The sequence below is a fragment of a genome, unplaced genomic scaffold (assembly GCF_019419815.1).
Source record: "Pyrus x bretschneideri cultivar Hongxiangsu unplaced genomic scaffold, Pyrus_bretschneideri_v1 Contig26, whole genome shotgun sequence".
Classification (NCBI taxonomy): Eukaryota; Viridiplantae; Streptophyta; class Magnoliopsida; order Rosales; family Rosaceae; genus Pyrus; species Pyrus x bretschneideri.
Window position 1 is genome coordinate 2,357,539 of NW_025999568.1, and position 72,089 is coordinate 2,429,627.

Here is a 72,089-nt window from a genome sequence, read left to right on the forward strand (position 1 = left end):
GGCATGAGATTCTTGAGAAAGTTCTTCATTGGAGCTCTCTTCGCCTCTTTTCGCAGAAGTTTTTTGACCCCGAATGAACCTCAGCATAGTTGATGATCCTTGGAAAACATGCTCCATATTTTTATAAGAAAGTTTGAATGCTAGGGATGAAGGTTTGTCTTCACCAAATAATTCTACCTTTTCTGCCTTGTTCATAAGACTTCAATAAACATGCACTTTATATGTTATAAACATTTTCCATTTCATTCAAGTCATTTATCCTGTTTGAATAAAATGTTGGAAAGTTTTTTTTGTCCCTTGATCCAGATCATGTAAAAACTTGGTAATTCAACAAATGTCTTCAAACTAATCCAACTTCAAAATAGTAAGTAATTGAATAGAACTCGAGCAAGCTTGTGGGCCCGAGATAGAGCTCAATATCCCTAAGCTAACATTGATTCGGAAAAACATAATCTCCTAAACTTGGCATTAATAAGGATTCCCACTGCGACTATCGAAGTACCATCTTACTCTGACACCTAGTCTAATGCCTATGAAAAATCCTTTACTTTATACTTATAATATATTTACTTGGAATAACCCCCAGAGTTCAACTTTGAATAAGCGGTCATTCTTTGATATGTCGTTCTTGTTCGTTCACCTTGCCCCATTCTGGGTCAGAGGATTTTAGATATTGCAATGTGTGTAACTGGATAGGGCTGCCTTCCTAGTCCAGATTGTTGATCTATCCCTAGTGAATCTTAAACTAAAGTTCATTACGGACTTGGTTGCCTGCATGTGGGTCAAAAATGCTTTTTGGATCTTTGAATGTTATATAACCCACAACCTACAGGTTGCATAAACTTTCCAGAACTTGGATAGTGCACTGGACTTCTGAGTTAGGATGCCATGTCCCCGCGTAGCCCGCAAATTGTTATCGTGCTTATTACAGTTCGAGTCTCCTAAGCTACTAACTGAACACTACGGAGTGGGCTAAAGGAAACTTTTCGACACTATCACTTTGAGTTATTTGACTTACAATGCAAAGTTTCAAAGTTTTGTGTGATTTGGGCTTTTAGGGTATTCTCATTACTGAAAAAAAAAAACAAACAAACAAGTACATAGAATAACTCTAAGAATTCTTTTATTGAAAAGATTTATGTTCCATAGGCAATGACGGTGACTTGAACATGAATGACCACTTTTGTTTCATATGACATGGAGACCCAGTCGTCTTTCGAGTAGTGGTCTGATATACCCACAAAACTCTAGGTAATTCTCCTGGCCATTCTCTTCTTTTCTAATTATTTCTTCAAGCACTGAGAATGGTTTGGTTTAAAGCTTTTACTTGTCCATTACCTTACGGGCATATGAGAGACTTTTCCATTTACCATTCATATTTCACTTGGTGCTACAACATAAGAAGAGGGGTAATGAACTACTCATGGTGCAATACACAAAGTGTATTTTTAATGATGGAAAAAAGCTTCAGGTTTCAGTTTTTAGAAAAAGTTTTTTTTTTTGAGAGTTCCACCATGATATATATAGTTTATGACTCTGCCATAGGCAAAAAAGTGGGTTGAATGAGATCATGTATTCGAATGTTAGGAAGGTCTGTTAGGGTCTTTGTACCTACTATGAATAGAGAAAACTTTCCCTATTGCACTCACTACGTGAAGTGGAGGTGACATAGCGGATGCCTCGCTGTTTGTACTAGTCTGTAACTTCAGAGCTAGTGAATAGCAATCCATTGTTTATGAGCATGGTATAAGGGATGCCAAATTGACATATGATGTTCTTCCATATGAAGGATTTTACCGCTGCCTAGTGATTTTGGATAAAGGCTTTGCTTTGATCCACTTGAAGAAGTAGTATGTGGCCATTATCAAGTGTTCTTTGTTGCCTTATGCCTTCTTTAGTGGTCCGACAAGGTCAATGCCCCATTGCATAAAATGCCATGATCCTGTTAAAGTGTAAAGTTCTTCAGTATGTTGATGGTTCATTGGGGCGTTACCTTTGACATTTGTTGCAAGTCTAGCCATAGTCTACTACATCATGTTGCATGGTGGGCCAATATTTCTTGTTATCGGCGCTTTTTACGTGAGGGATCTTCTTCCTACGTGGTTCCCACATACACTAGAATGGTTGTCGTTTAAGATCTACATACCCATTTTTGAGGTGACATATACTATGTAGGGTCTAGAGTAGGAGCGGTGATATATTTTATGTGTATAACCGTGTGTCTTGAAGCCTTTGAGACCAGTTTATTGGCTAATTGAAGGTCTTTTGGTAGCTTCTTATCTTGCATATAGTCGGTTATCTCGTCTATCTAATTTTTTCTAGTGTTTGTAGCGGCTATTAACTCCATCTCAAACTAGTGGATTCTCAAAACCATGAGATACTTGAATGAGATTGTTCACCAGAGTGCGTAGTCAACGGTTGACGCGATGTTTGCTAGGGCATCAGCGTGTCCATTCTTATTTCTGAGGATCTACTTAATTAGGTACTTGTTGAACCCTTCAAGTAGTGCTTTGACTTTAGTGAGGTAAAGCCCCAATCGTTAGATGATGAGCGGCGTAATCACCTTTGACTTGATTCACTATTAGCACGGATTTGCAATATACTGATAGTTCATGTAGTTCTGTTGTGATCCTCAGCCCAACGAGCAGTGTCTCGTACTTCACCTATTGTTGTTAGCCTTAAATCCCATCTTCATAACCTACTCTAGTATGGATTCATCTGGTTTCATCAAGACCATGCATGCTTTTGCTTCGCTTATGTTCAAAGATTTGTCCATTTAAAGCTTCCATATTTTGAGACTTTCGTGTGTGTCTCGCAAATTCGTGAAAGAATGAATATCTTGATTCAGCATTGTGAATTTTGCCATGAAGTCTACGGGTACTTGGGCTTTGATGGAGGTCTTAAGACAATTGACGATTTCATGTTGCCCCAATTTGATGACCTACTGTTTGATCTTAGAAGATGCGTCTGGACTATCCAAGATGGATCGTAGGGGTATTTCATCAAGTTGACTACCCTGAATGATTGAAAGTACGGCTGAATCTTCTGGCCACGGTAACTAGTGCTAGGATGAGTTTTCCATATTAGGATATCATGTTTCTGGTTTGAGAAGAGCTTTAGAAATATAATACACCAACTTTTGTTCCCCTGAGTCTTCTTAAATCAGGGTCGCACTGTTATGCTTCGATCTCAAGATACGCTCGGAGTTGACAGGTGACAGGTAGTATAGTAGCGGTACAATGTATAATTCATACACATTGAGACTCATACATACCATAAACATCAAAGCTCAACGGAAATAACTTACTACAAAGGGTGGCAATCTTTACTCTTGAGTGCACTGCCTATAATAGTTGCACCACTCAAAATTATCTTCTTTAACTATTACCCGTTACTCTGCAAAATAGCCATGCGTCGTGGGAATGGTGCTCCAGGCAAAGCAAAACCCGGATAAGCTATGAAATTCGTGTGAGTGACAATAATACAACGTATATGAATATAAGTAAAATCAAATGATTAAATGTAAAAGTAGTGACCACGTCCACACATGACTTTCCTCTAAATACTGGATCAATCGGTCAATCTGATCACTGTCATTATTCCATCATTCTCTTCTCGGATTGTGACTCACCACTTGTCTTTCATCATTTTTGAATTATCACAAAGATCCAATTGCCACATATTTCATAATTTAACCATCATATGCCTCATTAAAATGTATATACATAGTTCTCAATTCTAAATTTCACCACTGTCTTTCGAGATAAAATTCAGTCATCACACAATCCAAAGTTGTGCAGGAATGACACACCATCAATAATACAATCACACATAGGAATGAGAATATTATCTTTTTCATCATTGCATCTTTATTTTCTATCAAGTAGGAATGAGTCACATCCAATGTTCACTTTATATGCACTATCAAGTAAACCATTTGATTTACTCATCTATTTCTAGATTAAGCCACACATGCCTTCAATCTCTTCTTTCGTATGTGCAAGAAACACTAGGGCTATAGAGAGGCAGGCATAGTTCAACCAAAGCCTACAATAGGTAACCGAATAGGATGTGGTCCCCTATTGAGGTTTAACTAAGTAGAACCACTCTTGAGAACAAAGCCATGTAGGTAGTGTATGGTTGCCCAATGCGAATTAACCAGGCGTAACATGTAAATAGTATGGTCCCCAAATGTGGAATAGCTAGGCGAGACCATGTACCACTGCTACATGGTGCAGATTCTGATTCGATGCCACATCACCCCATGTATTGGGTTAGCAATCCTATATTAGCCATCACATATCATAATCATTTCAAACATAGCATAGATATATTTTCGATAACACAATTTGGTAAACAAATCATAGTAGCACATATTTCTATAAAATCATTTGTAAATCTATGTTGTATCCACAATCTATAGTAAGGAAGTTTCATGGGTAATAACCATATCACATAATATTAAAGTCACTGACCTGGGTCATTCTCATTTCTAAATTCACCACACTGCTCCAAGAAACCTAATATCAATACATGAAACCCCATTTAGGAAAGTGAGTAAGATCGACATGCAAAATGAGGCACACTGCCACTTGCATCAAATCGAGACGCGCGTTAACCGGGAACGAAACGTCATTGTGATGAACCAACTAAGTTTCATTAAGCCTCATCAACATTCTATAAATAAACGACACACTAGAATAATTCAGGGCATGTTGACTAAAAGTCAACCGTCAGTCAAAGTAGGCCTTACTAAGGTCAACAATCCAAGATTACCCAATCTGAAAGATCCACATATCGAATTTTTGATTCTTAAATTTCTCAGGGCTTTAATATACTTCCACAACAACATTGTACAAACTGACAACGATTCAATAGTTGGATCTTCGCCAATCATATAAATGAGCGGTGGGCGATCCAATATGATCACCACACCAAACAATTTAATCTCAGAAATCGAGCTAGACACAGGTTCATAAGTTCACTAGAAGGACTCTAGTACTTAAGGAAGCTCGTGATTGGGTTGTACGCATCGCCACGCGTAGTGGCAACCGTGGAAGATTTGGAACCCGAATTTTCACCCTTAACAAAATAAGTTCAATATAAACCTCGATGAATGGAACAACTTTCCTAACTAGCTTGACGACAAATTCTAGCCAGAAACTGGCCAAACCTATCGGGGAAAGCCAGATTTCTAAGGTTCTAAATACCTGACTCCAAACCAACTACCAATGCATAAACCAAACATATCAACTTGAAGATCATGAAGAGTAGATGAATATTTATACCTCACACGACCATTTGGTTGCTGGAATAATCGAAAAAAGAGAAAAATCACCGAAAAATACTCGGGGCTTTGCAGCTTTGACCTGGAAAACAGGAGTGAAATTTGGAAATCTAATACCAGGAAGACTTTTGGCTCGTTAGAACTTTCCATAGACACCAAAATCACGCAAAATAGAGGTCAGATAGAAGAGAAACGACGGGATCAACCAATTGTGTCGGCTACCTTAGTCGCCCCCAAAATAGGTCTGCAGTCAGCCTTCCATTTTTGGAAGCTTCTAGAACTTTTTGAAACTGTCCGTCTATTTATAACACTCTAGCAAGACGCTTCTAACTTCTTCATTCTAACTCGAAACTAGGATCTATTTGTGCCTACGAACTCCTGGGATCGAGATTTACTACATAAACTAAAGATTTGACCAAAAAAGATGACTAAATTTTTAAATGCTCAAAATACCCCTAACTTCACTTTCTTCAAAATCGGAGAATTATCTCCAAACTTCAATTAGATCTCTGAAATGCTTCTAAAAATGAAACAAAATACTAAAATTTAGGATGAGATATCACACGTACATACCAAGAAGTTTGATATTGCTAGGTACAAATAAAAATCTTCCCCGTCCACCAGTTTGCCCATTAGTGGAGGGTCAGATAAGTATTCATTTAGCTTTATGAAAGCTTCTTCACATTCATCCATTTAGAGTAAGCCTTTGCTTTTCTTTATAGCAATGAAAAAAGGTTTGCATTTGTTGGTAGACCGCAAGAGGAAGCAACTAAGTGCTGCTGCTTTTTTGGTTAGACTCTATATTTCCTTTATTGTTCTTGGGGACTTCATATCCATGGCCGCCTTGATCTTATTAGGATTGGTCTCTATTATGCGTTTAGTCACTAGGTAATCCAAGAACTTTCCAAATGCCACTTTGAACGTGCACTTTTCTAGATTAAGCTTCATGTTGTACCTCTGAAGTAAGTCGAAAGATTCCTGAAGGTGATTAAGATCTTTCTTCTTATTCTTTTGACGACCATATCGTCTACATAAACTTTCATTGTTTATCCAATCTACTCCTTAATCCAGTTGACCAACTTTGATATGTTGCTCCTACATTTTTTAGACCAAAAGGCATAACTTTGTAATACTGCATACTCGGTCTATGATGAAGGAAGTTGTTTCCATGTCTGGCTTATGTATCTTTATCTAGTTGTAACTGTAATATGCATCCATGAAGCTTAGTAACTTGTGCCTCATTGTGGAGTATACTAGCAAGTTAATCCGAGGAAGAGGGTATGGACCCTTGGAGCATTCGGCATGGTGGACTTCGATGATGAAGTTGGCGTCTCTAAGTTTTTCGATATCTGATTTAATGATATTGCTCGGCTTTGTGCCATAATTCTGCTTCTGCTAGATAACCAACTTGTCAATTGGGTCTAAGTGGAGTTGATGGCAAATGGTGAAGGTGTCGATTCTAGGCATATCTTTCACAAACAATGCGAATACATCCTTGTTGGCCCGTAAGAAAGATGTGAAAAATTCTTTCTCATGGTCAAACAACTTGGACCCTATCTTGGCCCTGCGCCTCGATTTATCGAGGTCAAGACTGATGTAGACAACATCCTTGTCAGCCTTGGACTCTTGATTGTTGTTATCTTGGGGGTCAAGGTTTAAATCGAATTCTTTGTAATTTAGTTGTTGACCGTCCGGTTGTGAGTGTTATACTATCTCATCCATGGTAGATTTGGGAGACCGTTCTCCTTTCCAGATATCATTTATACTTTCTACCATGCATCAACGTGCTACTGCCTGATCTCTCATAATTTCTTTGACTTCGCCGGGCGCTAGGTAATAAAATAGTTGATGGAAATATGAAGGGCTTGCTTTCATCTTATGGAGCCAATTGCTTCCTAGTATGGCATTGTGCGAAGTTGAGGCAATCCATGATATGGAAAAACACCGAGTAGTTGTAAGGTACACATGAACTGCAAGCTTCACCATTTTAAACGACTGGACGAGAGTTTCGATGAAGGTGTGGAACGTAGTCTTGCTTTTGTTAATGATATCCAAAATCCTCATCCTTTCAATTGCATCCTTGAAAAAGATGCTCATCCTAGCCCCAATATCCACCAGAACGCGGCTGACCATATTGTTAGAAATTTGGACCTTAATGACAAAAGCATCATCGTCGGGTGAATGAATATCCTCCAAATCCTGATCAGAGAACATTAAGATATTAAATTTGATTGAGAGTGGTTTGTTAATACTCGCCACCATTCAGGGCTTCTTGCATGCTGCATTTCTTCTTTGTAGGTCTTCCCATGTACTTTTTCTCCCCATAAATGCAAATGACCTTGAGTGTGAGACATTCGGTTAGGTCTTAGCTTTTCGAGGATTGTTGAGTTATTTGGGGCTTCTTTCGTGAAGCCTTAGAAGCACGGCGTTGGTGCTTTGCTCACTGAGTTTTGGCAAGCGGTTCTTGTTGGAGTCTGAATGGGCGTTGCCTTTGTCTCGAGTTCTGTAAAACTAAAGACGACTTCCTCTAGGGCAGTCACACATCTTTCGAGGTTAGCGAATCTTGCGTGCTTTCTATTTCACGAGTCCTTTCGAAGCTTGTCAATGATTACATAAATATGTAGCAAACTCTCCCAGATCCTATTTATGGGTGAAGTATCCTCGTTGGTGCAATTACACCGTGGGGACGATGCTGTAGTCATATTATTAATAAAGTGATGTGGTCAAAAGGTTCTTGAGTTCAACTCTCAATGAAAGCACTAATAGTTAGAACCAAATCCGCACATTGCCATGAGTGGTGGATATGCTCGAATTCGTTTACCTGTAAAAGTACACACAATCGTGAGTAAGCTTAAGACCCGGGGGGTATGTCAGTCAAAGGCTTTTCGATGATCAAGTTAGTACGCAATATTAAGACTCAAGCAGTAAGCAAAATGTGCAGAGATTGTGCTACCGGAGATGAACCCTAGAAGGACGTATTTAAACTAGTCAAAGATATGACCTTTTAGGATAGTAGAATCCATATTAAACCGGAAGAATCCATGAGGATATCTAGGAAGTAGATATTGTATCCTCTTAAGAGTGATATTACTTGCGGCGCACGCCAATCCTTAAATTATAAGGACTTCAAGATTATAGAAAACTTGTTGATTCCTTGCTCAATTAGGTTCAGAAATCTTACGGAACAAGAATGGTCTATCTCAACAAAGTCGACAAACTTCACTCACAACTTCTGAAACAGGATAATGGTCGCATCTCTGATTCATTTAGTCAGCTCCGTTTTAGACACTATTGCGTCCATGACTGGACTTTTGAGGTTGGTATACTTAGATTTGTGTTACTCCAGCCTTGGAAAATTATGGTCCTACATAACATTTGTGCCTTGTGAATGACTTTTTGTGTATATTGAACCACATTTGTGCTTGTAGTTGCTGAAAAAAGAATTGTGAAACAACATAATAACTTACATAATCAAATTATTACTTTTCAAATAACCTAAATTTTAACATGACTTAACAATAAAATTTTATTACCTCATTGGCTAGATTATCGCCACTTTAATAAATTTCTTCCTCTTTATGTAGATGTTTGTACTTGCTCAACATAGATTGCTCAGTCCATGATGTGCTTTGAATCTGCTCAACATATTGTGCATGAATCTTCTTCTACATGTGTTGCATTCTCATCTTTTTCCCATGACTAGGTCATGAGTAATAAGCACCCAAGCCTTAAGCAAAGCAATGTTTTCCCCAATTGACCAATTTGCCTTCTCACTCATTTTTTGTGTGCTAACAAAAGGATTTGGAAAGTAGATAACAAATATAGGAGATTGTAGTAAAAATATATATTGAGCTATGATGTGGGGAATGAAGAAGATTGTTGGGTATTTATAGAATAAAATTGGGTATTTTTGTTTATATTTTTTGGGTAATTTTTGGTTTTTTTTTTTTTAAGATTGGATAAATTATGGCTATTGATTTTCAAAATCTTTTGAAATCCCATGCGCCAAATTTTGCCACATGACACAGTAGAAGAATTTTCAATTTTGTTTACTGTTGAAAATCCAATGGTCCAAATCAACGAAATGTTGGGGCACACCTTTTGCTTGCATGATGTTATCGTCGATGGTAACCATTGCGAGCATACTAAGGTCTGGTTTGGTATTGAGGTGATTTTGAAAAAAATTGGTATAAAAAAAAGCTGGGAGCTATTTTTGTGTTTGGGAAACATTTAGCTTCAGTTTTTTTTCACAATTTTGGGTGAAAAAAAGCCAAAAACAAGAAGCTGCAAAACCCAGCTTTGAAAAACCGGCTTTTTTTCACATCTGTTTTACATAAAAGTTTACCAAACACTATAATACTGCTTTTTTTTTCTTTTCAAAAGCACTTTTACAAAAAAGTTTACCCAACACTATACTGCTTATTTTCACAGCACAATAGAAACAACTTTTTTTCAAAACACAGCAATACCAAACAAGCCCTAAAGGCACGCCACTTTTTGTCCAGATAGTTCAACGGGCTATACTGCCAGCAACCCAGCTGCCTCATTCTTTTTGGAGCGGCGGTGCTCATTTTGTTTGGTTGGGTGCAATTTAACCCAATTGCGTGGACATTTGGAGCTCCGTTGGACTGCTCGTATAGCGATGCCAAAACCGTTACTTAGGGACAGGTGTCATCAATCCAATCAAGGGACAGTTAAGCGACAGATATAATGGGAACACAGGATCCAAGCTCGGTTAACTCCCGCTCAAGTTGCCTCCTCCGTCTCGCAGACCCCGCGAGAACGACTCAGACGGTCTCGCCTCCGTCGTCTCACTCCTCCTTTCTCTATCTCTCTGGAATCGATCGACCTATTCCAAGAGGATCGACAGATCTGAAATGGTGTTTAGGTAGGTAGCTTCTGGGCACTTTTTTTTTCTTTCTATATTTTTCTAAATTTCTTTCCCGTTTCTGAAATCAATTCTTGCTATTTCTTCTCGGTGTTTGCTGAAATTTGTGTTCAATTAGTATTAGAAGTGAAATAAATTGTTAATTTTGACCGCATTGACAAGGGTTTAGGGCTTCCGAGAGCTAGGGTTTAAGGATTCTGTAATTGTTAATTAAGAATTCTGTATCATTTAGCTGCTTCGATTATTTGTAGTTAATTTTGTGGCAGAGTGTTATCATCTGTTTCGATTATTGCCGGTGCAACAACATGCTTCTTAATTAATTAAATTACACAAAACAAACCCTAGACCCTGTATTTCTCTACTAGGGATTTCCCTCCTGAAAATTGAAATGTGAGGGAGAAAAAAAAATGAACGAAGCTCGGAGCTCTGATCCATTGGATCCGCTGCAGGGTTTCACAGGCCTCTCCCTCTTCCACCAGAGCAAAGGCCATCCCAGACAGTTCAATTTCCATTCCCTTCGATTTTGACCTCAACCTTCAAGCCATCCGTTTCCAATTCAACTCCACGGTACTTGGTCACACTACTCTACTCCCCAAAATTTATATTTGAGATCAATATTTAGTTTGGGTGAAAAGTTTTCAGTTTAATCATATTTCTGCTTACTGTGAGTTTGTTTCGGGGAAATATTGTTTTTTCTTTCATTTTTCGAAATTTTTGTTTTGATATTTTTTTTAGTTTATGACCTAGAAATTATCGGATTAATAATTTCATTTTTGTTTGGAATCTTGTAATTTTGCTTTTATTGTCTAGTTGATTGAGCTCAGTGTGACAATTTTGATGTGGGTGCTTATGTGAAGCCTATATTTTCTGTTGGTTGCTGAGAAAACGAATGGAAATGGTATAAATATGAACTTTTGGCACTTTGTAAAAATTTTGAAACTTGGAATTGGGAAAACTATAAATTTTACCAGAGTTTGATTTTCCTTTTCAGAATTTTGGGGATATTAACTTTGGAAAGCTCATCATACTATTTATTTTATTTTATGCTTACATTTGTTAAAATGCAACAAGACTGAGAACCAATTAATTACTGACTTTATATTTTAGTATAAGGCAATACCGATTCTATGGGTGGGTTCAGGTTTCGTCTCAAATAAAGTCATTCTGTATCTGATCTCTTGTGCAGTGGAATTTTATCAGTGGGTGGAATGCTTTCATAGTTAATTTTTTTCTAGTGTTTTTTCAGGCCTCACAAGTTAAACTTATAGATCAGGTGAAAAACAGTTTAAGTGATACTTCGAAATTCTGAAGTCTGGTATTCCACAAGCTAAACAGAATAGTGAAGTTGTTCCTGAAAAGGCTGAGTATAATCACCTAAAAAAGAATACCAGCCTCCGGTCGTGAACTTGCTCGTTTTTCTGTGAAGCCTAATTCCAGGTAAAGTGTATGGTTGGTGCTTTTGATTTTCTCAAGAGTCACTTTTACAGCAATAGGTTGATATTTGGTTGTATTCATTTTGCAGTCAACCTAATATGTGTTCACTACCACCTTTTGACATCAGTCGGCATGAGAGTAAGTTGCTCTCCCTCTGTGTTCCTGAATTTATGCTACAAACCCTTGTGCAACTGTAAATTTTGATGCTTTCTGATCGGTGCACAGATGCTAGAAAAGGAAAAGAGAATTTGAGGGGTGGTGCTGCGTTGGATGCTGATCAGCAAGCCATCCATATCCGACTCAATTCCATGGTACTTACACAATCTCCATCTCATTTTGTCCCACTAACTTATTTTACTATATCAAATAAAAGTTTAAGTTTACTTTTATTTCTTCTGAGTCTCAGTTTATCTTGGGTAAATATTGTTTTTCTTAACATGCTACCTTTTCCAGTGTATTTATTCCTTAATATTATGACCTAGAAATTTTATGAGGGGATCAAATGTCTAGTTGATTGAGCTCAGTGTAGTTATTTTGATCTGGGTGCTTGAGTGAAAACTGTAATGCAGATTGGTTGCTGGGAGAATGAATGACAAGTAGATAAAAGCATTTTAATATGAGCTTTTTGACACTTTGTTTGAATCTTGGAATTTGGGTAGTCTGAAAATTGGAGCGTGATGAATTTTTTCCTTTCAAAGTTTTGGCAATTTTAATCTCGAGAAAGCCCAGAATGCTATTTATTTATGATTAGGTTTGCTATATTAAAGAAAAGCAGACGGAGGACCAATTGATTTTTCATTACGGAATTTATATCTTATCATCTCCCATACAGTGGGGAACTAACTCTGTAAGTATGTCCTCATTATAGGGTTAATTTTTGCCTTAAATAAAATTATAAAACCTTTTTATATTAAATCACTGTTATACATAATGCAATCACTTGTACACTGCAGTTCAATCACAGAAGCAATAAAAGTTAATTCTTATGGTGCTTTTTTCAGGCCGCACAACATAGTCCAAGTAAACTTAAAGATCAAGTGGAAAACATTACAAGTGTTACTTCAGAAATTGTGGAGCCTGGTAATCAACAGGCATTGAAACAGAAAAATAAAGTTGTTCCTGAAAAGGCTGCGAAAAGTCCCCGACAGAGAAGACCAGCCTTGGGTCTTAAACGTGCTCGGTTTTCTATGAAGCCTGATTCCAGGTAAAGCTTACAGTTGATGCTTCATTTTATTAAAGTATTTTTACTCTTTTAAAGATAGAGGTTGATGTTTGTTACATGCAGTCAACCTAATACGAATTTGCTAACACCTTTCAATCCCAAAAATTATAAAGACCCAGAGGAATTGTTCAAGGAACATGAAAAATATGAGAGTAAGTTGCACCCCGCTTGTATTTCATAATCTTTGCAAATTCTAGTCCAACTGTAAATTTTACTGCTTTCGGATTTGTACACAGATGCTAAAAAGGAATTAGAAAAGCTGAAGGGTGGTGCTATGTTTGATGCATACAAGCACAATCCATCCCCAATTAAACGAACCTGTCGACCATCGATTATGAGGTAATAATAAATTTTATTTAATGGCCAGAAAATATATATTTTCATCTATTTGTTCATTATGCCTGCATTAGGATCTAGCACGCTTTTTTTTTTTTTTTTTTTTGTTATTAGGACAGCAGTGTTTTTTATAATGCAGAAAGCGGGCTAAGCACAAGCATTCCTATCCGCTGATGGATTTTGAAAGTAGTGAGAATGGTAGTCCACTGAACCATTGCTCACAAGTAGAACCTAATGAAAATGTTACATGGGAGGAGATGGATTTAGCTGGTAAGAAAATGCTGTTAAAAAGGTCTTTTAGTATCTACTGTGAATCATGACAAATCTTTGCGTGTATGCATACATAGATACATATTTTCCCTTTCCATCCCCTTATTATTCATTCCTTGGGGCATGATAACTGTGACCATTACAGGTTCATTAGCTGAGGAAGTGAACGATGGAAGTTTTGATGAACTGCTGTCTCTAAATACTGAATGTCTAGAAGATGATGAGGCAGTCACTCATGTACAGAAGTGTTTGAGGATGAAACCAATTGAACCAGAGAAATCAGACCTCCCAGAATTCCAAAGTATGACAAACATAGATAATTTGGTAAAAGGGTTAATCAGTTCAACAGGTGTGGAACATAGAAAGCGGGCAGAAGGGTCTGTTCTTTTTGCATCTCCAACATCACCAAAAAGCCTTTCTGCTTCGGTTCTGGATTTGCATAAGAGAATTTTACATTCAAGTCAATCAAGCGATCCATTTTCAGCTCATGATATTGATCAGTTGCCAGTGACAAATCCTTCTTCGGTTGAGAACTGTGACAAACAATCTGAGCTGGTTGACATGGGAGAGTGGATTACTATTTCTAATGAGTTGAAGTCACATTTAATTGAACCAAGTGACAATTTTGAAGTTGCCGAGATAGGTCCACCTGACATGGATTTTGAAGAATTCAGTCATGCATCAAAAAGATCTGCGAGTGAAGATTCAAGAAAACATGATGCTAGAATTGAGTTTGGCTCAAGTGGATCTCACGTTGACATTGAGGATAACATTGGAGGCAGTAACATGCATAACAGGGTTATAAATGATACATCAAGTTGCCCTAATGCTGATACAGATGCTTGGGACAATGGGGACAATGATGGGGATGAGGTCTGTTTACCTCTCATCTTGTTTTTACGTGTTTTATTTATGTAATTATAAACTTTTGCTGATTTTGTGATGTATTATGAGAAGATACTGGTCGAAAACGAGCATGAGGAAGCAGTGGCTAGTGCAGAGCCTGAACTTTATGTGGCAGACTCAACTTTGGGAAAGGCGAGCAGCACTCTGAATGACAATACACACCCTGATGCTGATACAGATAATTTGGACAGTGGGGCTAATGATGGAGACATGGTCTGTTTACCTTTTTGGCTTGTTTACATTTATTTTTGGAATTGTAAACATTTGCTTATCTGGCGATTTATTATGACAAGATACAGGTGGAAGACAAACATGAGGAAGCAGTGGCTAGTGAGGAGCGTGAACTTAACGTGGCAGACTCAACTTTGGAGCTGAACTCACGCCCACAGAGAAGGCGGAAGAGTAGGGAACTTTCTAGAAGGAAAAGTCTAGCAGGTGTTTACTCATACATATGTGACATCATATAAATATCCAATTCTGCTGCTGCTTGTTTACTGCTATTAATTAATATTCATTGTGTTTGAATATCCACTTCTCAGGGGCTGGTACAACATGGCAATCAGGTGTTAGGCGAAGCACGAGGATCAAGACAAGACCTTTGGAGTATTGGAAAGGGGAGCGGCTGTTATATGGACGTATACACGATAGTGAGTATTTTGTGTGGATATTGTTGGATCGATCACAGTTAAAATGCTTTTTGTTTTCATTTTTGCATTTACCAGCCCTCACACGTGTATCTGGTTGCAGTTTCACTTTCTATTACGCATAAGAATTGTATTGGATATTGCAGGTTTGGTAACAGTGATCGGGATTAAGTACGCCTCTCCAGAAAAGGATAACGGAAGAGGTCCTCTGAAGGTGAAGTCATTCGTATCTGATGAATACAAAGAGCTCGTTGAGCTGGCAGCTTTGCATTGACATGGCTAATCACGTAACAATACAAGATTTGAGATATGTAATGGCGTTTCTTGTTCGTTTCATCCCTACGAACATTTTTTCGTTTTAATAAATGTTCGTCGAAGTAACCAGTGCTGCCTGTTGTAAAAACTCACTCTCCATGATGATCAGCATATGAAAGGTGGTTCTCTCATTGCCCTTTTTATCTTCAAATATTTTCTGTTTCTGAGACTCTAAATTGTTGAAGTCCCCTTAATACCCTTCGTTTTTCTTTATCCGGCGTCACAGACGACAGCAACTTTTATGGGGCCATATGATTGTTCATCTTCATTTTTGAACTAACTCAACCAAGAAAGAAAGAAAAGAAAGGAACAACCTTTCGAACAATCAAAAACACTCGCACAAGAAAATATCGAGTAATTGTATCGTATCGAATAGCCGGAGTAACATACTTTGCATTAATTCCACACTCGCAGCATTCTCTAAAATTAAGAAACAAAAGAATGAGAATGTCATCTTACTGGTACATGTTCTATTTGGGTCTCATGCACTTGAGAAGAACGTCTACAAATTTCTTGTACATGTGCCGCTTTAGGTACATCCGCTCTACCTTTTCTCGTCCTTTCAGTCCCATTTGCTTCCTTAAAACTGGGTTCTTCAGATAAAACCGAAGATTTTCAGCGAGGCCACGGGTCCCGGATTGCCCCACAGGATGAAGCAGACCTGTTACATTGTGTTCAACAATCTCCTTTGTGCCTCCAGCTTCTGTTCCAACCACCTGCTCAAAGCAAAAACAGAGGAATTGTATTTGATCAAATGACCGAGATGTATTCGTGAGGCCATTTCGCTTCACAGAGGCATGCATAAAAGTATCACTGTTTTTCGTCATTGCATAGCCGATTCTGAGATACTGACTTTACGTAGTTGTTAGAAAAGAAGGATTATGCGTTTGCAGATCTAAGGTTCGGTTAGCAAGACTAACTGTCAGCAGTAGACTTAGGATGAGGAATAAAATCAACTTGTATGTCATACCGGAAGACCGAATGCCATGGCTTCAATTGTCACTCTCCCAAAAGTTTCTCCCAGTCCCTGTGCACCGTTTGACAAATTGTGTTAGTTCTAAATGACATCGAATAATTGATCAAATACATACAAGCGTAAATCAAGTTTAACAAGATGGATCACCTGAGAGTTCATTACATAAACGTCAGCTGCGGAGTATAATGCGGCTACACGTGTGGTTGCTGGAGTCCACAACACTGACTTTGACAAGTTTGAATGCTGAGACAGGAATCCTAAAAGTTCTTTGACATAAACGACCTTATTACTCTTAGATCCAACAGAACCAATAAGAAATTTAACAGACCGTTTGAGTGTTCCTCCTTTATCTGACAACACTTTCCTCTTATGAGTGACATCGAAAGTCAAAGCACCTGTACCATCAACAGAGGTATAGAGATTACTTAATGGAAAGATATTCTTCTGGGGTTCATTCAACTGGTCATCAGATTCCCTGGACGGTAGTAATCCATTTGATGATACACCATCTTTCAATTCTTGTAACAAAGCTCTCAAGTGATGTTTTCTACCCAAGGTAGAGCGGGCTTGGCGCTTACGTACTGGACTTTTTATCTTAGGATTATCTTTCAGAGGTTCTTCAATCATCAAGCGTGCTGAGTCAAGAAGCAAGAGCTGCCCCTTTCCAGGGTTTATACTGCTCAGAGTCATCACAAGCATATCATTATCGGTTAACCCCATTTCCTTTCTGACTGAATCTCGCAATAATTGTCTCTTCTCGAGCATCTTCTCAGTACTAGCAGATGGAGTATTGAGTGAACAAGCTATGCCAGCTACAAAGGCCAGCTCATCATTAATAGAGAGTGGTACAATGGCAGGTGGAGACCTAAGGTTAATCTTTTCTTCTTCACACCAGGCTTGCCATTGTTTAGACTGTGATTCTGATAGAAAAGCCAGCATTTTCACTCGGTTAAGCACAACCTTCGCGTGATCAAAGTATTCTCTCCGGTTTTCCATGATCCACCAAGCAATTTGACTTGCACCAGCTGGAAAATGATCCATGTATTGATCTGAAACAAGCAAACCAAGACAAATCATATCAGCTGCAAATTTAAGAATGGTTCTTTCTGTCCAGTCCCAAAATAGCAAATATGAATGTCACTTAGTTTAAAAAAAGTTTTAATACAAAAACCCACCAATGCAAAACAAACTAATAAAGTGTTAAAGGAATTTATGTATATACAAACTACTGAGGGAATACTGATTTCAAATTTATATCTGATGGCTCGCACAGAAAAATAAACGATGCATAAACACATCCTCAGAAGGTAAAGGAAACCAGAGCATAATAATAACTTAGTCGATGTCATTGTTATCCTAGAATGAAAAAACCCGTCTTACTTGCAGAAAACATGCATAGTTCCCACATCAATCTGTATGAAAGTAGATAAGAGTATTGGAGGACAGTACATGGTTTTCAACACAGGATAAATTACTTAGGCAATATATGTTGTTCCATCCACACGGTGCTGTAACATTTACATGGAAATCACTCTGGAGATTGGAGTCATCGGACCAATTTAACATGTTGATAAATATATGTTTTTACATGTATAACGTGTACTGCATGAGGCTAAAAAGGTACTGAAATCTGTAACTACACAAGCACAAGACTCGATGGTAGATACAAAATCAATCCACTGGCTAGCATAGAAACATTGCAACATGTTATTACTGGAAACAATATGGAGGTATTGATAGTTAATGTAATACACTTCAAAAATTTTGAGATCAGCAAATGTATTAACTTAGTTCTTAAAATGGTTCTCACCAATCCATGATGCACACACTGCCGACCCGGCGATGACAAGATCTGCCTTCATAGCAGTTTTGAAGCTTTGTTTTTCTTTATCCTCAAGCACCTTGATTCTTCTCCTAGCTAGCTCTGGCATCAAACCACCCTTCTTGCTAAGAACTACAGCAGAAACCATGGCTCCACAGCTCAAAAGCTCTGTTGCTAACTCCATCATAGAAAGTGGAGCCCCAGTCATTGACAGTTCATGGAATATTAATATAAATCTCCTAGACCAAACAAGACGTGCAAAGTCCCCCTTCCTGTCACAGGTTCCAGACCGCATTTTAGGACTCCATTCTAAAATTCGATCCTCTAGAACGCCAAATGGACCAACAAGCATCCCATAAGTAGTGTTTGTCTTAGGAAGGTCCAATTCCTGCTCCTCTGTCTCATGGCTATCAACCTCCACTGCTTTCTTCTGATTACCTTGCCCTTTACCACGAAGACTACGAGCTCCTTTTTTACTCCTCTTTTTTGGACTTGCGTTTCGATGAGATGAAACTCCATAATCCTTTTTTGTTGAAACTACACGTATCCTTTTACCATCTTCCACCTGATTTTCGGCGGTCTCATTCTTAACTTCCACAGAACTGTTGCTGGCAAGCAAATCTCTCTGCATATTCTGTTCATTGTCTGAGTTCCCATTCCTTGCTTTATTTTGAAACCCCAAGAAGTTATCCTTGTTATTGCTATGAGCCCAACTGGACTGAAAATAAACTCCCAGATAAGCCCAAAGAGTAATCAATAACAACCAAAACAATACCCGATTGCTCCGAAACCACTGTACACCACCACTACTTCTACCTTCTTTTTGTGGAGTACGGCTTGAATTCAATCTCCGAAATGAAGGAGAATTTCGAGGACTCGATCTTCCTGACAATATAGACTTAAAACTTCCAATTTCCCTCGACGGTTTATATTCCACTCTACTGCTATCCTCCATTGCTCTTTTTAAGTATTTTACAACAGAAAAAAGCTCAAAGCACACATTCTTCGAAAATCATCAGATTCTCTTTTAACAGCTAAAATACCTCCAATAACACTCAAACAGCTCAAATTTTTACAGTGATTTGAGTTTCTGCAACAATTAAGGATACAAAAAAGTTACTTTCTTTATACAGAAGAATGAGCAAATGTGTAGAATTAAAGACGCAAAAATTGCTTCCAGAGCCAAAAATTTCCTCAGCTGTCAGGAATCTTCTTTAAGTTCTTAAATAGCACACCGACTGAAATTTTAATCTGTTTAGCATTACTTGGAAATCCCCGCAATCGAACGGAGTACCTGCATCCAGCATTCTACCCTAAACCCAAAAAATCAGCACGCAGATTCTATGTTAATTTAACATCCATATCTAAGTCTGAAAATAGTATCACTGTAATTTGTAAAATCTCAACCAACTGGCAAAACACAGGAAAAAAATATCGAATTCATGTAAATCTTACCTGTCTGTACTAAAAATTAACAAAGTAAAAAATCAAGATCCAAGTATTTTCATTTCTTTACTTTCTCGGTCTTCAAAGTTATCCGATCCTAATTCTCACTAACTTGACAGACTTGAGTCATTTTCTTTCTATCCATTTTCTCGGCAGCCAAACAGACCACAAAAGATTGACTGATTACTACTTACCAAGAAACAATGCAATTACATCAGAGCTCCTTCTCTTCCAAATGGTTTTTTCTTTCTTTCGGGAAGATTCGGTAAGCAAATACGAGCTTTGAGAGGAGAGAGAGATTATATGGATTTGCCGTATGCTCTAGCTCTGCAGCTGCGGCTCCAAGATCTCGACGTTTCTTCTTGAGAGGGAGAGAGAAGCACAAGTTGCAGGGTGAGTGAGTGTGAAATGGCTGACAGGTTTTACAGACAGTTGGCATGTGTCTCATCTCTCTATATTTTTCCAACACAATCTGATCGCACGTGCGAGTCCGTAAACGGATTCAAGAAGCGGGGATTCCCTGCGGTACTTTCTGGCTATTGGGAGGGCCATGAGTTTGGGTTACGTGGACCGGATTTGGATCCAATACGGATTCTCTTTGTGAAAATTCTAATAGTTTTGACATTTTATTCATTTATTATATATCGTGCGGTAAAAATTATTTTAAAATTTTCATTTAAATTTAAACACAAACAATTTTTAATAAAAACTAACCTTACGATGTATCATAAACGGATAGATGTGAGGACCTGTAAAATCTGCACAAATAAGATGATCTTTATCCACGTGGACCAGAGTGCCTGGATTTTGGTCTGGGTCTTCTTCTCATTGACCTACGCTGAATAGAATTGTACCGGGTCCCACGGAAATGTCGGTGGGGTCTCACAGCCAATCCTGGCCCTTCATCTGTGTTGCCCATTTATAATCTGGCCCCACAAAACCCCTTTATAAAAACTTGCGAGTGTTCCGCAAGTGGCGGCAAGTTTCCGTTATTTTGGATAATTGCACGATCAAGCTTTGATTTCTTTATTTTGTTTGCGCTAAACTAACGTTAAAGTCAGTCGGTCATGCGTATTTGTATTTTAACGATTAGTGTATGTCATTTTTATTAACTGTAGATGACCCATGCGGACAATTGGTGTCAGCAAAAAATTAATGCTACGGAGACTAAATTTGTACACAAAATTTGCAAACTAAATTATGTGTCACCAATAGAAAATGAGCACGTTTATTAACGTTTAAGTAATAATCTAATCATAAATTTCCATGTCATTTTGTTTACTAAAGTTTGTCTACAAATTTAGTCTCCCTGGCATTACTCGTAACAAAATAATTGTGTACATAGTTAAATTGTTGTATTTCGTAAATATATTTTTGGTTTAATTCGTATTTACACAATGAATACAATACATATAGGGATACAACCATGTAAAGTTGTCAATATAAATGCAGTAATTCCTAGGGCTTTATAAGGTAACTAAGCCCCTTTCTAAGGGTTTTTGGTGTTCTGAATCACGTGGCACCCTTTGTTTGTGCAAATTCGAAGCCTAAATGGCAATTTTGGATAATTTTTCATAGAATGACTACTAGAAAAGCTTAGTTAAGCTACATGTCACATCCAAAGGTTTATTAGATTAAAAGGAGTCAAACAAGGAGCTTGACGAGGAAGGACGCTATACTTACCTATGAGTGGATTCCTTCGAAAACTAGGGTTTACTTTAAATGACCAACAATATGATTAGTTTAATGATATCTTGATACGATTGGTGATTTATTTTCACCACATGGTCATCATACATATCGTATAGTTATATACTGCAGTAGGTTTATTGCAAGTACTGATATTTCTAGTAGAGGTTAGATTCGCTAGTAGACACTAGTCATCGATCAGGTAGATGCCATTTTACTTGCTATACAACTTGATTGATATTGCGTGTTTGATTGAATTACTTTCTTTGACATGACGAGCGTTGTGCGATGTGAACTTTATTACTATTATGGTAGTATTATTATTTATGTAGTTTTCGACTCTATATGTGATTTCAAAACGGGAGTTAATATGCTCAAATGATTTTAACTAGATAAACTTGGTTCATTCTCACTTGGTTTGTTGACCCCTCAAGACATAGCAAGAACAAGGAAATCCGTGGGAGTGACAAGTGGGCTTGCCAGTGAGGTTTTCACTTACAGACTTGGTGATGGTTCCTCTACTACAATATTATCTAATTTGTAATATTCGTGTAATCTTACTTTTAATTATGCACTGCACTACACTTTATTATGTTAATTGTTATGCAAACTACTTTCTACTCTGAATTGATGTGATGTGATAATAATGGGATTGTATCCCTAAACATGTGTTCCCAAGTAGGAAGGTTGATTAGGATCGCTTAGTAGTTTACTTTTGAAATAAATAAAGAACATTTTAGTTCAAATTCATTCACATCATTATTACCTTGCGTTATTAGGTTAGCATTGTGACGACATCTTACGATGGAGTTATATCTTATGTATCAAGCCAACAGCCCAATGAACAATGTTTTATGGGATCACAAGCTTCACTAAAAATAAGTGGACAAAAATGCCTCCTCAAACAAAAAACTTCAAAAACAGTCCAAAATAATCCATCAAATGTGGCAAGAGTATTTTCGTCATTTTAATAGTACTTTTTTAATAATTAAATTTTTTTTTTTGTACAGTTATTTATTTATTTTTATAATTAGTACCTCACAATAGGTTAGCAATAATATGATTCAATCAGTTGTTCATTAAATATTATTTTCTCTATTTTTAAACACGTTCAAAACATTGCGTATAATACCGGTTATAAAAAAAAGTTTTTCGCACGCGCATAATAATGTGATTAATTAGTTGTCAAATGATTATTTTTTTTATTTTAAATAAATGATATTATCTACACTAAAGAGGAGGGGGTGGACTTAGCCTCACAAATGGACTATTAATAATGTGATTTAATCAATTGTTTATTAAATATTATTTTCTCTATTTTTAATATAAATTCAATAGAAACTGATTTTATTAAGTGAATTCAGCTGCTTTGATTGGTTTATGAGAGATTTCTTCTTGTATGATCTAAGATTATTCATTTATTTCAAATATTGGACTTTTCTCCTATCAATTTACGCATATAAATACATTTAAAATGTCTAAATCACACATAACACGCCGTGATTCAAAAAATACCTTGTGATCGCACTAAAGCTAGTTAAGCACATAACAACCTCGTAACTTTTGATTATCGAGGACAGGCATTAATGCACATATATATGGGCATTTTGGTATTTTGGTTAAACAAATCATTGTCATTCAGGTCAGGTAAGCAGTCAATGTCAGATTTAATCGTTAAACTTGTATCATGTTGTCCATTTCTAAGATTTAAGTACCCATTAGCATCCAAATCATGCTGCAATATGCCTTCAAATTTGCGACGACCTTCGATCGGGAGGCGGATGGTCGACTGCCCTGGCCGCCTCAGACCACACAACCCAGATCGAAGGCTGCCGCGGTCGCCATCCATAGACCGGGCCACTTGAAGATGTCATTTGCTTCGTTCTCACCAGAAAAAATAAAAAATAAAAAATAATAAAAAAATAAAAACATGGATTACCGATTACACTTAACAAAAAATCTCAGCTAAAAATTTCCAATTAAACATAATTAATTCACTTATCAAGGCAAACAGTGATTACATTATCGACGGTTCAATAATCAAGAAACTCTACCCTTCAAATATTCAAGCAGGTGCAAACTCCCCAGCTAAACAAGGAAAATAAACTAACACAAAGGTCTTTCAACAATATAAATAAACAAAAAAACCAATGCATCTATATATGTAAAAATAAAAAAAAACCTTTTGAAACTCCGACCGACGGAACTGCTGCTGCACAACAATTCTTTGTACTTTTTTTTTCCATTTTCTTTATATAGTAGTTTATGAGGAGGCCCGTCTTCATTTCTCACGAGCTTTTCGATAAAAAACCAAACCACAAGAAAACCTGAAAACAGCAAAAGAGAAGGTATCGCACTACTGTCAACGCCAATTCACAAGGACAAAGATGTTAAAAGTTATTTCAATTGAGACCGTTTCCTACCGAACATGTAAACAAGGAATGCCACCTGTCAAGCCGCAAATGTTGATCTTAAGTTGAGTACAGCATGAGCAGGTGTTTGTCATACATAACTGCTAGAACAGGGGGAACGGAGAAACAGAAGAAAACTTTGTCAAATACAACTAAATAATATCACAAAGCCGTAAAATACATTCAGCAATATGACGATAAAACTTTATCAAATCTTCCCGACGGTCTAAGTACACAATAAGAAAACTAGTCACAATTGTGGTTGTAGTGTCCAATTCTCGACAATACAAATAAATGAATTTTAATTCTCCACCTACAGGCCTTTCCAAATTATTTAATTGTTCATTCGTGTTTGTTCATAAAACATAGAAGGCCATTACTTGTGGAAGAAATTTGAGCTATCCATATAGAATTATCACTTTGAGGTGTCAAGCACTAAATATATGTAAAACCAAATTAACGAAAGACCAAGGCCCTACCTAAGATATCTTGGAACACAGTGGCCCAAAGTGCCCCAGAACATAAGCTGAAGATCACAAAGGGCTGAACGAAGGACTGCATCACCAAATAAACACAACTTAGAATTTTGTGACTCCCAATACAGCAGAAAATTTAAATTCGGGCAAAGATGGAACCTTTATCTGCTTATTCAAACAAGCTCCGTTTTATTTTGAAGTACTTCACTGGCCACATTCATCTGTGAGTATCTGTATGTGAGAAGAAATAAAAAACATTCAGATTGCATCAAAAGGTAGAAATCTAAACTATGCACCCTCACCACTCTAACCCAACCCTGGATAAGTTGAAGAAGGTCTGGCAAACAAATAATTAGCGCAAGAAAACATGAGGTATGACTTGCCTGCGAGGCTTGTTTTGTCGCTGCCCATATTCATCTCCCGCAATCTCTGTAAAAGAAAAAACTATGTTAATACCAAATCATAACAACAAATTAAAAGTATTTAATGCCCAACTCAATGGCCAAGAGTTAAAAATGTAGGAAGCAGAGGCAAAGTGTAAGATAATGCTGTACCAGGCTTTTGTGAAGGCTTCCATTCGTTATTGGTTTTATTTGAATTTTTCTCTTTGCTGCAAATTAACGAAGATTATTTAGAATGGTAGATAGAGATGTTAAATAAAATATAGGATCTTCTGACCACGTGGCAATAAGAAGACCACTAAAACAATTATTTCAACTTCAACAAGGGAAATTTAACCAAGACAGACAGTTAAATAAATAAACAGACAACAAGAAGATAAAAAGGAACCACATAATATTAAATGAGACAAATCTAACAAACAAGCTAAGTAAAATATGATACAGGAGAGGCCATTATCTCAGAATCAAAACTATCAAAGAGGCACCAAACCACCAACCTCAAGGAACCCACAGAAGATGTTTGTCCTGATGGGCGAGCATGATAAGAACCATCAACAGTAATATAGGGAGGGCAATATGTTGCCCCCAATGCTCCTGCAGCACCCGCCAATACAGGTAACCTGAAAAAATTCAAACAATTACCACCATAGATCTTTCTCAAACTAAAGGAATCACCCCTTTATACTGAACTCCATTCTCATTGCTATATTTGAAGATATTTTTCCAAGACAGATACGACATTGAAGCAGTTCCTACGCACACAGCAATGAAGTATAAAGAAAAGATATTTGAATATAATTTTCTTTATAGCAGACAATAATTTCTAATGCAAAGTAGTCAACCACTAACTGAACTAAATAAGATATCTACTTCCCATAAACAAGAAGATCTAAAAGAAGACAAGACAACAGATAGAACCATACTGACATTAAAATAATTCCCATACCATGTCATTTCGCCCGAATTTCCTAAACCGCCAAGTTGTGGCTGAGCAACATATCCAGGGAATGCCATGCCAACAGCAGGAACTCCCATACCCCCAGTATGCTGGCCACCAAATTGCATGACTGCACAATCATCGAACCAGATGAGATCTCAAATCATAATCCATTGAAAGCTTAAGTGTTAGAAAACGAAACAAGCTAACATGCACTAATAATTTAGTCTCTATATTCTAGCTACTGTCAGTCACTGTCGATAAACAGTTCAGAGAACAACGTGGTATAATCATAAACAGTTCAGAGAAGCAGTGAAAATGTTTTCTTAGGTTACAGTGCAGGGCAAAAATTGGTAATTAGTCTAGATTATGGTTTATTTTTCATTTCTACAGTTAAGGGCAACTCTAATTCTGGAGAAATTGATAACCAGAAAGGTAATCCAATCCAATACACTTACCAGGCAAAAAGGCTGGAGTACCAGGAAAGTTAATATCTCCATGATTAACATCCATACTCCCAGTGGGTCGCATAACCGGAGCTCCGCCATACGTAAGAGTGCCCCTTCCACTACCCTGAACACTGCCTTTTCCCTTCGCAACCAGGGCACCTTGAGATTTAATTGAATCTGAAGGTGATTCAACTTCTTCCGATTTGAAGGAATTTGATGACATGGTTGTTTTGGGCGGAGAGGAAGCTTGAGATCCACTTCCAGGGCGTTGTCCCATCTGCTGAGCAGGAGCTTGCAGAGCCAGTTGAGATCGATTTTGAGCAGGATTGTGCCGAACAGCATGGAGATGTGTTGATGGAGAAGCTCTTGTCATTTGGTTCTGAGACACCGGTTGATAACTCATCTGTCCTGGGATAACGCCCCTTCCTTGAACCCTAGACTGGGGAGCTTGAGTGGTATTTACAAATGACCCAGAAGGTGACATTTGTATGTTAGTCAAAGTCTTCCCAGCAGCTGGGTTGATAGAGTCATTAATATAAAGCTTGTCCATATCAACAGATTCAGCTATATTCTTCCCTCGCACCAATGCATTGGTTTGGGGCACATTGAAACTCTCCCGCATGACAGAAGACCGAACATTTCTCTTACCACTCCCAGACTGTACATCCCGCTTTTGGGTAAGAGTGATGTCTTTATTGGAACTGGAAGAACCTGATGGGTAAAAAGGAGGAGAAGCTGAATTCAAGCTTGAGGCAAAGACATTTTTCCCAGCAAAAACTTGGTCAGATTGTGCATTTGAGTTGGGAGTAAATGTTCTCTCTGAATTACTTTGTATGTTTTTCTCGGCAGGCCTTCCAAACCTGAAAATAACATCAATGTGACAGTTAATTATAAACAAATCATAGAATAACAAAGAAAGTATTAGTACCATAAGAATCCATTGTACTCACTGCTTGTTTTGTGTTGGCTGTGCCTGTCTGTTATTCCTAAAAGCCGGTTCATACCTCCTGGGCCCTCTCCCTCTCACACCCTTGGATACCTGTAGATTATTATTGTCATATTCTTTAGACCTGTTTCCTCTGGTACTCCCACGATCAATACCTCGGTTTCTTCCGCGACCTACATAAGGACCCTTCAAAGGTTTCTTTCCCTGCATTAGTAAGCATTCCACATAAGAAAGTCAGATGAGAGATGAAAAAAGATCTGTAGAAATATTCTGCAGTATGACCATGTCTACAACTATTACCTCTTCGTAGTGCCTTTCCTGCAAAGTAATCTCTTCAAACTTATCGTGCCCCCATTTCCTTTCATCTTTGGACTCCCACAGCTTCCTTCCACCATGTGTTCGCCTACTAAAAGAAGAATAATTCAAATTATTACAGTGCTATACACCATAACTAGACCCATAAAAACTAAAACCAATGAGAGGCAATTCCAAAAAGGAAACTTTAGATATCAATGTTAAAATAATGTTATACTGTAGGAACCCCAGAGTAAAATACTAGGTTTGGCATAGAAAGTTTGGATGGGGTATCACACAAGGAAAAAGCAGTCCATCCATGTTTTCATTTTATTTCAATATTAAACAAATCAACATATAATCCACCAAAATTTCCTCAACTTTTATGATACAAGTAACCACAGCATCAAAATAAAAATGGAAAATCATTGTTTGACACAGCAGTCATGATGAGCAAATGCAGTACTTTTTTGTTCTTTTGATAGCAAAGACTGGGACAACAAAAAGGAGGTAGCCCTATAGCATCTGTGGGAAATTCAACTTGAGGCCTATGCTTACGAGGTGCATCTCAACCCGTCCAACAACAGGACAAACCCCTGGGGGTTGTGAGCCATTGTGGTGTTCACAAAACTTTGCCAAGTGTGACAATGCAAAATAAAATAATGGATACACAGAGAAGAGATATCGATTTACACTAACTTGCGATAAAGCAGCGTCCAATTTCGCGCACTAAACCTTATGAAAATCGTAAACAATCACTTCCGTGTAGGAATGAAACTGCGATGTCCACATCTATACAATGAAAGTGCAGATGATGTTTTAAGATCAACTAAATTCTACCATAAATCCTTTTAACCAATTCCACTGTTTAAACAAAGCTTGCTTAAGTGAAAAACACACCAAATATGTGAGGTAACTATCACCTTGGCATGTCCAAGAATGTACTTTCAACCAAAATAATTTAACTAACACAAAACACATAAGAAAAGTAAACTAATGGGTAAGACGAATAACATTAATAAATAAATAAAAAAAGGAAAAAATGCCAATGGAAAAACAATGATACATAACGAAGCCACCACCACAGCTGCACAAGTTTACTTCCATAGTACAATAGTACAACTCCCACCTGCAAAACTAAACCTACATTCACACTGAAGGAAAATACAATTATAAATAAATACCTGTGCCGACCACCAGAATTGTCCCTGAAACGGTCATCATGCATATAAAATGCACCCGCTGTCGGCACTGCGAATGGCTCATTCTCCTTCTTCTCCTCCCCTTCTTCGACCTGATTACCCCCATTCCCATCCACGGACCCTTCCACAGACCTCCGCCCATCACCTTCCATTTCCTTAACAGCCAAAACCTCAACCCTGCCACCTGTCTCGCCTTCACGGCCGCTCTCCTGATATCCTTCCAAGTCCTCTTCTTCCACAACTTCCTCCTCAACCTCTTCTTCTTCATCAATCTCTTCTTCTTCATCCTCTAGTTCTTCGTCATCATCGTACTCAGCCGCCCCACCCTGATCATCCGATTCATCGGAGTGAACCACGGCCCTTGGATCCACCCTTGGCTTCTCCCTCACCTCCTCTTCACCTTCCTCGTCATCGCTCGCCGCTGCTCTCCTCCGCATCGCCAGAGATCGCTTCGCTTCCTCCGGATCACTGTCATAATCCGCATCCTCCTCACCCACCGAAGCCATCAATTCAACTCTAAACCAACAAAAACCCTAAATCCCAACCAATGAAATCTCCAACAAAAAAATCCCTAAACAATCCAAGACTTCCCCAACAAAAATCAAACACCAACCGCACAAATCTTAACTCAGATAAACCCCAACCTTCGTGGAAATTCAAACGCGAATTCGAAAAAACCAAAGCCCTCAATCAAAAACCGGTAAAGACCAAAATTTCGCGGGAATCAACCCCAAATATGTACATTACCTTAAAATCGAAACTCTAGGAGTTGGAATTGGGAAAAACTAGGGATTTGGGATCTTACCCGTGAAAACCCTAGAGAGAGATTTTGGGGCTTTTGGACGACGATGCCGTCACAAATTGAAAGAGGAAAGACCTGGAGAGGAGTTAAGATTTCGATGAAACAAATAATTACGGAAATATCTGGGGCAGCAAGGTTGTTGTGCAGGGGTATTTTGGGAATTTCACAAGTTGTAGTCACTAGTCACAGACTCACTGGTCTGGAGAGGGAGTGAGGCGTCAGAGACCGACGCGAGGTAACTTCCAGCGTGGGCTATAGCTCGGGGGACAGGGGACAGAACAAGGGCCCGAGGCCCGGTGGATCAGCTCCAGCGTGGGTTAGCCCGAGGGAAGGTGGAGGCCCGAGCTTCGGATCTGTGGGGAATTGCCAGCCCAAGAACCTGAGATGCCTTATCCTCACATGTGGACCGGCTTACGTTTGTTGGGTGCTCTCAACCAATCAATTTCTGCCATTTTTGTATCTGGAAAGTCGGGGTGTGATCCAAATTCAGCATTTTTTTTGTTTTTGTTTCTTTTTTGGATTTTTCCTTTTTTTTACCTTATTTTTCCTCTCTCAGAATTTAAAAGTACCACTTAATATTACAGTTTAGTACTATTCAACTTTATTTGTAACTGAGAGATTTTATGTTTGATTCTTGGTAAAAACAAATTTGAATCACATTATTGCTAACTTATTGTGAGGTTAAATCTATCTCATATCTCTTCTATTTAATATAGATAATATCATTTGTTTAAAAATAAAAATTCAAAAGCAATTTTATAGGAGTAAAGAGAAAAGGGAAAATGATATAATTGCTTTATCCAATACCAGATGAAATTTTTTACAGGGTGTAATTGAAAAAATATTGTTTTTAGAGTTTAGTTATTATGACCCTCAACCTTCAAATAAACTAACCTCGTCTTTCATGTTAGTTTATACATCAATTTCATCGTCGTCGTTAAATTTGTTTTTTAAATTTTTTGTTAAACTTGATCCTGTGGTGTGCATATAATTTCTTTTTAATTTTTGCTCGTTGGCCATGACACGGTAATATGATTAAGTTTAGGTACATTGGCAAAAAGTTCCTAAACCCTAAACCTAGGATGATTCTAGGTACATTGACAAAAAAATCAACATTCACTCATAATTACAACAAAATGGTGCTTTAATGATGAATTTCTTGGCTATAATAATTTTCCTCACCAAAAGACACTTTCATTGTGGGTTCCCTTATGATCATAACACTATAATGTCTAATTTGGGGTCTCCAAACCTCTAATTCTTAAACTGCAAGTTCTTACAAGTCACATGCAACTCTAACAACATTTTATCTAAATTACATGACGATCCAATGGTTAGATCGACAACCCTCACACAAGTAATGGCGATTACTGTAACGATCCTTCCCCAATTTTACGGTTTTTATAATTTTAATAAGTGAATGTACAAAAATGCCCTTCGAGGTAAATGCGTTGATTTTGTTTGACTACCTTATTGTGTCACATAAGAATCATTTTCTTGATGTATTTGGGTAGTACTCGTTGCTACGAACACGTGGGTGTAAACAGAATGTAATTTGGAGTTGTAACGAAGATTTTACGAACCTTTAAACGTTGAGGGCATTTTAATAATTTGCCATTTGAAACACATGTTGTATCTGGAGTAGTGTGCCACGTGGGACCCACAAAATTGGTCCCTAATCTTCTGGGACTCTCCTTCGCTTCTTTGTCTCCCGTGACTCTCTTATCTCTCCCTTAACTTTCATTCTCTCACTTTCTCTCGGCTCCCTTTCTTCCCGTAGAAACCAAACCAGCACCAATCATTTTTCCAACAAATTAGACACTAAAAACATTATAATCATGTCCCTAGCACCCTTGGAATTGTGAATCCGTAGTTGGGTTTCGAGAATTTTTGTGGCCAAAGGCAAGTTAGAATTCACTTTTAGGAGCCGTGGGTTTCCCTTCTGTTTCAAATAATTTTCAGCCATATTTTGCACTCTAAATAGGTATAGATCGATTCTTCTTGTCGATTAGATAAATTTTCATGTTTGGATCGTATGATTTGGTTTAAAAATGAGAAAACTATAACGATTTAAGGTTTGCCTAGTTTCTGGCGACCTCTGCCATTTTCGAGGCGTTTTTCGACCAAAACACGGCGAGATAGCCATCATGCAAGGTACCAATCTCTTCTTCTCATTGAAAACTATGATTTCCATTTTTGAATCACTTAATTTCCTGGAGTATTGACAAAGTTATGGACGTTGAAATGTTGCCTAGAAATTCCGGCGAGTTACCAATTTTCCAGCAGACAGCCGTCTTTCAGGCCATTTTTTGGCCATCTCCAGCCACCATTTGGACTCCAAGTAGGTATAAATTTGTTCTACAATTCTCTATCTTCGATTTGGTATATTATGGGTCGAATTTGGTTGAGAAACAAGTGAGATATGGAGTTCTAAAGATTGCCCTAGAAATCTACAAAATCTGCAAAATCCGGCGAAGTTCCATTAAGGTCCGCCACTTGATTAGAATAGTAATCGACGATCCGATAGTTGGATTGTCACCAAACTCTAATACATTATAGTACATAATATTTGAGGACCATAAGAACTTACGTATCGAGGATTCGACGTATGGATCTTCCTGAATTAGATTTGTAAATTTATAAAATAAAATGTTAACTGCCATTTGAAATTATAATTGGTGGAGATCCAATGGTGGGATCGTAATGAAATTTTAGTATGATGTTTTAGAAGCATAATGTGGATAATTGGCCTATCGTCGATCTTTGACTGACGGTTGACTTTTGGTCAATGAGTCTCAAATCATCTAGAACGTCCTTGGGGATGTGTTTTATGTAAGTTACGTGTTCTATATATACGTATATATGTTTTCCATTTTCCTAGAAATGGTTTTAAATGGATTTACGTTTTTAAATGCCATGTCAATTGCATTACATTTTAGTATATGCATTAGTACAGATATGCATATTATTGCATGATGCTGCGGACGCCCAGGTAAGCTTTAGGTGAGTGCATATTGATGATAGTAATTGCAGTGTGTATGGTTATGTTTGGATGCATTTAATGCTCATTATCCTGCACCCCGGTGTTAGTGCTTTGCTCGAGGCCAGGGCTTAGTCTTCACGTGATCGTTTACCTCCCGCACCACATGCTTACCTTGGATCCAAGGCAGGTGCCAACCTGTTGTACAGACCACATTAGGTGGTTCCGACTCATAGGTGACTTGCGATACTTTGCACAACCTTCACGTGATCGTAGTACTTGAGCGTACTTTTTTACACCCAACCTGTCGTACAGACCACATTAGGTGGTTCCAACTTGTGTGTAGGAATAGGTTGATGAGCTATAAGCTCAGCCGTACAGGTCACGTTAGGTGACTTCGGCTGACATATCAGTTTACATTGATTTATTTCACCTGACTTACTTATTTCATTGCTGAGATACTTGACATGGCATATACTTGGTTTTCACTACTCTTGAGCATGATTTCTACATAAGTATGTATTATTATTTTCTGGAAACTATACGGGTTTTACAATAAGGGGTTATAACGTTTTCAAAAGGTTTTTATTAAAACTTTATTTTTAGGCCCACTCACCCTTGTTTTTTGCCTCTCCAGGTTTTAGCTGCTGAAAATTCGTATCGACGAGGATTCTTGGCGAATCTCAGTACAAGTGGCTATTTCTGAGGGTATGATCCTTGACCATAATACTGTACTTTACTTATGCTCTGACGTCGCGTGTGAAATGGGTTCATTCCCGCTCACAGTGCACTCTTGTCTTTAGGCACTTTTATGTTTAAATTTATTCACATTTTCCACATCATTATACCTTATGGCTTCGTCACCTTCCAGGTGTCGGCCAGCACAACTCGATTCGAAGTCTTAGTGGACATTCCGGGTCGGGGTTTGTCAATTACAACTTTAAGATCTAATGCTTGAATTCCACAAAACTGTTATAGGTTCACATATAGGAGGCCAACAATGTAGATAAACCCATACAGAGGCCTTATAGGCCACCACACACAGCAACATCTGTAGTGGTTTGAGTAATTATACGATATTAACAAATTAACACAACTTCTGATGTAGTTAGACGACATGAATGACACTGATGCATAAAGGTAAATTTTGAGGACGTCACTAGTCAATTTTGAACTTGAGGGACAAAAATAAGGCCTTTTGAAAACATCACGGACTATTTGCTCCTTTTTTTTAATGCAATAATATTCTAGTTTAATTAGGGAGAGCAGAGAAGGAATACTACCTACAAATGAGTCTCACTTAAACCTACGACTTACAAGTGAATAAAAACTACTAGACCGTAAGATCATAGTTATGCATAATATATTCTTGACATTCCTTTTTGGAGGCAGTTGAAAATCAACAATGAAAGATTGGAATGTTGGTGTAGAACAAAACTTATGGGGTGAATAACATCTTGGCCCAAAACAATTTAAGCTACACTTTTCATTTGGACTAAACCCACCGAGTTGAAAAGGAATATCCTATCCACCACTTGCTACCTTATTTCACTATTGAGTTCTTAATTGTGTTTTGCACTTCTTCATATAATGGCTCAAACCTTGACGAGCCTATTGAGCAACAATAATATTTTCTTAGTAAAATTGGTATTTTTTTGGAGCTACAAAACTAGCACATAAAACATATACTCTTAAGTACTAGAGCTATAAACTTCTTGCAGAGTAAAAATAAATTTTGTTGTCATACATTGTCTTTTATTGAGAACCAAACATTATATGTATTATATTTTCTTTATTGTTTGGCCTTGTACAAATGCTAGCAAATGACTAGTTCTTATTCTTGGCTTTCTCCATAGATCTCTTTAGTTCTTCCTCTATAAGTTCTCAAAAGAGGCAACCTATAAATTCACCACACCTCTAGTGATTTGAGATGGATTTTGAAGCTTGGAAGAAAGATTGAAGACTATTAATATTTTCTCTAAGGGCCGGCTTTTTGATGGTAGAGAGGAAGAGTTGCTCTCATCTCTTGTTAAGATATGATCCTAATTGAAGGAGAAGCTAAGTGTTAGCTTATAGAGGGAGATTAGTCAACGACTCTCTCCTTCCTTTCCCACAAAACCGCCCATACATAAAGGGATGGGGTTTTTAGGCCATAACTAATGGCTATCGTTAATTCTAACTTGGATCCATATAGAATATGCGGCATTAAGGTGTTTTGGCTTAGAATTTTTCTGTCTTTTCTCTGAGGGACAAAACTGAACAACTTTTGCTTTGTGTGTATGAGAGAAACACAAACAGTATTTATAGACTCATTGTCGGAACCCTTATGCTGCACCTCCCTTGGGTTAGGCGGAATGGGCTTTGTTCCATTTGCCTAGGCCTATCACTTACCCACTTTGGGTTTGTGACTTGGACCAATTTTAATTAAATAAGCTCCAATAGCTATTTAATTAAAATCATATCCAATAAGCCCAAATAATTAATCTAATATAATTAACAATTAATTATATCTAATTATCATCCATATAACATTACTCGAACTTATCATGTGTGTGGCCTCTTTGGTTCTAATTAAAGCCAACAGTGAAATTAATTAATGAATTAATTTAATTCCATACACTATAAGTGACACCTAATAGCATGTCATGGCTACCAGGTTAGTAGAAGTAGGAGTGAATTTTTTGCCAAATTACTGTGCTAACTGAATTGCCAACCATATCATACTAATTTTATGCCAATCGGTTTTGGCATGGTATTGTACTGAACCAAAATTCTATGGTACGGTATTGATATTAGATACCATTACCACAATATTACCTTACCTTACCCAAAAATATAATATATGTAATATATAATTCATTAAATCATATAATTATATATGTAATTATATAATATATATTTATATATTACTGATCACCTTTCGCTTGCCTTTGAAGTGCTTTTGCTTGGCCTCCGAAATTTGGTACGCTGTTCTAAGATTTGATCACACTTTAAATAAAATCTAGGTCATTGATTTGATTTTACAAAACTCATAATTTATGTTTTAAGAAGTCATATACAGTATATTTTTATTTTTTGATTAGATCCATTTTCAATTTTCTTTTCTTTTGAAACTATAACTTCTATTTGGATTAGAAACTTCTATTTGATTTGGTTGGAACTTCTATTTGGATTGTAACCTTAACCTCCATCATGAATCATTTGATTTATTATGTGTGTGAATTGTAAATGATGAATAATAGATGAATTTAAGCTATAATATATGAGACAAAGGTTTAAGAAAGTCTTGCCCTTGAATTGGGTTGGGAAAAAAAAGAAGATTTTGGCCAAAAACAAAGTGACAATTATCATTACCATACCATGCTAGCTGAACTATTTGGCGTACCTAAATTCGGTATATTGAAAGTTTGGTACGGTAATGGTAATATATTTTTCCAAATTGAAAGTTTAGGATGATAATTGATACGGAGGTTTTGGTACGGTAATTGTACGAAACCCACCCTTAAGTAGAAGTATACATGAACTAACCATGATACTCTTTTGAACTTTGATTGTAGTTACAATGCAATTCGGTTCTTCTATCATCCTGTTTGGACCCAAAATAATATTATTAGGCTGAGCGTAGGTTTATGCTCGGCCCAAAGCTTTTCCAAATGTAGTATAGGCAGCCTGGTGGTCCTAGGCCATTCAGTGAAGGTGGTCGAGTCCTATTGCAAGAAGGAGTAATTTGGATGAATGGATGGGTTGAAGTCCCAGTACGATAAGGGGTCCTAATGCAATATGGATTCTTGGGCATCAATGAGTACGGCCTGAAAAGGGGGGTAAGTTCAAAGTCCTAATAGGAGTAGAATTGGTTGAGATAAAATTGGATCAGAATAAGAAGTCTTAATCTGAATGTGGTTTCAACTTGATCTTAAGGAGGATTTGTTGCTATAAATAGAGAGCAGAGTGCATCATTCGAGCTCTCCAATTCAACACACAACTGCCCTGCGCAAACCTCTCAAACATCTTAAGATTTTTTATTTTCTTTTTCCGCCAGCACATCTTCAGTTTGGATAAACAGTACTGTGAAGGCAACCGACCAACACCTTCAGTTTGGATAAATAGCACTGTTGCCGTAGAATCAGCGGACCAAGAAACACCTTAAGTTTGGATAAACAGCACTGCGTCAAGGCCGACTGGTTACCTATCCATGTCTCGGTTGAGAAAGGTTTCAGAATCCTTATTGGTAGAGGTCATCTTATTAGCCTTCCCGACGAAGTAAGGTGTTACAAATTACTACATTCGGCAAATTGAACGTTGAGTGGTTTTATGATTGGATACTCACAAGTGAGTTTCAGAGTTTGGCATTCTAACGGCTGAACCGCATTTACCATCAAGACATACATCTCTTTTGAGTACTTGTGTCCATATAGTCTGGTGTCGATTCGACGTACTTATACTCTTACGAATATAATCACTGTGACCGAACCCGGAGCCAAAGAATCGTGAACTTCGCAAAACTAGCAGCCTTATCTTCAGGCTCGAGAACCCGAAGGTCGAGACTTGTTCCTTCCTCGGCCGCAATCGCAAGATCAAGAAGTCAGTAACGCGCTTAGCGCAACATCAACAAATTGTACTCCTCGGCCAAGCTCGGTGGACGAGTTGGCACGCCCCGCATCAACCGAAGGACATAGTTAGCTTATTAGTTACTCGGCCTGCGCGCCACGTAGGCTTTGTAATTTGTAGGGTCAACATTTTGGCATGCTCAGTGGGACCCAGTGCTAAACCTTCAGAGTTCATGACCATTAAGACACGGTCAGTAAAAAAGAAAACAGTCATGGAAAAGTCAATGATCGACCTACCAGTTCAGAGCCCTGGACAAGATTTTTCGCAAGTACAAAATCCCCTTATTACTGTGCCACCCAAGGTTGCAAGTACGATACACTGAGAAAATGAAGTTTGCCTCGGCGGCCAACCTTGTAACGCAGAAATTCCCAACAAAACTGCAGGCATTTGCATCGAATGAATAGTGGAAGACTGCGACGAAGATGGTGGGGAAGGTTCTGATCCCCAGACTAGGTCGTTTCTTCGAAGACGACTTGATGAACAATCTCGGTAGGTTAAACAGTCGGTTAGCCAAAAAATGAACAATCTGCTCAAAGCAATACAAATTAATATGACTTGAACTATTGGTCAGTAAAGCCTTCGAAGATGAACACGTCGGCCAACCTCGACAACTTCCATTTAAGAGTGTTCCATTGCAAGCCGAGACATGATCCGCTTGACTCCAACTAATTGACTTGGAAAAAAGAGAAGGATCAAGCAGTAAATCAAATGGACCCAACCAGGGGTTGGAAACAACATCCGTCAATATGACGAAGGTCCAAAGGATGATCGATTCGGCCTTAAAAAAAGGGCCGAAGTTCCCAAAGTTCATCCATCCATACCCGACTTATGTGGAGAAGTTTGAATATCCTAAGGCTTCAAGATCCCAGATTTCAGCCTTTTCGTTAGAGAATCGTCCTTATCTTCGCTAGAACATGTAGCTCGGTTCATTGCGCAATGTGGAGACGTTAATAGCGACTTCCATAAACTACGACTAGTCAACTTCTCACTTACAGGTTCAACATTTGCTTGGTACATCAACCTCTCACCTAACTCTGTGCAGAGTTGGGAGGAATTGGTTGAAATATTCCATGAACAATTCTATTGACCGGGGATGGAAATCTCAGTTTCATCATTAGCTAGGATGGCTCAAGCCTCAGACGAGTCGCCAATGGAATACTTAACAAGGTTCAAGTCGGCCAGAAATTGGTGCGGAGTACCTCTCCCTGAAGTTGAATTCGTCAGAATCGTTCTAAACATCCTGGACGTGGAATACAAAAAGAAATTCCTGGGGGCACATATTCGAGATATGTACGAACTAGCTCAACATGTTGAACAATATGATTATTTGCTCCGAGAGGACAAGATCTCAAAGTCTTCATCCCGGGGAACGATATAAGAATCCCATGGTTAGTTACGCATTGGCCGAAAGCGAGGATTCCCAATACGCCAGTGTGGACGCGGCTCAGATAGTAATAGACAAAACATACGTTTGCAAAAACCCACTTGGCCTCTGAAGAGACAATTAAAACATCGAAAGTCTACACTTTGATATCACCAAGGCCGATGCAATTTTCGACCAGTTGTTGTTAGCAAAGATCATAAAACTTCGGCCAGGACATAACATTCCTAAGGCCGAAGAGTTGAAAGGCAAAACGTATTGCAAGTACCATAATTCAAACAAACATACCACCAATAATTGCGTCGTGTTCCGTGATGCGATTCAAAGTTGGATTGATAAAGGCAAGTTAAAATTTCTTGAGAAATAAATGGTTGTCGGCGTTAATCCTTTTCCCTGGATGACAATTGGCATGGTGGACACTCATCTACCTAAAAACAAAGGGAAAGGGAAGGCCGAGTTCGTCCCAGTACAACATGTCCTTAAGTAGAACTCCCAACCGTGACTCAAGATTAATTTATTCTCCAATGAACTGCCCATGGAGTTTTTGGTGCCGGCCATAGTTGAATCTATGTCAGGTTCCAGTTCCCAAGAAGCTGATAGACCAATGGTTTTGTATGGCTGTTGTAAGACACACGTTGTCCTAATCGAACCTAAAGAGAAAACACCTCAGGCTCCAACTTCATGGTAACCGTCCACGGCCGAAGCAACACCTTCAAAGGAACTCGGTGCCGACCAATGCCAGAAGGTGTTCGAGAGACTCGGCCCTCAAGTATGACTAAATGGTCTAACCTCAGTTAGACGACGTCTTGACTTTGACGCACCGTTTTATAATGAGGATTACTATTCACGTAACTCTAGCAGTTTGAGTTCATCGGTGAGTCAAAAAACCTTCAAGCCGCCTAAGCCATGCGACCAACGCTGGTATAGTTACAACTCTCCCATTGGCATGTATACGTCGTTATCGAAATCTCAAAAACGTCGCCATCAGTGGATAGGCTGCATGGCCTGATGATAGGAAACACAAGCCAATTCAACTACCAGGTGGCAGCTAAAAGATACAGCGAGAAGTGGTGATGACTGACCAACCCCGACCATTATGGCCGAACTACTTCAAGAGAAAAAGGCTGTTCATCGCGATTTTGAAACCACCATTGCAGAATCCGAAAAATGAATTAAACTCCTTCTTCGGCCTGGGGAGATGAAAGCTCGTCTCAAGGATTTCAGACAAGAAGCCGAAAACAATATGATTGGGCAAAAGAAGAAAATAATATGATCTGATTGGTCCCAAAATAATAGAAGCCCATATAATTAGTCCAAAATTTACCCGTTTACGCACCTAAATATTCATAACTTTCTCGTTATAACTTCGATTTGAGCCTAGCTCGCGTGAACGCTCTCATGACGTCGAGTACAATTCAATCACGTTAGCAGGAAAAATAATTTAAAACTATATATGTACATCCACGTCACCTAGCCAACAAGGGCATAATCGTCATTTTCACACATCCAAGGATAAAATATGTATTTATTCGAGATGGGTAGTCACAACCTACCCCCCTTAAAGAAATTTTTGTCCCCGAAATTTCTGTACACTAGCATAAGAACACATTAATATCCATAAAATAGGCGTGGATATAAATCTCACATAAGATCCTCCATCTCTTAAGTGGCTTCCTTCACTGAATGGTTCCTCCATAAAACTTTCACCATACGCACAGTCTTGTTCCTAAGAACCTTATCCTTCCAATCTAAAATTGTCACCGGCTCCTCGCCGTATGTCAAATCTGGATTAATTTCTAATGATTGAGGAGGTATCACGTGTGACGGATCAGAGACACAATGATGAAGCATAGAGACATGAAAAACATTGTGCACCCTTGATAGTTTTAGAGGTAATTCAAGTTTGGGGGCGACTTCATCGACTCGCTCGATGATCTGGTACGGTCCAATGTGTCGAGGGCTTAATTTACCTTTCTTACCAAATCCTACCACGCATTTCCATGGGGATAGCTTTAGAAATACCCAATCTCCAACTTTATATACTCTGTTAGTGGCATGTTTATCAGCAAGACTCTTTCGTCGATCTTGGGCCGCTTTCAGATTAGCTTTAATTACCTAAATATTTTGGGTAGTCTCATCAACAATCTCAGGGCCCACTAACACCCTATCGCCAACTTCTGACCAACATAGTGGAGTATGACATGTCTTACCATAAAGTGCCTCGAAAGGTGACATACCGATACTAGAATGGTAGCTGTTATTGTAGGCAAACTCAATTAAATCCAAACGCTTATGCTAAACGTTGCCAAACTACAGCACCGAAGATCTTAACATATCTTCTAGTGTCTGGATAGTTCTCTCAGATTGCTCGTCTGTCTGTGGATGGTATGTCATACTATAAAGCAATCTCGAACCAAGAGCTTCTTGGAAAGCTACCCAAAATTTAAAAGTGAACCTAGCATCCTGATCATAAATAATACTAATCGAAACCTCGTGATATTTAACAATCCCTGTATAAATAGCTCAGCTAATCGTCTTAAAGAATAGTTCTCTCGAATTGGTATAAAGTGTGCTGACTTAGTAAGCTGATCCATTATCACCCAGATGCCATCATACCCATTTCGAGTATGAGGAAGCTTGTACACGAAATCTATGGTAATATTTTCCCATTTCCACTGGGGAACAGGAAGTGGCTGCATTAATCCAAAAGGCTTCTTCCTTTCAGCTTTGACTTGCTGACAAATTGCACATCGACTTACATATTCAGCAATCTCTCTCTTTATGCCAGGCCAGTAGTAGAAATGTCGAATAGTGTGATACATCTTGGTACTCCCAGGATGCATCGCATAGGCCGATATATGCACCTCATCAAGAATATCTTTCTTTAGTTTTGCAATATTCGGCACATACATCTGACTTCCCTGCATAAGCATGCCATCAGATTCCCGAATCATGAGATCTTTCTTTTTCCCATCTGAAACTGCCTGAATTAACTTCTAAGATTCCTCATCATTCATTTGAGCCTCGGGCACATGATCTATCAAGATTGGTCTGACTCGAAAACTTACAAGTAGGGCTTCTTCTTGATCTACCACTCCCAAATCAACTCTAATAGATCTCAATTCTGTGAGAAGAGGGACACGGCAAGTATGTAAAGTATTAAGTCGGCCATGTGATTTCCTGCTAAGTGCATCTGCCACCAAGTTTGCACTACCAGGGTGATACTCAATCGTGTAATCATAGTCACTGAGCAATTCTATCCACCTCTGCTGTCGAAGGTTAAGATCTTTTTGGGTGAAAAGGTCTTTTATGATCTGTGAAAATCTTGCACTTTTCCTCGTATAAATAATGCCTCCAAATCTTCAAGGCAAAAATAATAGTGATTAGCTCAAGATCGTGTGTGGGGTAGGTAATTCATCTCGTGGGGCTTCAGTTGTCGTGAAACACAAGCAATCACCCTGCCATGCTGCATTAACACACAATCTAAGCCACTTAAGGAAGCATCACTATAAATCTCAAAATTACCACTGTCGTCTGGAAATGCCAAAATAGGTACGTGACTGAGACAATACTTTAGCTACTGGAAACTCCGCTCACAATCATCGTTCCACTCGAATTTAACATCTTTTCTAGTTAACCTCATCAGTGGTAAAGCTATGGTTGAAAAATCTTTAACAAATTGTCGGTAGTAGCTTGCTAAGCCGAGAAAACTCCATACCTCAGTGACGGTTCATGGTTACTCCCAATTTTCAACTGCAGTTACTTTATATGGGTCCACCTGAATACCCTGAGCTGATATTAAATGCCCCAAAAATGCCACTTGATATAACCAAAACTGGCATTCACTAAACTTAGCATATAACTGGTGTTCTCTCAATTTCTTCAAAACCAGGGTGAGATGTCGAATATGCTCTGCCTTAGACTTAGAATACACCAAAATATCATCAATAAAGACAATAACGAACCTATCAAGGTATAGCTTAAATACGCAATTCATTAGGTCCATAAAAGTTGCGGGTGCATTCATTAACTCGAATGGCATTACGAGGAACTCAAAATGACCATATCGAGTCCTAAAAGCCGTCTTAAGGACATCTTCACTTCTGATCTTTAATTGATAATACCCAGAGCTCAAATCAATATTGGATAACACGTAGGCACCTCGAAGCTGGTCAAATAGATCATCTATACACAACAACGGATAACGGTTTTTAATTGTTACCCGATTCAGCTGTCGATAATCGATACACAGCCTCAAAGTCCCGTTCTTGTTTCGTACAAATAATTGGAGCTCCCCAAGGTGAAGTACAAGGCTAAATGAAACCCTTATCAACCAATTCCTGCAACTGGGTTTTCAATTCCCTCAACTCAGCAGGAGCCATTTAGTTAGGAGTTAAGGAAATAAGATCTGTACCTGAAAGTAAATCAATAGTGAACTCTACTTCTCTATCTGGTGGTAATCTAGGTAAATCATCTAGGAAAACATCAGGGAAATATCTAACTACTCGTACATCCTCTACACGGATAGGAGTATCCTCGTTCAATAACACGTGAGCCAAATAACCCTGACAACATTTTCTCAATAGCCGCTTGGTCCTCATGGTAGAAATGATGTTGTGTTTTAATCCACTACGTGCACCCACAAAGGTAACCACAGGCAAGTCCGGTCGATGGAAATTGACCATTTTCTCGTAACAATCCATCTTGGCACGATTGTAATGTAACCAATCCATGTCTATAATAACATTGAAATCAACGATATCTAATGGAACAAGATTAGCTGGCATGACGATGTCCTCCACCAAAATAAGACATCCTTGATATACCCAGCTAACATGACATGTCTCGCCTCTAGGCATCGAAAACTCTAACTCATAACCGAAAGGTGTGGGGTAGGGTTGCATTGTCTGAACAAACGTATGAGAAATAACAGAGTGTGTGGCACCATAATCAATTAATACTCTAGTAAAATGGCCAAGAATATTCAACATACCCATAATCAGATCAGGGTTGTTCTGAGCATCCTGTAGAGTGATATGTTAGACATGACCCTGTGCCTGCTGTCGACCTCCACGACCTCTGTTACCTTGGTTTCCACGTCCTTGCATGGCTCGTCCCTAACCATGCTGGTTAGGTTGCATAGTTGGTCCAGCACTGCTAGAAGCAACCTCAACGTTTTGGGACTGTCCTCTGGGATACCACTGTGATCCACCGCATGGATATGGCGGATATGGCATGTAACCTCTTGGATACTGAGTGTAACCACTCTGATGATATGGATCGTGTGGGTACTGATACTATCCTCTAGAATATGGAGCTATATCACCCTAATAATGATATACTCCACCATAACCCGTCGGGGTATAACCACTAGACCTTGGAACCTGCTGAAGTGGAACTGCTGGTGGTAAGGCAGGCTAGGGCTTCTGTTGGCTCTGTGGGCACCAATTAGCCCAATATGCCATCTGGCCACAAGTAAAACATCTACTTCTACCTCGTCTACACTCTTCGAAATGCTAATTATTGCATCTACGACAAAGTACATCTGAGCTACTCGAATATCTCTGTCTCTAGAATCGGGAACCTCTTGAAAATCGGTCGCCCTTCCGTGGTGCAGTGGAACTTAAGCCCCTACTAGAATAACCAAAACTAGTGCCACTCCTCTTAAAAGTCAACGTCTTCCGAGGTCCCTGTGATGACTGGCCTTTATCTTTATTATTATTTTTCTTTTGGTTATTATCTTTTTCTTCTTCCTTCTTGCTATCATTTGGAGCGTTCTCAGAATCCTCAACCCGAAGTAGAACCTCATAAAACTCCTGATATGTAGAACAGGGAGTTGTGGTCACCATAGAACGCCATTTCTTTCGAGTACCCCACTTAAAATGGTGAACCATCTTCGCAGGATTTGCGGAAATCTCAGGACAATATTGGGACAAGTTAGTAAAGTTTCAATAATACTCATTAACTGACATTTTCCCTTGCTTTAGATGTGAGAATTCTTGCTTATTATGATCCACATACTTTGAGGGTACAAATCTCTTCAAATAGTTGCTTAAAAACCTCCCAATCTGTGGCTTCTTCTAGTGACAACTGAAAAGATTCTTGCCTCCACTAAGATGCAGTATCTTCACCCAAAAACCAAGTGGTCGTCTCGACCCATCTATCCTCAGGGAAATTACCTTATCGTTGCATCACTCGATAAGTTTTCTCGACATGATTAAGCCAACGCTCAGCTCCCTTGGGTCCCTCAATGACAACAAAATTATTCAACTTTAAGTTATATACAGTTTCCAAAGGAGTCCTCCGGGGATGACGAAGTGAGGATTGAATGGCACTAGCAATGGCTTCACCAAGTTGGGCAATATCAGGAAAATTAGACTCAGATGAAGCACGTGGCTTTCTACGAGGTGGCATGGTTCTGACATAAGACATCAAAATGATTAAAATACCCACAAAATATGCAAGACTACCAAACCTAAGCTCTGATACCAAATTGACACACCCCGACCTGAATCGAGGCATGCTGGCCGTCACATACGGGTGACGTAGCCATGAGCGCATTGCGGAAGTGACAGTGATATGAAAATATGAGTAATTAAAAACCAAAACTAACTAATTTACACTAAGATAACCATAAAAGGATGCAAAGATGTTTAAAGTAGTAATACAAGTACTCAGAGCATAGGTAACCTAAATGCAGTCCAGCAGGTTAAATATTAATTATATAAGAGAAGAGAGAAATTCCTACATTAGTTAAAGTCTGTTAGAATCGCCATAGAGTCTTTGTAAGCCACCAACATGAACGGCTGACTAGAACTTGGAGGGGCGCAAAACAGAAAACGTGAGTGGGCAAAAACAAAGCTTTTTAAAATCATTTCTCTTTCCAAAAATACTAACCCTTCACTGTAAAACCTGTATAATTTCCCAGAAAATAATAATACATATGTATATAAAAGTCATGCTTGAGCGCAATGAAAACCAAAGTATATTCCATGCCAAGTATCTCAGTAACAAATATGTAAGCCAGGTGATGTGAATCAATATAAAATGATATGCCAGCTCGAGTCACCTAACATGACCTGTACGCTAAACCTATAGCTTATAAACCAATTCCTGCACACAAGCCGGATCTACCTATTATGGTCTGTACGATAGGGCTGGGTGTTAATAAGTACACTCAAGTGCCACAATCACGTAAAGACTGTGCGAATAATCATGGGTCACCTACGAGTCGGAACCATCTAACGTGGTCTGTATGATAGGGCCATGCACCAAATTTAGATCCAAGGTGAGCGTACGGTGCTGGAGGTGGACCTCACGTGAAGGACTGTGCCCTGGCCACAGGATCGAGCACTAACACCGGGGTGTAGGATAATGAGCTCTAAATGCATCTACGCATAATCATAAACAATGCAACCACTATCATATCATAGTACTCAACCGAAACTTACCTGGCCTCCACAGCGTCATACAATGTTATGCATACATATGCTAATGCATATAATAAAATGAAGTGCAAAGATGACATGGCATTTAGAAGAATATGCTCGTTTGAAACAGTTTTTGGGAAAATGTAAAGCATATATACGTATATATAAAAAACCAAAAGCCTATTCACTGGTATGTAGCGAGGTCATAACCCTCAAGCCTTGCCTGCCTATGCTCGTCCTACAGAAACGTCTCACTTATATGTGAAACAACTAATTTAACGTTAATTTTAAGCACATAACCAAATCGTGTAATAACTTTTCATACGTTGCTCAATTGGGGTGTTTGAATATACTATCGTGACCTACTCAACACCACGAGCATCCCCATATTTTTAGAAAAAAATTCTGATGTCCTATGTGCCCTTATGTGCCAGCCAAAGCACGGCCACACGCGCCGACCACGCGCAGGCACATGCCTGGCACGCTGATGGAATCCCTAACGGCGTCAGGGAATATGCCATTAAATATTAGAATATTCTATTTAAAAACTAATAAAGTTAACTGATGCCGTTAGTATATTCCGTCAAGGTTGACAGAATATTCTTTGTCTTCTCCGGTAACTCACCAGAAACCGCCGCTGGCCGCCGCCTGTAACGCCGAATTCTGGAAAATTTTCTAAAGCTTATAACTACTTCATTTCTCAACCAAAATTCACGAATTTTATATGGATTTGAAGCTCTCAACAAGGAGAACATCATCTTACCTATTTGAAGTCTTAAAACTGAAGGAAAATAGTCGGAAAAACTCTTGGAAATCCCGCTAAATTGGAACTTCTCGAAAACACCTACTCCGACCTCAACTTTGTTCCAACTCCCTTCTAAGGTTCCTATAAAGTTGTTTAGGAGCTTCCTCGAGCCTTAAAACCTTGGGAAAAGGCCTCGATCACGATGGAGCAACAACCACCTAGCTGGAGTTCGAGAGTTCTCAGGTTCCTGTGACTTGTTCCACGACCAAAAGGTATCACTCAACTCATGAGGTTACGAGGAATATGATGGTGGACTTCAACAAGTCGATCCATGACGTTTGGTTAGGGTTATAGGTGATGGTCTCTCGATTGTATGGACAAGAGAAAATTCGAGAAGGAATGAGAGGGTGAGGTTGTACGTGTGTGTGTGTGTGTTACAGGATTGGGCAACAAAAGAAAATAATATGATTTGATTGGGCCAAAAAGAATAGGAGCCCATATAATTAGTCCAAAATTTACCCGTTTACGCACCTAAATATTCATAACTTTCTCGTTATAAGTCTAATTCGAGCCTAACTCGCGTTAACGCTCTCGTGACATCAAGTAGTTTTTTATCACGTCAGCGGGAAAAATAATTTAAAACTATATACCTACATCCACGTCACCCAACCAACGACGGCATAATCATCATTTCCACACATTCGAGGAGAAAATATGTATTTATTCGGGACGGGTCGTCACACCCACCCCCTCCCCCTTCGTGTAGATAATACCCCTTAGTGTAGATAATATCGTTTGTTAAAAAAAAAAATCATAATATCCTTTGTTAAAATAAAAAAAATAATGATTTGACAACTAATTTAATCACATTATTATTTCCATGCGAAAGACGTTTTCTTTTTTTTTTTAATAACCGGCGTTATACGCCTTTTAAGATGTTTTGAACGTGTTTAAAAATAGAGAAAATAATATTTTATAATTAACTGATTGAATCACATTATTGCTAGCTTATTGTGAGCTTAAGCCCACCCCATCCCCTTAGTGTAGATAATATCGTTTGTTAAAAAAAAAAAAAACAATCGTTTGACAACTAATTTAATGTAATTTAATCACATTATTATCCGCGTATGAAAGGCCTTTTTTATGACCAGCATTACATGTGACAGCCTGTCCCGAATTAATTGTACCGTAGGTTTGAAATGACGATTTTACCCTTGGTGGGTATTTGCCATTTTGGTGTGTTGACTCTACAGGACACACACACACCCATACCATACACTCCCGTGACTCCCTCTCTCTTATTTCTCTCAGATTTTCTTCCATTTCCTTTGCAAGTGTATGGACGAACTTCAAAACCAACCTTTCACGCACGGATCGACATCTAGAAGGTAAGATTCGAACTCCTTGCAAGCTCCTGAGTTCATCCATACCATTTTTAGAACTTGAAACCTTCGAAAACCCTAGAACCTAAGAACCCAATTTTCATGCACTGTTCATGCACTAATCATTGCGAAGGTTTTAGTAGATTTTAAGGTCTTAGGGAGCTTTAGAATACTCTCACGAAGCTCGGGGAACAAGTTTGAAGGATTTTGGACGTCGGGATAGCAAGTTCTAAGGTTGGCCGAATTTTGCGAGGTTTCTCTGGCGAGATTCCGTGAATTTCAGGGTTTGAAAGTGGTAAGGTTTTGTTCTACTTGTTGTAAGCTTCATGTTGGTACCAATTTCATGGAATTTGGTTGAGAAATGAAAAAGATACGAAGTTTTGAAATTTTTCCAGTTTTCGGCGAGAATTTAAATTGTAGACGGTGGCGGACTGCAGTGGCCGGCGAGACTCATGGGAGAAAACAAGGAATAGTCTGTCAATTTTGACGGTATATACTAACAGTGTCAGGTATATGTAATGGTATATTCCATTTTTGGACGGAATATTCCCTAACGCCTTTAGGGTTACCACACGTGTGCCAGGCACGTGCCTGTGCGTGGCCGGCGCGTGGGAAGTCAGAAAATTATTTTAAAAATATGGGGATGTTCGTGAGGTTGAGTAGATCACATTGGTGTATCCAAACACCCCATTTGAGTATTGTATGAGAAGTTATTACCTAGTTTTGGTTATGTGCTTTAAATTGACATTTTTATAGTTGTTTCGCATATAGGTGAGACCTATCCTGAGGGTGAGCGCAGTCACTCAAGGCTCGGGGGTTACGACCCTTCCACATACCAGTGAGTGGGCTTTTGGTTTTCCGTATATACCTATGTACTTGTGGTTTTTCCCAGAAAATGAAATTGAATGTTTATATGTTTTAAATGCCATGCATAGTCTTTGCCTATTTTAATTATGCATTAGTAGTTGCATATATTTTTTTATTAGTGCTGTGGATGCACAGGTAAGTGCCAGGTAAGTTTATAGATTATGGTTGTGAATTAGTGGTTATGTGAGATGCATTGAGAGCTCATAAACTTGCACCTCGGTGTTAGTTCTCCCGCCCAGAGTAGGGCACATTCCTTCACGTGATGTTCACCTCCCGCACCACACACTCATCTTGGATCCAAGTTAGGTGCACAATCCTGTCGTATAGACCACTTTAGGTGGTTCCGACTTATAGGTGACCCGCGATTATTCGCACAGTCTTCACGTGATCGTAGCACTTGAGCGTATTTATTTACACCCAGTCACGTCGTATAGACTACTTTAGGTGATTCCGACTCGTGTGCAGGTGTAGTGATTGAGTTATGGATTTGAGCTCTAGATTTAGTCGTATAGGTCACGTTAGGTGACTCCGGCTGACATATTTTCTGCATTGATTGACTTTACCTGGGTTACTTACATCATGTGCTGAGTTAGTTGACATGGCTTACATACATACATATTTGTGAATGTTGCTACTCTGAGCATGGTTGTGATATATTTATATATCCTATTTTTTCTGGGAAATTATACAAGTTTTACGGAGAGGGATTAGAACTTTTGAGAATGAAATGATTTTGAAAAGCTTTGTTTTTGCCCACTCATACTTTCTGTTTTGCGCCCTTCCAGGTTCTAGTTAGAAGTGCTTTGGTGACTCACGAGGACTTGACGGTGGTTCTGACAGAACATCACAAATGTAAGATCACCTTTGGGTGTTGTGTAATTAGTATTCGTTCTTCTGGACTGCACTTAGGCTTTCTGTGCTCTGATTAGGCTTATCATACTTGGTCTCACACTAGTGTGTTACTTTAACTAGTTTATTTAGTACTTTGGTTTTTATTTATTCGTACTTTTATTTTTATCTTTTGCTTCCGCACTGTGCACATGGCTACGTCACCCTCATGTGACGGCCAACACGTCTTGATTTCGGTCGGGGTGTGTCATTACATGCCTCTTAAGATATTTTGAACGTGTTTAAAAATAAAGAAAATAATATTTAATAAACAATTGATTGAATCACATTATTTCTAACTCATTGTGAGGTTAAGCCCACCATCTCCTCCTTAGTGTAGATAATATCGTTTGTTAAAAAAAAATTCATTTGACAACTAATTTAATCACATTATTATCCATGTGCGAAAGACTTTTTTTTATAACCGGCATTACACACCTTTTAAGATATTTTGAACGTGTTTAAAATAGAGAAAATAATATTTAATAAATAACTGATTGAATCACATTATTGTTAGCCCATTGTGAGGCTAAGCCCACCCCCTCCCACTTAGTGTAGAAAATATCGTTTGTTAGAAAAAAAAAAAAACAATCATTTGACAACTAATTTAATCACATTATTATTCTCGTGCGAATGACTTTTTTTATAACCGACATTACACGCCTCTTAAGATGTTTTGAATGTGTTTAAAAATAGAGAAATTGAATTACATTATTACTAGCCTATTGTGAGGTAATAATTAAAAAAAAAAACCACAAAAAAATTAATTATTAAAAAATTACTGTTAAAATGACAAAAATGCCCTTGCCTTATTTGATGCATTATTTTGGGATGCCGTTAAAGTTTTTTGTCTTGGAGGCATTTTTGTCCAAATATTTTTGTTGAAGCTTGGTGGCACCAAAATCACTATTGACCTTTTCTTTTGGCTTTATATATAGATTTTTAAGACATATACGTGTTACTAGAGTGTGATAGTGTAGTAACAATTTCATCCGACAAATGTTCAAAGCGTTTTTTTTTTTTTTTAAATTAATTTTATTACAAGTAATATTACTATTATACAATATATATATTGGAGCCTTACTTATAGAGACACAAATATATACTATTTTTCACACAATGTCACACCTTTTAAGACATTTGAAGGAGGGACAAAAAACCCAATAACAGAAACCCAAGCCCAACCCAAAAACAAACGGACCAACTAAATTACGACCCATGCCTCTCAACTATAACCGTTAATAAACGGACACGTTAACCACTAAACGACAAAAAATCATAAAAACGAATCGGTTTTCCTTATTCAATACCGCGAACTGATGGTTTCATCTTCCCCAAACCTATCATTCCCAAAACAGACCCCAAAATCTCCATAGACTTTGACACTTTCAAGCCGGATTTTCAGTAAGTGATACACACCTTAGCCGGATTTCCAAAAGATCAGTGTTTCAAAGGTTTTTCTACTACTCAAAATTGTTCTTTTGCATATATTTCGAACTCTGTCAAAAAATGAATGCATTATCAAAGTTTTGGATGCATTTTCAGGTGTTTTTGAACTTGTTTTTGCAAAAGACACTTTCGGAAAACTGTAAAAACCGCATGCATTATCAAATGTTTTTTGCACTTGATTTTACAAAAAATTCAGTGTTTCAGGTCAAGAAAAAACAATTTAAGTGTTTTAGATGTTTCAATTTCACCTTTTTAGTTTATATGTATACTGATTTTTCAGCATATGAAAAAAAATGAATATGTGTCTAAATTTCGTGAGTAAAAATATTAACCGTCAGGCTTGAAGCTGTACTTTGTACTAATGTTACACATTGTAAATTAATTCTGGTTCAACTTTCTGTTTGTAAATTAGTTCTGCACATAAATATGTATTAGAAAAGGATAAAAGGAATTCGCATCAAGCTTGTGTTAAAAACAATTATGCATTAATAACCAATTCTGCATCTACCTTGTTTGCTAATTGATGCTGCATCTACTTGTATGGTAAGTGATGCGGCATATAGCTTGTGGGCTAAGTGATGCTCCATCTAGCTTGTGTGTTAAGCATATGCCATTTGCATCTAGTTTGTCATTTATATGACTTCATATTATTTGATTAATAATTATACTGATTATTGTTTCATTTTTTTTTATAAAGATGTCACCAAAAGTAAAACATTTAGCAACAAAAAAGTAAGTAGCTCAAAAAGCTCATGTCGTAAAGCTTCGGGCGACAGATGATAACTATGTTCAAATAAGATTGAATCTCATGGCCTTTGCAGAACTATTACAAGAGCTCAAGCCAAAACTTGATGAAAAATCAGAAGTCTTGGGCATTCATATATATATATATATATATGTCACCTTTTGGCATACTTGTGAAAGCTTACGTAAAAGGTGAATTACAAATGAAGAAATCAGACTGAGATGTCATACATATAGCGAACTGGTATGACATTGAAAAAGGACTGTTCAAATTCAAAAATGGATATTGCCAAGTCAATGATGATGATGTCCAATGCATATTTAGGATTCCAAACTGAGGCAGAGAAGCCCTTCAGTCAACAAGAGACTCAAGAATCCCAAAGTCGAAAGAAAACAGATTTGTTGATAAACTTTTCTCATAAATGACAAGAATCGGTAAAAGAGAAATTGCACAAACAATTCAAGTTGCATTTGATACTAGGACAATAGAAGGGAATCAAGATGCAGATTGCTTTATAATTCTATATTTGCTTAACACAAATCTGCTTGGGAGCTCAACAGGGAAGCTCCCTTGGAGTTTGGCTAAGAATTGTAACTCCATCAATAACATAAATCAGTACACCTGGGCCAAGAAAATAGCAAGATACTTGATGGAATCAATTGATAGAATATAGAAGATGAAAAAAGACAAACAACTGACCGTTAGTGGCCCTGTTGTACTTTTATTGGTAAGCAAGCAAAAACTAATTAAAAAAAAAATCAATTTTTGTCTTATTTTACAAATATATACAAATCGCAACTTTTATTTTGTCTACAGTATTGGCTTTATGATCACACCCCAATCATCAAACCAATAAAAGGAAGGGAGAAACGCTTGCCAACAACAGTGAAGTGGGGTTTGGCAGTTCTGCACGAAAAAATCTATAAAGAAGCAAATTTTCACAGATGGACAATGCAAAACCGATTGTGGAGTCAGTTGAACAATGCTTAGAAGATGATGATCCTAAAGAAGATGAAACCATAGTGGGACCTAAGCAAGTAGCCAAGAAGGATGCAAAAACTAAGAAAGATAAACCAACAAAAAAATTAGCATTTGAACATGAACCTGAAGAAGATCAAAATGTAAGGGGGCTGCATAACCTTCACAAATGATCAAGTTACTGAAAAAAAAGATGATGACGATGATGAAAGAAAAATATTAGACGGAATGGCAAAAGGTGATGTTGATGATGAGATTGATATCGTTCAACATCAAGAAGAGGATGATGATGAAATAACAATTTTAGATGTGCCGAAAAAAGGCGATGATCAAACAGATGATGAAGATATACAAATGACACTAGCTGCATGGAAGCTAAAAACAAAAAGCCAAGATAAGCTCAAAAATCAAGACAATGACCTAGCAGACAAAATGGTAAATCCAAAAACAAGCTAATTTTGTTTAAATTTTGGGTTTATAATTTATATAAAATCATAAGTTTGGCATAAAAAATATTAAAATGCCATCAACTAAATGATTCTGGTATAATTGATGTTGCATGCAAATTCTGATATAACTGGTGTTGCATACTAATTTGGTATAATTGATGTAGCGTACTAATTTTTTATCACTGATGCTGGATAACTTATATAAGTAATGATGCACACTAAAAAAAAATATAAAAGTAATGCTGTATACTAATTCTTGTATAACTAAAATAATGAATAATAAAATTTGATACATATTCTTCATTCTCCTATAACTGATGTTGAATGAATATTCTATTATAAACTGAAGCTTTGTGATTATAATCCATAACTGATGCTGCATAATTATTCTGCTATAAAACTGATGTTTTGTCATTATAATCCATAACTGATGCTACATACTAAATCTTTGTATAAGTAATAATCCATACTAATTCTTGATTTTGAATACTATCAGGAGGAAGAGTGTAACGCCTGGCCAATTTTTTTTCGGAATTTACATTTAGTGGTAGGCCAAAAATGTCATTGTTAACCTTATGTTAATAACCACTCTAACATTTCGTACTTTAACGATTTTCTACTAAAATTTAATCTCGTTTATTTTATGGTTGCATCTAACTTCACTTTAGACTGCCTACGTACCTTTTGAAGGGATCAAGACAATCGTAGTTCACAATTCACGACCGTAGATCAATGGCAATAAAATAAAATTACAATTCAATATAAATCACCTATATTATAGTTACTCGTACGTAAATCAAGACACCCGTCGTTGCAATGAGCCTGCTAAGCTTCATGAAATGTCAACAACACTCTAAGATAAACGACATGCTAGAAACTCGGTTTAGTTGACTATAAAAACAAATCAACCATTGATCAAGATCTAAGATAGGGTTCACAACCCTAGAAATCTAAACCAGAAGATCCGCCTATCAGATTTATAATCCGTAACTTCTCAACATCCACAATGTTCTTCTAGAACAACATACCAAAATTCATTATGATCTAACAACTGGATCTCTACCAATCGCACATTCAAGTGGTGGTCAATGTTTGATTTTATAAACTTAGAAATCCAATTCGGGAAGATCCATACATTGGATTTCCGATTTGTAAGTTCCTATTGTCCTCAAATATTACATACTATTATGTACTAAACTTTGGTGACGAACCAACGGTCGGATCGTTGATACTTGTAGTGTCCAAATGGTGGTTTTTATCAAAATTATAGTCATATGATGAGATTTCAAAAATCAAACGTCACATATGGAATTAGTGTATCCAAATTAGTCTAGGAAGAGCAGGTGGGGTCTCTGCCCATACGGTGGTCGGCTGCTCCCACTCGTGGGAAAATTCAACTATTTCAAAAAATTACCAAATTTTACAAGCATGTAGATCTTAATGAGTGGAGCAAATTTTATACCTAGGCTGAAGTCCAATTCTTTTGGGAAACACATGAAATTGCCCACGAACCGCCACAACCCTAAAATTGGGTGTGCTTCGATTTGACCTCCATACGTGCTCTGACGCCTCCACCACTACTTGGGCATTGTTCCTAAGGTTGAGGGGAGCCTATTGATGGTGGTAATCGATGGAGTTGGCTTCGAAAATGGCAGATCGCCGCCGTGCACCTCAAGAACCTGGTAGGAATTTCATCACGAATTAAGGCCCAATTAACTCGGTTTTTTGATGAAATTGGAAGGGTAAGGGATGCTAGGTCAATTCTAGGTGACGTGTGGCTTCAATTAGCCGGAGAAAACACCGTAAAAGGTATCGGCAAATTTCCATTGGGCTATGGGTCGCGATGACCCGGTTTGTTTTGGCTGGGTTTTTGGTTTGATCCCTTCCATTTCCTTCCCTCTCCTTTCTCTCCTTTGTTTTATGATTGGGCAGCCAATGCCCTCCCTCCTTCTCTCCTGCACCTCCCTTATTTCTTTCTTCTCCCTCACGCTGCCATCTGGTAACTTCCAGACTCTTCTTCATTTTTCATTTTTTTTTTAAATCTCTAATTTCTTTGTTTCAACTCCAATTCACAAACGGTTTTCGCCTACATTTTCGTAGGGTCGAGCTTTATCCTAATATATCAAGAAATATAATAAAACATATATGAGGATAAAATACATCCTCATATAATTACGTTAAACCAATTAGGGTATTTTCGTCTTTTTCCATTATCCATAAATTTTACGACGTAAATTATAATAATTTCTGGTAACAAAATTTTAAAATCTCCCAATTAAATTTTTATAACCATAAATAGATTTATTTTCGATTTTCCCCACATATTCATATACTTAAATTTTTCAGGGTATTACATTTGACCCCTATTAAAATAAATCTCTTCCCTGAGATTTCAGTCACTGAATAAGGATAAGCTATTTAAAACCAATCCGTAGTACCATCAATATTGAACGAAATCAAAATCTTATTCTATGATTTCATTCATATCCTCATGTGAACCAAACTAACCATAGTAATCATATAGCCAAAAAAATATGCATGCGTCATCAATTCTGTCTGCAATATCAAATCCAAACAATGACAACTCTTCATTTTTGGCAACGAAACCAACCAAAAACATTACACGTGCCACGCAACTGAGCAAACTATATTAGAGTGACATAATAGATAGGTTAAAGTTATTTCCTTCATTCTTCACCACTATATATATTAAACCAATCATAGCCTTGGTTCATGATTTCATTTCCGTTCATAAAATCATCGTGACTTTGACAAATATTAAAATTTCCAACCATAATTATCACTGGGGATAAGATTTTAAAATTCCTAGCCATAAACATTATTTGCAAAACAATGATTTCTACCATCGATTAACGAAAAAGGATTAGAATTACTCCCACCATTCCATTTATAGTGAATAAAATCATAACCTTAGTCTACGAGTTTATCCAAGCTCAAAGTAAAGAAATCAACAGCTAAATCATCGTGATTCTCACCCATAGATCTTAGATTCCCAGCCACAATTATCGGCAGAATAAATATCATAAATTTTTAGCCACACACATTAGCAAAATAAATATCAAACATCTAGCCGCAATCTTCATTAGCTAAATAAATATCAGAATTTCAAGCCAAACCATTAGAAATGGCTAATCAAATATCGAAAATTTCAGCCAAAATCATTGGAATTTCAAATCACAATTACTCACCATCATGGGAAAAACAAAAATTTCATCACTTTTTCTTTTATCCAAATCAGTGACTAGTAGATTGGAAAAGGTTGTAATATACTTGGTCAACACACATTACACATTTTTATCACTTCAGTAATTCATTCTTGCAACCCACACATGAAACAATTCAACATCCATGGGCCCTTTCGTCCAATTCAACATTCCTCAATTGCACAGGTATAATACGACTTTTCCAACTACTTGTCACAATTTCACAATCATCTTAAAGTTCAAATTTTCATAATGCATATCATAAAATCAACTCAATTCAAGATTAATCCGAAACTTGAAATCAAACGCTCATTCTTAAAGCTACACATAAAATATGACATTTTAAAATTTTCTACTCCTACTCAATTCAATTCACTTTATAGTGATTCACAATATAGGCATTTCACATAAATTCACCATTACTCAAAGAACTTATGAAATAGTGCAATATCAATGCAATTCACAATTCACATCCACAACCAACAATAATAACTCACTTTGTAATGTAGGATTATTTGCTCTGATACCATTTGTAACGCCCTGCCAATTTTTCTCAGAATTTACATTTAGTGGTAGGCCAAACATGTCATTGTTAACCTTAGGTTAATAACCACTCTAACATTTCTTACTATAACGATTTTCTACTAAAATTTAATCTCGTTTATTTTATGGCTACATCTAATTTCTCGTTAGACTGCCTACATACCCTTTGAAGGGATCAATGATAGGAGCATATTTAGGCAACTTAGTTGGCTTGTTCTTGTGCATTTACGTTGTTATTTCTTAGTTCTTTAAGTCCTTTAAGTTATTTTCGTATGTTTTCAGGTTCTAAGGGCTAAAGGAGCAAATAAGTGCATTTTGGAGCCTTTTGGAGCACTTTTGGGCTAAGGATGGATAGCTTATGCTTGGAGCCAAAGTGTAGGACGAAATTGAAGGCCTTGTAGGCACTTTAGGACACAAAACAATGGCCCTAGCCCAATTACACTACCTTGCCGTGGGCTTAACCCTATTTCCCTTCCCTTGTCGTGCAAGGATGAGCATTTTGGGTCCATTTTATGCACTTAAACCCTAGCCCTTTAACCATTGCAGCCCTATTATGATTTATTCACTTTCATTCATATTTTATTTCACCCTAATTCACCCTAACAGCCACCATAACATTATTACACCCCTAGCCGTGCATAACCATTCATTTCCAGCTTTCCCCCTTGCAATTCCAGCTTTCCCCCTTCATTATTGCAGCCACCATTCACTCTTTAATCATTCACTCACATGCTTTCCCAACAAAATAATTCAGCCACATGCACCCATCACCTAGAACATCCCTTTGCCGTGCACTCCCATTCAACATTTCCAGCTTTTCTCCTTCATTGCAGCCACACTTCCACATGCATTCCCTCTTTAATCATTCTTTTCCTAGCTATTTTTCCATCATTATTTCAGCCACATGCACTCTCAATCATAAGAGCCACATGCATTCTTAAACAATCAGCCACATATTCTCCCATTCCCCCTATAAAAACCCATGCATTCATACACCAAAAGGGGGGAGGAAAACCATTATTCATACACACTTCACACAAACATCCCTTTGTGCCGTGCCTTCCCTACCATTACAGCATCCACAATCACTTCAAAGCCGTGCAAAACCATCCATTCCATTCCACACCTCCATTCCTCACAGAAATTCTTCCATAATCTCCAACACACAAACCAAACCCGTGCATTCATACACATTCCAGCCATCAAACCCGTGCTTAGACCTTGTGCTGCAACAAAGAGGAGGAGAATAGTGCTTAAACGTTCATACAATTCAAGTTTGAGTTGTTGGAATTTTTAGGTGTTTTCCTCTCCTTGATTTCAATGGTTAAAATTACTTATCTTTGTTTTGTACGTATGAGGAACTAAACCCCCCTTGGCTAGGGGGGATTCGAAATATATGTTTATGCTTGCGATATGATTTGATTACTTCTAATTGCGTTTCATAAGTTGTGAATTCAATTTACTTATCTATGTGAATTACATTGATTTGTGTGTGTTGGTTGAGAGTGCACGATTAATTATCATGCGTAAATCTAATGCTAGGATATAAGGAAATTTCACCTAATCGTTATGGAATTATATTCACAAGTAGTAAAGGTTGATGATCTCAATCGCGTTAAGTAAATTCTTGGCATAAGTTTCATGCAATCATAGTAACAAGTGCTTCGTCAATGCTTATGGTTTTCAAAGAACTTAATGATTCTTGCTTGTATCTCTATTATGCAATCATGTAGGGGACTTGTGGGGAATGTTTTGGGTTGTCGTATGCAATCATCCAATTCAATAACGTTAGGAAAATCTGAGGGTTAATTAGTGCAATTCACGGTTAATCTGGGGTGTTGAGAATTCATGGTTTATTGAAAAGCAATTAGAAATCGTTTTGTGTGCAAGTATAACATGTGTGGAGATGAACCCCTTAGCTAGCTTCCCATCCATTAAATTCCATCAATTTTGTTTTTAAAATCTGTTCGTTTTACAAAGTATTAAGTTTTGTTTCCAAATTCGTCAAAATCAAAATCCCCCTTTACTTGGAGTGTCAAATTAGTTAGAAATCAATTTAGTTTGTGTTTTTAGAGTATCTTGAGTCAAGTTATAACTATTTTCGTCCAAATTCTTCTCTAGTGCTTAAAACTGCTCAGAAAGTAGTTTTAAGGCAGTTTTGAATGTTTTCTTGCTGTTTTGAGTCTTTTGGTTTGTCTTAGCGTTTTAAACTTTAGTTTTGCATTCTTTGGGTCTAGTTTGGTGTCTTATATTGTGTTTTTACGTTTTTGAGTCAAATCCAAGTGATTAACAATCCCTCCTAATCCCCGGTCCAGAACGATCCCTACTTACATACTTCACTACAACTGATAAAAAGAGGGTTAATTTGTGTGCTTATAATTATCACATCAAATTTTGGCGCTGTTGCCGGGGATTAGCAACTTTGCTAATCTCTTGGATTGTTTTATTTTCGTTTGTTTTTATTTTATTCCAGATTCTTAATCTTGTTTTGTTTCTTGTTTTAGGTACTAGTTTATGACTCGGAGTTCTCATCCAATTCGTGAACATATCTCGGACTTTGACAACGATTTCGAGCGAGAATTGAGACGAAAGAGAAAGAACCCAGAACCTAGCGAATCAAGTGAAAGCTCCGAGTCCGTTTCTGAATCTGAAGAAGAGAAACCCACGGCAAGAGTGGGTGAAGTAGACATGGTAGCGGACAACCGAACAATCAATGAGCTTTCCGCTTCGGGATTGGAGAATGCCGCACCCCTATGTATTCAATATCCTAGGGCGACTCCAGATAAGACTGCCGAGTTCGAATTGAAGTCAAGTTTGTTACATCACATTCCGAAGTACCATGGGCTGTCCATGGAGGATCCAAACAAACACTTAAAGGAGTTCGAAGTTATTTGTTCTAGCATGACCCCGGTGAATGTCGATGGAAGCATCTTGAAGATGAAAGCTTTTCCATTCTCTCTAATGGATAAAGCTAAAGATTGGTTGTATGAATTGGCTCCCGGAACTGTCACATCTTGGGAGAGCATGAAACGGGCTTTCTTGGAGAAGTTTTTCCCAACTTCTCGAGTCATCCTCCTACGAAAAAGGATAAGTGGAATTCAACAAGATGAAGGTGAATCTTTTCCTACTTATTATGAACGTTTTAAATCTCTTGTTGCCTCATGTCCACAGCATCAGATGAAGGAGGAACTTCTCTTACAATACTTCTATGAGGGACTTCTACCAATCGAACGTCAAATGCTAGATGCCTCAGCGGGAGGAGCCTTGGTGGACAAGACCCCACGACTGCAAAGACCTTGATTGCTAATCGAGCATTGAACGCTCAACAATACGAAGGCGTTGGACAGAGGAGTACCCCACGGCAACACCAAGTCAATGAGGTAAGTGCCATAACCGAACTTCAAAATCAAATGGCTAACCTTACTACGTTGCTTTCTCAGGTGGTGGAAGGTCCAAAAGTCAAAACCGTAGCTTCTTGCGGCGTATGCTTCATGCAAGGACACCCTACGGACACGTGCCCACAATTGATCGAGAATGGAGGGTGGGAGACACTCAATGCCGTGGGATATGGCAACCAATACCAATCACATGGTGATCCGTTTTCTAATACTTACAATCCCGGTTGGCGTGATCATCCGAATTTCAAATGGTGAGACCCCCAACAAAGTCAACAACAAAGCGGATTTAGGCAACAACCCCCGGGTTTCTATCAAAAGCCGTTGGCACCACCACAAGCCCAAGCACAACCTGCCCAAAGCAATGTAGGTAATTCAAGTGATAATGATAAGATTTTTCAATTACTTACTACTTTGACGCAGGAAGTCCAAACTCAAAACAAAGAGAGGCAAATCCAAGACAAGAGGGTGGACAACTTGGAGAAGCAAGTGGGACAAATTGCCGAGTTCATGGGGCAATTTCGTGAGCAAGGAAGGTTGCCTAGCTCAACGGTGGTCAATCCGAAAGGTGGATTCGAATCTGCAAAAGCTATGCATTTGCGAAGTGGAAAGCAAGTCGGATCTGACCTTAAACCATCCAAATCACGTTCCAACGAGGAGGACGAGTTGAGAATTGAAGAGGAGGAGCAAAGGCCACTCACGGCCAAGGGGGAACCAAATGTGCCGCAAGTTCCAAGTGATCCCAAGTCGTCTAATTCATCCAATAAAGGTAAAAACGTGTCAAGTTCGGTTCCTACTAATGATTTTCCTGCGAATGTTCCTTTTCCTAGTAGGTTTAAGCAAACAAAGAAAGAAGAAGTGGAAAAGGACATTTTGGAGACGTTTCGGAAAGTTCAAGTCAATATCCCCCTTTTGGATGCAATCAAGCAAGTCCTAAGGTACGCCAAGTTCTTGAAGGAACTTTGCACCAATAGGAGGAGGATTTCAACCAAGGAGGTGGTCAAAGTAGGTGAAAACGTCTCAGCCATCTTACAACGCAAGCTGCCCCCAAAATGCAAAGATCCGGGTAGTTTTACAATTCCGTGTGTTATTGCTAATTCTAGGTTTGAATCTGCCATGTTAGACCTAGGTGCATCTATAAATGTCATGCCATATTCAATTTATGCATCTATGAACCTAGGAGCGTTGAAAAACGATGGTGTGATCATACAATTAGCCGATAGATCTAATGCCTATCCAAAGGGAGTTTTGGAAGATGTGTTAGTGCAGGTTAATCATTTGATCTTTCCGGCGGACTTCTACGTACTTGAGATGGATGAATCGGACCATGCCCCTTCATTGCCCATCCTCCTCGGAAGGCCATTCATGAAAACTGCTCGGACAAAGATTGACGTCTATAATGGCACGTTGACGATGGAATTTGATGGGGAAGTTATTAATTTTAATCTTTCTGATTCTATGAAGTACCCTAGTGAGAATCATTCATGTTTTGTTATTGATGTAATTGACTCTTTGTCGCAGGACTATTTTGACAAATTGAACAACGATGCACTTGAATTGGTCATTGCACAAGGCATGGACAAGCAAAACATTGAAGCCACAACCATGGGAACCTACGGCATGCATGATCATTCTTTTGCCGTGCCCCCTAATGATGAGGTCATTGAGATGGTGGCTGCCATCGAGTCATTGCCAACACAATCGGGTAAGTATTCGGACCCTAGTTTAAGTTCAGTTTCGGCTAATAAAATGCTTCCCTCAGTTGTGCAGCCACCTACACTTGAACTTAAGCCGTTGCCTAGTCATTTGAAGTACGTTTTCTTGGGCGAGGATGACACGTTGCCCGTCATTATTTCATCCTCACTCACGGCACAAGAAGAGAGCAAATTGGTGCGAGTGCTTAAGGAGTACAAAACGGCAATTAGATGGACCTTGGCCGACATCAAGGGAATTAGCCCTACTACATGCATGCATCGCATACTTCTAGAGGAGGGGTCCAAAACATCCCGAGAGGCTCAACGCCGTCTCAACCCTCCGATGATGGAAGTTGTGAAGAAGGAGGTAATCAAGCTTTTGGATTGTGGAGTAATCTATCCAATCTCGGATAGTAAGTGGGTCTCACCCATTCAATGCGTTCCGAAGAAATCTGGAGTGACTGTGGTTGCAAATGCCGACTCAAGGAGTTGTTGACCATGGCACCCATCATTGTTCCACCGGATTGGAGTCTACCTTTCGAGCTCATGTGTGATGCGTCCGACTATGCTTTAGGAGCTGTTTTAGGACAAAGAAAAGACAAGAGGCCGCATATCATCTATTACGCCTCACGGACATTGAACGATGCACAATTGAACTACTCCACTACGGAAAAAGAACTTCTTGCCGTTGTCTTTGCTTTAGATAAATTTCGATCATATCTAATTGGTACTAAAGTAATTGTTTTCACTGATCATGCAGCTCTAAAGTACTTGCTCACCAAAAAGGAGGCCAAGCCACGGCTAATTCGATGGATGTTGCTACTTCAAGAGTTCGACATAGAGATTCGGGACAAGAAGGGAAGTGAAAACGTGGTGGCTGACCACCTAAGCCGAATGGTGCACAATGAAGAGGCCCTACCCATTGCCGAGACATTTCCCGATGAACAATTGTTGTCCATTAAGGTTAGTGCACCTTGGTATGCCGATATTGTTAATTTTTTGGTGTCAAAATGTATTCCAAGTGAGTTCACTAGGCACCAACGTGATAAACTTAGGCATGATGCACAGTTTTATGTGTGGGATGATCCGTACTTATGGAAATTTTGCCCCGATCAGATTATACGTCGTTGTGTGCACGATTCTGAATGTCATTCAATTTTGAGTTTTTGTCACACATATGCATATGGAGGGCACTTTGGCACACAACGCACAGCCCTCAAGGTGTTACAAAGTGGATTCTATTGGCCTAGTATTTTTAAAGATGCTAAAACTTTTTGCTTAACATGTGATAAATGCCAACGAATGGGTGGAATTAGTGCAAGGGACCAAATGCCGCAGGTTTCTATCCTAAATGTTGAAATTTTTGATGTTTGGGGTATTGATTTTATGGGTCCCTTCCCTTCATCGTATGGTTTCATGTATATTTTGCTTGCGGTTGATTATGTGTCAAAATGGGTGGAAGCCAAGGCCACCCGGACTAATGATTCTAAAGTGGTTGCAGATTTTATTAGAACTAACATTTTTGCAAGGTTTGGAATGCCACGAGTGATCATTAGTGATGGAGGGTCACACTTTTGCAATCAGACCATTGAAGCGTTATTGAGGAAATACCATGTCACCCATAAGGTTTCTACACCTTACCATCCTCAAACGAATGGCCAAGCCGAGGTTTCCAATCGAGAGATCAAGCAAATACTTGAGAAGACCGTTGGGCCAATAAGGAAGGATTGGAGCTTACGGTTAGATGATGCACTTTGGGCGTATCGTACGGCGTACAAAACCCCCATTGGGATGTCCCCCTTTCGACTTGTCTATGGCAAGGCGTGCCATCTTCCCGTTGAATTGGAGCACAAAGCACTTTGGGCCATCAAGAAGTTTAACATGAACCTCGATGAAGCGGGAAGTCAAAGGAGATTGCAATTAAATGAGCTTGATGAGATAAGGCACGAGGCGTACGATAATGCAAGCATTCTTTCCATGACAACATGATCCGTGGGAAATCATTCTCAATTGGGCAGAAAGTGCTATTGTTCAATTCCCGTTTACGTTTGTTTCCCGGTAAGTTACGTTCTAAGTGGATTGGACCATTTGTTATTACTAATGTTTTTGTTCATGGTGCAGTCCAAATCCAAAGCTTGAAAACGGGACACGAATTCAAGGTGAACGGGCATCGTTTGTAGCCCTATTATGACACCTTTATGGAGCATGCCGTGGATGACATACCCTTGGAAGCCGTGGGCCCCAATCTGGAGTGATTGGGTTCTTCGTCCGGCTGCAAGACGTAAAAGAAAGCGCTACTTGGGAGGCAACCCAATACACTGAATAAAACAAAGCATGTTCATTGATCTCCGAGAAATTTCAAGTGAGTGCAAAAAAAAAAAAAAAAAAAAAAAAAGAAAGATGGAGCCTTCACAAAGGTTGTTTACGTGAAGCCCCACTACGTGGCAAAACTCTCGGAGTGGGAGGCATCGGAGCAGGAGGCATCGGAGCGGGAGACATCGAAGATAGATCATTCGAGGCCTCAATACTTGGTGGAACACTAGATGACGCAGGAAAAAGGTGCCTCTGGAAGAAAGCCGCAAACCTTTGACGGTCACTTTGAATTCGACCTTCAGATTCTTGCAGCTGATCAAGCTTCCTCTTCATGCTTGTCGAATAGTTATTTGCAAGCACGTGCAAACCTCTATTCTCGTGCTTAAGCTGTTTGATCTCTTGCTTAAGATTTTCCACCTCCGCCATCAATGATTCAACTTGATGGGATCGAGCAAGTAGGCGTTGGCCCATGTTGGACACAGAGCCCGCACACTGAACACTGAGAGTTAGGGACTCTTGAACGGCCAACTCATCGGACCGTCCTGAAAGCAGCCTACTATCTTTAGGAGTGAGGAGGTTCCTAGCTACTATCGTAGCTGTTGTTGCATCCGTCATCACGGAGTCTTTACCTGTAAGAGGGCCATTAGAAGATAAGAAAGACGGGCACCATACATTACCCTGACGCGGCACAACCGGATCACTGCTGAGACTCAAATCTAAGCAAATGTTAGATGGGTTAGCCTTCAATGATGTTAAAAGAGAAGGGTTGGATGGAGTAAAATCTTAAAGGGCCGAAGACAATTTTCACGAATGGGCAATCTTCAAAGTGTGCATATTAGAGGTGATCGATACCTCTATAAAAGGAGAGGCGACACAACCACCGATTCAAAATTGAAGAGACACCACTCTTCAAAGCCGGATTTTCCTGCGTAAAGTTCGCCAACTCTTCAGACACAATCTCGGCTTTTTAGATAAAGCGTGCAACTTTGTCAAAAGATCTCTGACAAAGTTGAAGACGCGTGGAGGTCATTATCCCAGCTACACATTTTTGCCGACAAGCGTGGGTGACAAAGCCGCAATCTCGGCTTTTCAGATAACGCGTGCAACTTTGTCAAAAGATCTCTGACAAAGTTGAAGACGCGTGGAGGTCATTGCCGCATTCGCACTACTACTTGCCATTACAATTCCTATATACGTCAACATTCATGGCAAGGCGTACATCCAGAAACGCATGACTTTTCTTCTCGGCCGAGAATGTAGCTGCAACCAAACCTCTCAACATGCTCAGTTTTCTTCTTCCCTTGAGAACACTTATTCAACCATTGATGTACCCCCAAAGAAGATACCAGATGCCTGGAGTACAGATGAGGCAGGAGGAAACGGTGGATCGAAGCATGTGGAGACAAACGCAACAAATATATGTGCTGATTCATTCGCTGCTTCTTCAAAAGCAAAGGTATCTCATATCATGCTCTTTCCTTGTCTTGTCCTTTGTCCTTGTTATTACTCGTATGACAAAGTGAAAGAGAGCAATCAGCCGGCACTTGGAGTCAGTCTTCCGATCTGGAACCGACTACCTGGAATCTATTCCCCGGTTGCTTACCTAGCGTTGCTCTCGAGTAGTCATCTTCAACGGTTGATACACTTCCAGAGAAGGGACCACGACTTGGTTTGGTACCGAGGTGATTCTGAAAAAAGCTGGTATCAAAAAAAGCTGGGAGCTATTTTGGTGTTTGGTAAACATTCAGCTTCAGCTTTTTGTCACAGTTTTGGATGAAAAAAAGCCAAAAACAAGAAGCTGCAAAACCCAGCTTTGAAAAACTGGCTTTTTTCACATCTATTTTACATAAAAGTTTACCAAACACTATTATACTGCTTTTTTTTTTTTTTCAAAAGCACTTTTACAAAAAAGTTTACCAAACACTCTGCTGCTTTATTTCACAGCTGCTTATTCTCACAGCACAGCAGAAGCAGCTTTTTTTCAAAGCACAGCAATACCAAACCAGCCCCACATCTGCTTGGAGAACAGCTAAGTCGAGTGACAAGGAAACATCAATCTTGTGGATAGTCAGCAAACGCAACAACTGCATATGCTGAGTTATCCTCTAACCCTCTTCAATACGAATTGGAAAGATTGAACAAAGAAACAGGTCATCACCTCCACCTTGTGCTTGCCTGCCATGTGTCAGAATCCTCCAGCCCAGTTCAAGATTAGCCTGTGGAAAATCAACGATTGGAGGAAACCAGAAAATCTTCCAGTCAAACTCAAGATCAAGCCTCAATGCAATCACCAAGGAGAAGATGGAATTTACACTCCATAACCAAATTTGCGTCCCTAAACTCTTCTCTTTGTTAGTTACATTCTGCCATGTTTAGTATGTTTAGTTGCTGTTTATGTGTTTACTTTTGTTTGGTGTGAATTTAGGCTTAAAACATTGAGGACAATGTTTGATTGAAGTGTGGGGGGGTAACTAAGTATGTTGATGCAAATTCGTTGGATTTTATCACCCATAACTTCAAGTGTTGTTCCTTGCTGTTTTAAAATGTTTTGAAGCTGATTTGGAGTTTTTTTAGTGTGTTTTGTTTTATAACTCCGAAAATCACATAAAAATTTGAAAAACATGTTTTGAAAAGCCTAAAAAAAGTGTTTTGAGTCGTTTTTGTGTGTTTGTGTCTTAGGGTACCTTCCAACACAATGATGAGGATTTGGTTTTTAATTGCATGACTGTTAAGAAGAGTTATAAACATGGAGAAAAGTTTGATATACTCTTGGTAAATGCTTGGTTATGGTTATAATGTATGACTTCACATGTAATCCTAAAAAGAAAAATTAGTTTTTGTAACATGCTTGAAGGAAGGAACTTAAACAAACATTACAACCCTGAGAGACTTGAGCTTTAAACATTCTTTGGAGAGTATTAATCTGTGATTCTTGTTTTCAAACTCATTGCATGATCTCATTATTCTTGCTTGGTTGCTAATTAGAAGGCGTTTTATCATTTAGTTCCAAATGCTAGAACTTGCATCCATTCCAGTCAAAGCATGATTGCATAATATATATCAAGACGAAGTGTGTAGTGAAGCCATCAACCAAACAGCCAACCCATGCACTATATATTTATTGCAGGTCATAACCCCCATTGAGCCATTGTTAGCCTTTGTTCTTTGGTTACCCATATCATCCCCACCTAGCCTAGATTAGGACCACCCATACCCTTGTTCTTGAAGCATAGTAAGCATGACTTAGAGGGAATCCTTTCGAATATGCAAAACAACAAGTGTGGGGGAATTTTTGTGTGTGTGTTGATATGCCACAAAAAGAAATAAGGCATAAAAAAAAAAAGAAAAAAAAATATTCGTGGAAAAAGAAAAAGAAAAGAAAAAGTTGTGAAAAGAAAGAAAAAAAAGGATGAAATAAGTGAAAATAAGCTCACATGTTTGTGGTAGTTGAAGAAAGGGTCCAAAACGTTGAATATGGCCCTAAGAGTTGTGTGAATTTCCCCCTTCTGTGTCTAAGTGAGTTTCTGCTATCATAAGTGGTTCTAAGTGTAAAATTTCATTACTTTGCTTGTTATTGCTTAAAGAACGTTTGTTATCCTTACCTTTCATTGTTAGCCAATCACCCTTACCCCGTTACAATCCTTATGCTTCAATCTTGATCATTATGTTGTCAATAATGTGGAGTTTGGAATTGATGTAAGCATATGGTGTCCCTGGTTCTCGCATCTAATTGGTAGCATTCCTTTCATGAGATCTTATTCATATACATTCCAGAAAGTGCTTTCCTTGTTATAAACATATGTGAGTGTTTAGTTTCATATTTACATCAATCTTCTCACATATACTTAGTGTAGGGTGTGTAATCAGAAAGTCTGTGTGAAAATAAGAGAGTATCTTGTAAGGAATTAAGTGATTTCTCTAAGGCATGTTACTACATTCAAACGTTGTTTTAAATTGATTAAATGAGAACTAGTATGTGATGACTATGATTAAGAATGTACTTAAGTGTGAAGATGACTTAAATCTGTGGAGATAACGATTCTTGAACATGTCATGTGCATTAAGAATCCCTGAGAACATTGTTGGAAGGTTTAGGTTTTGTTTTGTTTTTCTGTTTTGCTCGAGGACTAGCAAAAGCTAAGTGTGGGGGAATTTGATAGGAGCATATTTAGGCAACTTAGTTGGCTTGTTCTTGTGCATTTACGTTGTTATTTCTTAGTTCTTTAAGTCCTTTAAGTTATTTTCGTATGTTTTCAGGTTCTAAGGGCTAAAGGAGCAAAGAAGTGCATTTTGGAGCCTTTTAGAGCACTTTTGGGCTAAGGATGGATAGCTTATGCTTGGAGCCAAAGTGTAGGATGAAATTGAAGCCTTGTAGGCACTTTAGGACACAAAACAATGGCCCTAGCCCAATTACACTACCTTGCCGTGGGCTTAACCCTATTTCCCTTCCCTTGCCGTGCAAGGGGGAGCATTTTGGGTCCATTTTATGCACTTAAACCCTAGCCCTTTAACCATTGCAGCCCTATTATGATTTATTCACTTTCATTCATATTTTATTTCACCCTAATTCACCCTAGCAGCCACCATAACATTATTACACCCCTAGCCGTGCATAACCATTCATTTCCAGCTTTCCCCCCTTGCAATTCCAGCTTTCCCCCTTCATTATTGCAGCCACCATTCACTCTTTAATCATTCACTCACATGCTTTCCCAACAAAATAATTCAGCCACATGCACCCATCACCTAGAACATCCCTTTGCCGTGCACTCCCATTCAACATTTCCAGCTTTTCTCCTTCATTGCAGCCACACTTCCACATGCATTCCCTCTTTAATCATTCTTTTCCTAGCTGTTTTTCCATCATTATTTCAGCCACATGCACTCTCAATCATAAGAGCCACATGCATTCTTAAACAATCAGCCACATATTCTCCCATTCCCCCTATAAAAACCCATGCATTCATACACCAAAAGGGGGGGGGGGGGAGGAAAACCATTATTCATACACACTTCACACAAACATCCCTTTGTGCCGTGCCTTCCCTACCATTCCAGCATCCACAATCACTTCAAAGCCGTGCAAAACCATCCATTCCATTCCACACCTCCATTCCTCACAGAAATTCTTCCATAATCTCCAACACACAAACCAAACCCGTGCATTCATACACATTACAGCCATCAAACCCGTGCTTAGACCTTGTGCTGCAACAAAGAGGAGGAGAAGAGTGCTTAAACGTTCATACAATTCAAGTTTGAGTTGTTGGAATTTTTAGGTGCTTTCCTCTCCTTGATTTCAATGGTTAAAATTACTTATCTTTGTTTTGTACGTATGAGGAACTAAACCCCCCTTGGCTAGGGGGGGATTCGAAATATATGTTTATGCTTGCGATATGATTTGATTACTTCTAATTGCGTTTCATAAGTTGTGAATTCAATTTACTTATCTATGTGAATTACATTGATTTGTGTGTGTTGGTTGAGAGTGCACGATTAATCATCATGCGTAAATCTAATGCTAGGATATAAGGAAATTTCACCTAATCGTTATGGAATTATATTCACAAGTAGTAAAGGTTGATGATCTCAATCGCGTTAAGTAAATTCTTGGCATAAGTTTCATGCAATCATAGTAACAAGTGCTTCGTCAATGCTTATGGTTTTCAAAGAACTTAATGATTCTTGCTTGTATCTCTATTATGCAATCATGTAGGGGACTTGTGGGGAATGTTTTGGGTTGTCGTATGCAATCATCCAATTCAATAACGTTAGGAAAATCTGAGGGTTAATTAGTGCAATTCACGGTTAATCTGGGGCGTTGAGAATTCATGGTTTATTGAAAAGCAATTAGAAATCGTTTTGTGTGCAAGTATAACATGTGTGGAGATGAACCCCTTAGCTAGCTTCCCATCCATTAAATTCCATCAATTTCGTTTTTAAAATCTGTTCGTTTTACAAAGTATTAAGTTTTGTTTCCAAATTCGTCAAAATCAAAATCCCCCTTTACTTGGAGTGTCAAATTAGTTAGAAATCAATTTAGTTTGTGTTTTTAGAGTATCTTGAGTCAAGTTATAACTATTTTCGTCCAAATTCTTCTCTAGTGCTTAAAACTGCTCAGAAAGTAGTTTTAAGGCAGTTTTGAATGTTTTCTTGCTGTTTTGAGTCTTTTGGTTTGTCTTAGCGTTTTAAACTTTAGTTTTGCATTCTTTGGGTCTAGTTTGGTGTCTTATATTGTGTTTTTACGTTTTTGAGTCAAATCCAAGTGATTAACAATCCCTCCTAATCCCCGGTCCAGAACGATCCCTACTTACATACTTCACTACAACTGATAAAAAGAGGGTTAATTTGTGTGCTTATAATTATCACATCAATCAAGCCAATCGTAGTTCACAATTCACAACCGTAGATCAATGGAAATAAAATAAAATAACAATTCAGTATAAATCACCTATATTATAGTCACTCTTAAGTAAATCAAGACACCCATCATCGCAATGAGCCCACTAAACTTCATGAAACGTCAACAACACTTTAAGATAAACGACATGCTAGAAACTCGGTTTAGTTGACTATAAAAAAAAACAAAAAAAAACAACCATCGATCAAGATCTAAGATAGGGTTCACAACCTTAGAAATCTAAACTGGAAGATTCGCCTATCAGATTTATGATCCACAACTTCTCAACATCCACATTATTCTTCTAGAACAACATACCAAAATTTCATTACGATCCAACACTGGATCTCTGCCAATCGCACATTCAAGTGGCTGTCAACGTTTGATTTTACAAACTTAGAAATCCAATTCGGGAAGATCTGTACATTGAATTTCCGATTCGTAAGTTCCTATTGTCCTCAAACATTACATACTATTACGTATTAAAGTTTGGTAATAATCCAACAGTCGGATCGTCGATACCTATAATGTCTAAGTGGCGGTTTTTATAAAAACTATAGTCATACGACGAGATTTCAAAAATCGAACGTCACATATGGAATCAGTGTATCCAAATTAGTCTAGGAAGAGCAGGTGGGGCCTCGGCCCACGCGCCGCCGCTTGAGGCAGCTAGCTGCCCTGACTCGTCGGAAAATTCAACTATTTCCACGAATTACCAAATTTTACAAGCATGTAGATCTCAGTCAGTGGAGAAAATTTCATACCTGGGCCAAAGTCCAATTCGGCTAGGAAAAACCTGAAATTGCCCACGAACCGCCGGAACCTTAGAATTGGGTGTGCTTCGATTCGACCTCCATACATGCTCCGACGCCTCCATCACTACTTGGACATTGTTCCTGAGGTTGATGGGAGCCTATTGATGGTGGTAATCGATGAAGTTGGCTTCGAAAATCGATGGTAATCGATCGAGCTTTATCCCAATATATCATGAAATACATTAAAATATATACAAGGATAAAATACATCCTCGCATAATTACTTTAAACCAATTAGGGCATTTTCATCTTTTTCCCTTATCAATAAATTTTATGACGTAAATTATAATAATTTATGGTAACAAAATTTTAAAATCTCCCAAATAAATTTTCATAACGATAAATAGATTTATTTTCGATTTTTCCCTGCATATTCATAATTATGAATATCAAATTCATATGCTTAAAATTTTCAGGGTATTACAAAGAGGGTGGAGAACAAAATGAAAATAAAGTTCACTTTGACACACTGGTTGATAGTTAGAATATCTTTGGCACCCAAATTCCAAATGAGCAAGTCCAAGATGACCAAAATGTTGCACATGATTCTGCCTATCGAACTATTGAAAATGAAGAGAGAAATGCGGACTTCACAGACATGGAAACAACTGAAATTGATAGAGTGATTGGTAATGTGATTAATTTCCATC

General features: G+C 38.3%; 2 protein-coding genes and 1 non-coding gene across 9 annotated transcripts; 1 reads left to right on the forward strand and 2 right to left on the reverse strand.

Annotated features, from left to right (window-relative positions):
• The first annotated feature begins 10,582 nt into the window (after positions 1-10,582).
• Positions 10,583-15,433, forward strand: LOC103948854. Its single transcript, XR_007259451.1, has 13 exons — positions 10,583-10,742; positions 11,422-11,539; positions 11,698-11,747; positions 11,835-11,920; positions 12,611-12,813; positions 12,895-12,983; positions 13,068-13,170; positions 13,307-13,437; positions 13,583-14,310; positions 14,395-14,556; positions 14,637-14,778; positions 14,883-14,990; positions 15,134-15,433. It is a non-coding gene; the product is annotated as a centromere protein C (transcript).
• Positions 15,434-15,599: 166 nt separating this feature from the next.
• On the reverse strand, positions 15,600-19,980 carry LOC103948862. 3 transcript variants are annotated; one of them, XM_048587081.1, is made up of 6 exons: positions 19,741-19,980; positions 19,366-19,413; positions 18,089-19,190; positions 16,426-17,327; positions 16,273-16,329; positions 15,600-16,018 (listed from the first exon to the last, which is right to left on the reverse strand). In XM_048587081.1, exons 3-6 carry the CDS (start codon positions 19,053-19,055, stop codon positions 15,773-15,775), a joined length of 2,172 nt encoding a protein of 723 aa, XP_048443038.1. In that variant the 5' UTR covers positions 19,056-19,190; positions 19,366-19,413; positions 19,741-19,980; the 3' UTR covers positions 15,600-15,772. The 3 variants fall into 3 exon arrangements, with proteins under 3 accessions (XP_048443038.1, XP_009358223.2, XP_048443037.1); XM_009359948.3 differs by lacking the exon at positions 19,366-19,413; XM_048587080.1 differs by having other exon boundaries at positions 18,089-19,408.
• A 3,216-nt stretch (positions 19,981-23,196) lies between these two features.
• On the reverse strand, positions 23,197-29,238 carry LOC103948856 (protein MLN51 homolog). 5 transcript variants are annotated; one of them, XM_009359936.3, is made up of 12 exons: positions 28,334-29,238; positions 27,156-27,258; positions 26,860-27,059; positions 25,919-26,769; positions 25,470-25,590; positions 25,021-25,143; positions 24,677-24,732; positions 24,506-24,551; positions 24,282-24,353; positions 24,126-24,201; positions 23,659-23,747; positions 23,197-23,562 (listed from the first exon to the last, which is right to left on the reverse strand). In XM_009359936.3, exons 1-9 carry the CDS (start codon positions 28,855-28,857, stop codon positions 24,296-24,298), a joined length of 2,082 nt encoding a protein of 693 aa, XP_009358211.2. In that variant the 5' UTR covers positions 28,858-29,238; the 3' UTR covers positions 23,197-23,562; positions 23,659-23,747; positions 24,126-24,201; positions 24,282-24,295. The 5 variants fall into 5 exon arrangements, with proteins under 5 accessions (XP_009358211.2, XP_048443117.1, XP_009358209.2 ...); XM_048587160.1 differs by having other exon boundaries at positions 23,684-23,747; positions 27,156-27,261; positions 28,334-29,237; XM_009359934.3 differs by having other exon boundaries at positions 27,156-27,261; positions 28,334-29,237.
• Positions 29,239-72,089: the final 42,851 nt, after the last annotated feature.

Coding starts and splice junctions, on each gene's coding strand:
- LOC103948862 (XM_009359948.3), bottom strand. CDS start 19,055: ATGGAGGATAGCAGTAGAGTGGAATATAAACCGTCGAGGGAAATTGGA. Junction 16,330..16,425: donor TTTATGTAATGAACTCTCAG/GTGATCCATCTT, acceptor AACGGTGCACAG/GGACTGGGAGAAACTTTTGG. Junction 16,019..16,272: donor CCATGGCATTCGGTCTTCCG/GTATGACATACA, acceptor TGCTTTGAGCAG/GTGGTTGGAACAGAAGCTGG.
- LOC103948856 (XM_048587160.1), bottom strand. CDS start 28,857: ATGGCTTCGGTGGGTGAGGAGGATGCGGATTATGACAGTGATCCGGAG. Junction 24,552..24,676: donor GAAGCCTTCACAAAAGCCTG/GTACAGCATTAT, acceptor TTTCTTTTACAG/AGATTGCGGGAGATGAATAT. Junction 24,354..24,505: donor CGACAAAACAAGCCTCGCAG/GCAAGTCATACC, acceptor TCTCACATACAG/ATACTCACAGATGAATGTGG.